Here is a 72,089-nt window from a genome sequence, read left to right on the forward strand (position 1 = left end):
AGTGTAAAGTCATAGTAACCATAGTAACTATGTGTCTAACACCAAAGGGAAAACCCGAGGAATCACCCCCGGTGAATTCCACTCGATGTTGTCGTCAAGGTGAACGTAAGAGGATCCACCCTCGAGGTTCACGTTTGATGGGTTGCACGACAGAGCCGTAACTGAAGTGGTTAAGGAGGAAATCACCCTCGATGACCTCGACCGTATAGCTACACTATGGAGATCTCATCAGGAGTGATGTAAGAGGTTCCACCCTCGGCACTCGATGGTAACTCTGCAGAGTCGTACAACTAGGGGATGATGTGCGGTGTCGGGGCCTGGACGTCGATCACATTGATCGAGTCATCGAACATAAAGCAGGGCAACTGGGACAAGGTGGGGGTCACTGATGGATCACTAACCATCCTATACTAAGCAGTTTAGGATAAGCAGGTAAGGTATGAAAGCAGGTAACAATAACAGGCTATGCATCAGAGTAGGATCATACAGAAAGCAGTAGCAGTTCCAATGCAAGCATGAGAGGAAAAGAAATGGGCGATATCGGAATGCTCAAGGGGGGTTCGCTTGCCTGGTTGCTCTGGCAAGGAGGGGTCGTCGTCGACGTAGTTGATCATAGGGGCTGCATCAGTCTCGGGGTCTACCGGAGAGAAGAGGGGGGAAGAAACAGTAAATGCGGGGCAAACAAGCATCACAAACATATAACAAGGCAAAACACGGTGCTAGGGTGACCTAACGCAGTACTAGGCGATACTGGCGAAGGGAGGAAACATCCGGGAAAGTATCCCCGGTGTTTCGCGTTTTCGAACAGATAAATCAGAGGGGAAAGTTGTGTGTTCTCTATGCTAGGGATGTGTGGCGGACGAACGGGCTGCGCATCCGGATTTGTCTCGCCGTTCTGAGCAACTTTCGTGTACAAAGTTTTTTTGATCCAAGCTACGGTTTATTTAATATGATTTTCTAAAGTTTTTAACAATATTTTGACATTATTATTAAAACTAAAAATGGGGGTTATTGCATCAGCATGACGTCATCAGTCAATAGAGTTGACCAAAGTCAACCCTGACGTGTGGGTCCGTTCTGTCATAGACTAACAACTAATTAACAGGATTAATTAAGTTGATTAATTAATTAATTTTAATTATTTTTATGTATATATATTTTCTAAATCTTTTTTTAAAGGGGCGGTGGGGCCTACTGGGCAGTGGCCCATACGCCTTAGCGGGGCGTGGCGAAACGGGGCGGAGCCCCAGTGGTGCGGGCATAGCCCGCCAGGGCGACGGGGAAGCCGGGCACCGGCGCCGGCGGCCAGGGCCCGCGGTCGATGAACGGGATAGGGCGGCATGGGAAGCAGGCGCGGGGCTCCAGCGAGCGGTGCACGACGGAGCGGCGGAGGAGCCGGCGCGGCTAGTCAAGCGGGGCGCACGGCCGGCTGGACTGGGCGGCGCGGCGCGGCGGTGGGATGAGCGGGTGAGGCAGCAGGGGAGGCAAGTGCGACGCCCGCCAATGGTAGCAGCAGGGACGAGGCCAGGTTGGCCGGAGCGGCGACGAAGGGTGGCGGTGACGCTCGGGTGAGCACGAGCACGTGGCTACAGCTCGCTTTCGAGCGCACTAAGCGGCTGAAACCGGCGGGGAAGAGGAAGAAAAGGGGAGTGGGGGCTCACGAGGCCATGTAGATTTGCTAAAGCGAGCTCGGGGAGGCGCCGGAGCTTGGGGCGGCGATGGTCGACGACGGCGCGGTGACGAGCGACGGGCGTGGCGTCAGCAGGCGTCGGCCGACGAGGGAGAGGCGACGGGGCGCAAGGGAGGAGCTGCGAGGCGTCCGGCAAGGGAGGGATCTCCAGGCGGCCGATGGCGGGTCGGGTGTGGCATCGGGGCTGGGCGCCGGTGTCAGGGGCGCGAGGCGGCGCGGGATGGGGTCCTCCCCGATCCAGATCCAGGCGAGTGGAGGGGGGAGACGAGGGAGAGAGTGGGGTTTGTGGGGGGGTCGTGAGAGAGATGGGGATAGGGTTCGGTCGGGTGTGGCCTATAGGCCAGGGGAGCGGGGGAGTGGGCCGGCGTGTGGGGTGGTCGACTGGGCCGGCGGGGGTTGAGGCCTGGTGGGGAAAGGGGGGTGGTTTGGCCTTTCTCTTTTTGTTTCTGTTTTGCATTTAGATTAAGTAGCAAATGAATTTTGGGTGAACAAGAAACTTGGCACATAACTCAAGCACATTATTCCTAGGAGTCACGAAAAGTTTGAGGCCAAAAGGAGTTGTCTAACCATTTGTCGAAATTGAAAAAGGCCAATTATAAATGTTGGCTGACTACTAAATAATTTTCCAAGGGCATTTGGGAATCCAAAAGAGGTTGGTTCTAACATGACAATGGTCAGGGTAATTTATAGGACAAAGTGAACATTTTTGTTTTACTGCTTGAAGAAATAAATATTTGACTTGCATTTTGAATTTGAATTTGAATTTGGTTTGAATCAAAGTGAGGGTTAGCAACTTCATTATGATGACATGGCATCATCAGGCATGAGATTACTATAGCATGATACTGGGGGTGTTACACACGCAAGGAAGTGTGCCTAGGCAAAAAAACGATTCGCCCCCCTGACTGCTAGGACCCACCAACTACATCTTTGCACGCAAGGAAGTGCCTGACAGTCGGGACCCACCTGATCGAAGCGTACGTAGCATTGTCATTCTAGTCGCGAACGTGTACGTACATACTGGTCGATGTAGAGGCGCGCACGTGTCATAGTAGAGGCGCGCACGTAGCATGTACACGTACGTACAACGACCAGTGTGCAAGAAAGAAAATACGGCCACGTACATACATATGAGCGGGATCTCGAACGCCTACTCGCACATATGTATGGCCAGGGCTCGTGTACATGCCTGGGTCGAAACAGAGAAACAACGTCGTCGTCACCCGCAAAAAAAACAACGTCTTCGTCGTGTTCATGGGGAGGCAACGGAATGCGTCGTGTTTATCGAGAGGCAACGAAACGTGTGGGAGTCAACCGGCTTGGACGGAACAGCCGATGAAACGAGGCTTGACGTACCGCACAACGGAGGAAACAGCCTTGTGTTCGACCGACCATGTTTGAAACGGGATCCTGTTCATTGGGAGGGGTCTGGCGTACCGCAAAATGGAGGAAACAGACCTCCTACGGTCGAAATGGAGTCCTATTGATAGGGAGGGGTGTGGCGTACCACAAAACGGAGGAAATGGATTTGTGTTGGAGCGCTACGGTCGAAACGGGGGTCCTGCTCATCGGGAGGGGTGTGGCGTACCGCAAAACGGGACTACACGGGATACTGTTCATCTCCACCGTCGACCCCCTCCAGCCTCCACGGGCTACTGTTCATCCACCATCGACCTCCTCCAGCCTCCACCTACGACTGTTCATCCACGCGCTCCTATTCATCCAGCCTCCACCGCACGCTACTCCACCGGCTACTATTCAACCAGCCCTCTACACGGGCTCCTATTCAACCACCCCTCCATGGGCTACTGTTCATCCAGCCCTCCATCATCTACTATTCATCCAGCCCTCCACGGGGTCGTCCTGTTCATCCAGCCCCAACCGGCTCGATCGATCGGGGTCCTATTCATCCAGAGGCAACACCACGGGGTTCTGTTCATCCACCCCCACCGGGAACTATTCATCCAACCCCCCCCCCCCAGCAATGCTCATTGTTCATCCATAGGCAGCATCGATCGGTTTCAGTTAGCAGCAGTAGCGAAGGAATCGCTCGATCGGGTTCAGTTAACACCATCAATCGATCGCTCGGGTTCAGTTAGAGCCCAACGCCTCGCACCCATGCGTGTGTGTGTATGAGAGAAACGCGCAAACCTCCGTGCATCGCTCGTGTTGGAAATATGCCCTAGAGGCAATAATAAATTGATTATTATTATATTTCCTTGTTCATGATAATCGTTTATTATCCATGCTAGAATTGTATTGATAGGAAACTCAGATACATGTGTGGATACATAGACAACACCATGTCCCTAGTAAGCCTCTAGTTGACTAGCTCGTTGATCAATAGATGGTTACGGTTTCCTGACCATGGACATTGGATGTCGTTGATAACGGGATCACATCATTAGGAGAATGATGTGATGGACAAGACCCAATCCTAAGCATAGCACTAGATCGTGTAGTTTGTATGCTAAAGCTTTTCTAATGTCAAGTATCATTTCCTTAGACCATGAGATTGTGCAACTCCCGGATACCGTAGGAATGCTTTGGGTGTGCCAAACGTCACAACGTAACTGGGTGGCTATAAAGGTACACTACAGGTATCTCCGAAAGTGTCTGTTGGGTTGGCACGAACCGAGCCTGGGATTTGTCACTCCGTGTGACGGAGAGGTATCTCTGGGCCCACTCGGTAGGACATCATCATAATGTGCACAATGTGATCAAGGAGTTGATCACGGGATGATGTGTTATGGAACGAGTAAAGAGACTTGCCGGTAACGAGATTGAACAAGGTATCGGGATACCGACGATCGAATCTCGGGCAAGTATCATACCGATAGACAAGGGAATTGTATACGGGATTGATTAAGTCCTTGACATCGTGGTTCATCCGATGAGATCATCGTGGAACATGTGGGAGCCAACATGGGTATCCAGATCCCGCTGTTGGTTATTGACCGGAGAACGTCTCGGTCATATCTGCATGTCTCCCGAACCCGTAGGGTCTACACACTTAAGGTTCGATGACGCTAGGGTTATAAAGGAAGTTTGTATGTGGTTACCGAATGTTGTTCGGAGTCCCGGATGAGATCCCGGACGTCACGAGGAGTTCCGGAATGGTCCGGAGGTAAAGATTTATATATGGGAAGTCCTGTTTTGGTCACCGGACAAGTTTCGGGGTCACCGGTATTGTACTGGGACCACCGGAAGGGTCCCGGGGTCCACCGGGTGGGGCCACCTGCCCCGGGGGGCCACATGGGCTGTAGGGGTGTGCGCCTTGGCCTATATGGGCCAAGGGCACCAGCCCCAAGAGGCCCATGCGCCAAGAGATAAGGAAAGGAAGAGTCCTAAAGGGGGAAGGCACCTCCTAGGTGCCTTGGGGAGGAGGGACTCCTCCCTGGCCGCACCCTTCCTTGGAGGAAGGGCCAGGGCTGCGCCCCCCCCCCTCTCTCCCTTGCCCCTATATATATGTGGGGGGTGGGAGGGCAGCCACACCAATGTTCTGGTGCAGCCCTCCCCTTCTCCCAAGTACTTCTCCTCTCCCGTGGTGCTTGCCGAAGCCCTGCAGGATTGCCACGCTCCTCCACCACCACCACGCCGTTGTGCTGCTGCTGGATGGAGTCTTCCTCAACCTCTCCCTCTCTCCTTGCTGGATCAAGGCGTGGGAGACATCGTCGGGCTGTACGTGTGTTGAACGCGGAGGTGCCGTCCGTTCAGCACTAGGATCTCCGGTGATTAGGATGACGACGAGTACGACTCCATCAACCCCGTTCTCTTGAACGCTTCCGCGCGCGATCTACAAGGGTATGTAGATCCACTCCTCCCTCGTTGCTATATGACTCCATAGATAGATCTTGGTGACACGTAGGAAAATTTTGAATTTATGCTACGTTCCCCAACAGTGGCATCATGAGCTAGGTCTATGCGTAGTTACTATGCACGAGTAGAACACAAAGTAGTTGTGGGCGTTGATTTTGTTCAATATGCTTACCGTTACTAGTCCAATCTTGATTCGGCGGCATTGTGGGATGAAGCGGCCCGGACCAACCTTACACGTACGCTTACGTGAGACCGGTTCCACCGACTGACATGCACTAGTTGCATGAGGTGGCTGGCGGGTGTCTGTCTCTCCCACTTTAGTCGGATCGGATTCGATGAAAAGGGTCCTTATGAAGGGTAAATAGCAATTGGCATATCACGTTGTGGTTTTTGCGTAGGTAAGAAACGTTCTTGCTACAAACCCATAGCAGCCACGTAAAACATGCAAACAACAATTAGAGGACGTCTAACTTGTTTTTGCAGGGTATGCTATGTGATGTGATATGGACAAAGGATGTGATGAATGATATATGTGATGTATGAGATGATCATGTTCTTGTAATAGGAATCACGACTTGCATGTCGATGAGTATGACAACCGGCAGGAGCCATAGGAGTTGTCTTAATTTATTTATGACCTGTGTGTCAACATAAACGTCATGTAATTACTTTACTTTATTGCTAACCGTTAGCTGTAGTAGTAGAAGTAATAGTTGGCGAGACAACTTCATGAAGACACGATGATGGAGATCATGATGATGGAGATCATGGTGTCATGCCGGTGACAAGATGATCATGGAGCCCCAAGATGGAGATCAAAGGAGCTATATGATATTGGCCATATCATGTCACTATTATTTGATTGCATGTGATGTTTATCATGTTTATGCATCTTGTTTGCTTAGAACAACGGTAGTAAATAAGATGATCCCTCATTAAAATTTCAGGAAAGTGTTCCCCCTAACTGTGCACCGTTGCGACAGTTCGTTCGTTTCTAAGCACCACGTGATGATCGGGTGTGATAGATTCCAACGTTCACATACAACGGGTGTAAGACAGATTTACACACGCGAAACACTTAGGTTGACTTGACGAGCCTAGCATGTACAAACATGGCCTCGGAACACAAAAGACCGAAAGGTCGAGCATGAGTCGTATAGAAGATACGATCAACATGAAGATGTTCACCGATGTTGACTAGTCCGTCTCACGTGATGATCGGACACGGCCTAGTTGACTCGGATCATGTAATCACTTAGATGACTAGAGAGATGTCTATCTGAGTGGGATTTCATAAGATGAACTTAATTATCCTAAACATAGTCAAAAGGATTTTGCAAATTATGTCGTAGCTCGCGCTTCGGTTCTACGTTTTAGATATGTTCCTAGAGAAAATTTTAGTTGAAAGTTGATAGTAGCAATTATGCGGACTAGGTCCGTAAACTGAGGATTGTCCTCATTGCTTCTTAGAAGGCTTATGTCCTTAATGCACCGCTCAGTGTGCTGAACCTCGAACGTCGTCTGTGGATGTTGCGAACATCTGACATACACATTTTGATAACTACGTGATAGTTCAGTTAAACGGTTTAGAGTTGAGGCACCGAAGACGTTTTGAAACATCGCGAAACATATGAGATGTTTCGAGGGCTGAAATTGGGATTTCAGGCTCGTGCCCACGTCAAGAGGTATAAGACCTCTGACGATTTTCTTAGCCTGCAAACTAAGGAGAAAAGCTCAATTGTTGTGCTTGTGCTCAGATTGTCTGAGTACAACAATCGCTTGAATCGAGTGGGAGTTGATCTTCCAGATGAAATAGTGATGGTTCTCCGAAGTCATTACCACCAAGCTGCTAGAGCTTCGTGATGAACTATAATATATCAGGGACATATATGATGATCCTTGAGATATTCGTGATGTTTGACACCACAAAAGTAGAAATCAAGAAGGAGCATCAATTGTTGATGGTTGGTGAAACCACTAGTTTCAAGAAGGGCAAGGGCAAGAAGGGATACTTCATGAAACGGCAATTCAGCTTCTGCTCTAGTGAAGAAACCCAAGGTTGAACCCAAACCCGAGACTAAGTGCTTCTGTAATAAGGGGAACAACCACTGGAGCAGAATTACCCTAGATACTTGGTAGATGAGAAGGCTAGCAAGGTCGATAGAAGTATATTGGATATACATTGTGTTGATGTGTACTTTACTAGTACTCCTAGTAGCACCAGGGTATTAGATACCGGTTCGGTTGCTAAGTGTTAGTAACTCGAAATAAAAGCTACGGAATAAACGGAGACTAGCTAAAGGTGAGCTGACGATATGTGTTGGAAGTGTTTCCAATGTTGATATGATCAAGCATCGCACGCTCCCTCTACCATCGAGATTGGTGTTTGCGTTGAGCATAGACATGTTTGGATTATGTCTATCGCAATACGGTTATTCATTTAAAGAGAATAATAGTTACTCTGTTTATTTGAATAATACCTTCAATGGTCTTACACCTAAAATGAATGGTTTATTGAATCTCGATCGTAGTGATACACATGTTCATGCCAAAAGATAGTAATGATAGTACCACCTACTTGTGGCACTGCCACGTAAGTCATATCGGTATAAAACGCATGAAGAAGCTCCATGTTGATGGATCTTTGGGCTCACTCGTTTTTGAAAAGTTTGAGACATGCGAACCATGTCTATTGGTGTATATGCATGAAGAAACTCCATGCAAATGGACCGTTTGAACTCACTTGATCTTGAATCACTTGAGACATGCAAATCATACCACATGGGCAAGATGAATGAAAGCCTCGTTTTCAGTAAAATGGAACTAGAAAGCAACTTGTTGGAAGTAATACATTTTGATGTGTGCAGTCCAATGTGTGCTGAGGCGTGTAGTGGATATCGTTATGTTCTTACTTCACAGATGATTTGAGTAGATGTTGAGTATATTTACTTGATGAATCACGAGTCTGAATTATTGAAAGGTTCAAGTAATTTCAGGGTGAAGTTGAAAGATCATCGTGACAAGAGGATAAAAGATCTATGATATGATCATAGAGATGAATATCTAAATTACGAGTTTGGCACAGAATTAAGACATTGTGGAAATTGTTTCACAACTGATACAGCCTGGAACACCATAGTGTGATGGTGTGTCCGAACATCATAACTGCACCCTATTGGATATGATGCATACCATGATGTCTCTTATCGAATTACCACGATAGTTTATGGGTTAGGCATTAGAGACAACCACATTCACTTTAAATAGGGCACCACGTAATTCCGATGAGATGACACCATATGAACTATGGTTTAGAGAAACCTAAGCTGTCATTTCTTAAAAGTTTGGGGCTGCGACGCTTATGTGAAAAAGTTTCAGGCCGATAAGCTCGAACCCAAAGCGGATAAATACATCTTCATAGGACACCCAAAAACAGTTGGGTATACCTCCTGTCTCAGATCCGAAAGCAATAAGGGATTGTTTCTAGAATCGGGTCCTTTCTCGAGGAAAAGTTTCTCTCGAAAGAATTGAGTGGGAGGATGGTGGAGACTTGATGAGGTTATTGAACGGTCTCTTCAACTAGTGTGTAGCAGGGCACAGGAAGTTGTTCCTGTGGCACCTACATCAATTGAAGTGGAAGCTTATGATAGTGATCATGAAACTTCAGATCAAGTCACTACCAAACCTCGTGGGATGACAAGGATGCGTGCTACTTCAGAGTGGTACATAATCCTGTCTTGGAAGTCATGTTGCTAGACAACAATGAATCTACGAGCCATGGAGAAGCGATGGTGGGCCCGGATTCCGATAAATGGCTCGAGGCCATAAAATCCGAGAGAGGATCCATGTATGAAAACAAAGTGTAGACTTTGACAGAACAGCTCGATGGTCGTGAGGCTGTTGAGTACAGATGGATTTTAAAAGGAAGACGGACAATGATGGTAAGTATCACCATTAATAAAGCTCGACTTGTCGTTAAGATGTTTGCCGACAAGTTCAAGGAGTTGACTATGATGAGACTTTCTCACTCGTAGCGATGCTAAGAGTCTGTTGGAATTATATCAGCGATTACTGCATTATTTATGAAATCTTGCAGATAGGATGTCAAAACATTGTTTCCTCGACGATTTTCTTGAGGAAAGGTTGTATGTGATACAACCGGAAGGTTTTGTCAATCCTGAAAGATGCTAATAAGTATGCAAAGCTCCAGCAATCCTTCTAAGGACTGGAGTAAGCATCTCGGAGTTGGAATGTATGCTTTGATGAGATGATCAAAGATTTTGGGTGTATACAAAGTTTATGAGAAACTTGTATTTCCAAAGAAGTGAGTGGGAGCACTATAAAATTTCTGATGAGTATATGTTGTTGACATATTGTTGATCAGAAACGACGTAGAATTTCTGGAAAGCATATAGGGTTATTTGGAAAGTGTTTTTCAATGGAAAGCCTGAATTAAGCTACTTGAACATTGAGCATCAAGATCTATAAGGATAGATCAAAACGCTTAATGGTACATTCAAATGAGCACATACCTTGACATGATCTTGAAGGTGTTCAAGATGGATCAGTCAAAAAAGGAGTTCTTGCCTGAGTTGTAAGGTATGAAGTTAAGACTTAAAGCTCGACCACGGCAGAAGAAAGAGAAAGGACGAAGGTCGTCCCCTATGCTTTTATCATAGGCTCTCTACAGTATGCTATGCTGTGTACCGCACCTGAAGTGTGCCTTGCCATGAGTTAGTCAAGGGGTACAAGAGTGATCCAAGAATGGATCACAGGACAGCGGTCAAAGTTATCCTTAGTAACTAGTGGACTAAGGAATTTTCTCGATTATGGAGGTGGTAAAAGAGTTCGTCGTAAAGGGTTACGTCGATGCAAGCTTAACACCTATCCGGATAGCTCTGAGTAGAGATACCGGATACGTATAATGGAGCAACAATTTAGAATAGCTCCAAGTAGAACAGTTATTTGGAATGGCTCCAAATGTAGCGTAGTAGTTGCATCTACAAGATGACATAGAAATTTGTGAAGTACATACGGATCTGAATGTTGCAGACCCGTTTACTAAAACCTCTCTCACAAGCAACATGATCAAACCTAGAACTCACTGAATGTTAATCACATAGTGATGTGAACTAGACTACTGACTCTAGTAAACTCTTGGGTGTTAGTCACATGGCGATGTGACCCGTGAGTGTTAATCACATGGCGATGTGAACTGGATTATTGACTCTAGTGCAAGTGGGAGACTGTTGGAAATATGCCCTAGAGGCAATAATAAATTGATTATTATTATATTTCCTTGTTCATGATAATCGTTTATTATCCATGCTAGAATTGTATTGATAGGAAACTCAGATACATGTGTGGATACATAGACAACACCATGTCCCTAGTAAGCCTCTAGTTGACTAGCTCGTTGATCAATAGATGGTTACGGTTTCCTGACCATGGACATTGGATGTCGTTGATAAAGGGATCACATCATTAGGAGAATGATGTGATGGACAAGACCCAATCCTAAGCATAGCACTAGATCGTGTAGTTCGTATGCTAAAGCTTTTCTAATGTCAAGTATCATTTCCTTAGACCATGAGATTGTGCAACTCCCGGATACCGTAGGAATGCTTTGGGTGTGCCAAACGTCACAACGTAACTGGGTGGCTATAAAGGTACACTACAGGTATCTCCGAAAGTGTCTGTTGGGTTGGCACGAATCGAGACTGGGATTTGTCACTCCGTGTGACGGAGAGGTATCTCTGGGCCCACTCGGTAGGACATCATCATAATGTGCACAATGTGATCAAGGAGTTGATCACGGGATGATGTGTTATGGAACGAGTAAAGAGACTTGCCGGTAACGAGATTGAACAAGGTATCGGGATACCGACAATCGAATCTCGGGCAAGTATCATACCGATAGACAAGGGAATTGTATACGGGATTGATTAAGTCCTTGACATCGTGGTTCATCCGATGAGATCATCGTGGAACATGTGGGAGCCAACATGGGTATCCAGATCCCGCTGTTGGTTATTGACCGGAGAACGTCTCGGTCATGTCTGCATGTCTCCCGAACCCGTAGGGTCTACACACTTAAGGTTCGATGACGCTAGGGTTATAAAGGAAGTTTGTATGTGGTTACCGAATGTTTTTCGGAGTCCCGGATGAGATCCCGGACGTCACGAGGAGTTCCGGAATGGTCCGGAGGTAAAGATTTATATATGGGAAGTCCTGTTTTGGTCACCGGACAAGTTTCGGGGTCACCGGTATTGTACTGGGACCACCGGAAGGGTCCCGGGGTCCACCGGATGGGGCCACCTGCCCCGGGGGGCCACATGGGCTGCAGGGGTGTGCGCCTTGGCCTATATGGGCCAAGGGCACCAGCCCCAAGAGGCCCATGCGCCAAGAGATAAGGAAATGAAGAGTCCTAAAGGAGGAAGGCACCTCCTAGGTGCCTTGGGGAGGAGGGACTCCTCCCTGGCCGCACCCTTCCTTGGAGGAAGGGCCAGGGCTGCGCCCCCCTCTCTCCCTTGCCCCTATATATATGTGGGGGGTGGGAGGGTGTGACACCCCAAATTTTTGGCCTTGTTTTATGAATTAAAATTTTTTCCAGGAATTAAAACTTTGAATTTTTGAGCTCCATTTTGATTTTTTAAATCATTTCCTTCCTTGCTATGATGAGTTTTTCCCAAAGAGAAAACTTTTCAAATATGTTATTGGACTTGTTTAACCTCTCAAGAAAAACTTTTCTTTTATCAGTATAACTAATTACCTAATTAAATTGCTTGATCTTTATTTTCTTGAAAAATGGTTTTCCAAGGTTATATGGCCATATTTGAACTACAACCATTTGATAAATTCACCTAAAATTCTCACAAAAATTTGGAGATGTCATGTGATGTTATTAAATAACTTTTATGCAAAAATATATTTTATTTATGTAATATTTTGAGCTCTGCAACAATTTTTCCTTCTCTGGTCCAGAGTGCTATTTGCACTACAACCCTTTTAAATAATTCTTTCTAGCCTCCACCAAAATTATGGGATATTGGTAGTAACACATGATTCAACTTTATGCAAAAAACCTGTGTTGTTATTTGAAAAATTTGAGTGAATCAACCTCTTTTCCATTCTGGTCCAGCCTTGTGATTTCTACTGCAACCCTATTAAATTTTGCTCCAATGACCTTGTGCTTTCTCCTACTTGTAGACAGCCCTACCAAACCTCTAAATCCAGGAGCATGCACCCATTGGATTAATTTTGGCTCATGAAATAATGTCATTTATTTCTTGTCTAGAATTGAAGTTTTGTAAAACTTGCACTAGCAAGTTTCTCCTTTTGCCAAACTAACCTCACCACTCTCTCTTGCATCTAAGGAGACCCTGATCTGGAAAATTTGGCCCCTCCAAGACTTGCCTAAGTGCCCTTGGCATTTTGTCAAACACCTGGAGAGCATGACCTGTTTTGGCATGAATTTTTGGTTTGCACTGTGAACCTGATCCCCTGACCAAACCAGCTTGTCCACTGATCTCCTTGCAAGCCCAAACCTAGACCTGTTAACCCCCAGCCTCAACCTCGACCTCTAGCACGCTCTGGCATTGCGTCGAGCACGTCCCGCGCACGCCCGGAGCGCGAGCAGAGCGCGCGTATTGCACGACCCACGCCCGAGCCGACACGCTGGCCCCACGGCTTTGGCTCGCTCCGCGGTATCACGCCATGCACTCCCCTTCTCACAGCTACTCGCCAAGCCGCCCCTCGCCGCGCCCGGCAGGCCAAGCGCTAGCCGCCGCCGCCCGACAGCCTCTGCCCATGTCGGCGCCGCCGAACCTTCCTCCGCTCGCCACCTGGCCCCTGGAACAACGCGTGCTCATCAGCGAGTGTGTCCACTAGCGCTCGTCGCCGCCACGTCGCCCTGGCTACAGAGAGGCGGTTCACCGGAGGGCTTATCCACGGCCGCCGCGGAACCGACCTCGACGAGCTATAAAAAGAGGTCCCCGAACCCATTCATGCACACAGGCAATCTTAGAATGCTCCCCTAGTTCTCCCGTGGCAGCCAATCGACCCGGGGAGGCCTCCTTCCTCATCTCCGGCAACTGCAGCCGCCGCCACTGCCCCGGCCAATTCGGCACCACCAGGACCCCCCACTCTCCGTTCTCTCCACCAAGAGCTTCCTCATCTTCCCGTGAACCATTCCCACTACTCGATGTTGATCAGGAATCACCATAGCCCCAATCACACTCTGCTCCCGAAGCTCTCCGTCCGTCGCGAAGCTCACCGCCGACGACCCCGTCCACCCCCGAGACCGTAACACCCACCGGCGGGACCGCCTCGACCCCCTGAGCCCGTGGATGGCTTTGGTTTCTCGAACGGAACCGCCAATCGCCGGCGACGATCGCCGGAGTCCCGCCTCCACTCGGGACAGAGAAAGAGGAGGGAGAAGACTGGTCAAACCTGACCAGTGGGCCCTCTGGACCCACCGTCAGCGACCGCGTGCCTGTCCACGTGGGATTAAGAAAAGGCGTATTTCCCCCAGTACGTTTTCCCCGCTCCGAAAGCGTATTCCCCTCCGTAACGTTTTCTTTTTAGTTTTATTTTATATAACAGATTTGACCAGAACTTTGACTGGCTATAACTTTTTAAATATAACTCCAAATGAATTAATTCTTTTTCCTACATCTCTCAAATATTGTCTAGTTTATTTTAAGATTTATTTGAAAATTTTCCAAACAACTTTTTTGTACTGTTTTTGAAATGTGTGTTAATTCAAATATATTTCAAAATAGGATTTTGGAGAGACTTTCAAAATTTTGGAGAGCACCCCCACCTCTCCACACCATTAAAGGCAAGCATTCTGAACCCCGGAATAATATTTTTGGTGTGTTAGTTGACACGTTTATATCACCACCTTATATCGGAGAGCTTGTTATTTCATGTGATATGATCATTTGCATGAGGCATATTAGTGATTTCCTTGCTGTTGGAAATGAATATTATTGTGATGGTAATCATCCTCATGTGCCTAGCATGCATGCCGGAAAGGAATCTGGGAAAGCCTCGGCCTTGGGTAGGCGTGAGCTTGTCGCCGGTCCCCGTCGGGACGGTTATGTCCGGTATGACATGGTAAGGTATATTGAGTGATGATTTTGTGATTGAAATATATTTGTTACATGTCATGCAGGGAACTTATAAACCTCCTGAGTCGACCGTAGACCGAGTCTTGTTTCCAGTAACCCCCATACTTGCTATGTACTACCACTTGTCCTTGCCGCAGGTAGGGTATGGTTCAGTAAGTCGTCAACCCCTTTCAAGCACACACCATACAGAGAGGCCATGGTGGAAGATATCGGTTGTAGCCGGTAGGCATGCCACCTGGTCCGGGGGCATGGGTGTTTCCGGTTGGGACCGAGAGGGGAGGCCACCCCTTAGAGCGCGCGATATAAATTTGATCCCATGCTACGCGAGGTTGTAGCCTCCCCACTTAGAGTTTTGCTTAACAAGTGTCGTGGGTGATTCCAGACACCGGTGAGTTAAGCTGGTGTGTGCAAGTTAGGCGTGTTTTCAACTAAAAGACCGTAGACGGAATTAGTCCCGATGGACTAAAGGAATCCGTTACTCGTGGGTAAAGAGTACACCCTCTGCAGAGATTAAACCTATTCGAATAGCCGTGTCCATGGTTAAGGATTACAGTCTGGGATAGGTCAAGTGTTGGTCTTAGTGTCGGTCTTCAGAGGAGATATTGTTAAACCAAACTTGGATACCGACTGGTTACTTGTGAGAACCATGATTATTATTTTTATGATGGACTAACCCGTGGCATTATTGTATTATTGAGTATCCCTGGGACGGTTCTACCTCCTGGATATTCATTGTGATCATTTATTTTAAAGCCCTTTATGTGGTGTCGCTCAGACGCCCGACTGTGGCATTTCTTTTAAGCCCTTTATGTGGTGTCGCTTAGACGCCCGACTGTGGCATTTCTTTTTAAGCCCTTTATGTGGTGTCGCTTAGACGCCCGACTGTGGCATTTCTTTTAAGCCCTTTATGTGGTGTCGCGCAGACGCCCGACTGCGGCATTTTATTTCCCACTCCATTATTGCTTATTCATGTTGCATATAAATAACCTGCTTGCATGCATAAAAGATGTTTTATTTATGACTGACGATGTGATCATAAAATTTTTCCGTGCATGATTATCAATTATATTATACCTGTGTTCCTAATGTTTGCGAGTACATTCAAAGTACTCACTGGCTTGTCCCTGGCTATTGTCTTGGCCAGATTGCTTGCTTGGAGAGGAGCGTGGCGATGACAGCCTCGAGACTTAAGCAACGGTGATAGCAGCCTCGCAAAGATAGGAGTTAACCTGGTCAGCTGTTCCCGTGGGAAATGGAGTCCCATAAACACTGATGTCTCACAAACCGCTTCCGCCATCGACCACTAGAAAACCCAATTGTTGTACTCATAGGCCACAATGGTCTTGTACTACACATTTTGTACTTTTGCTTGGAATTTCTGTAACAAGTTGGTGCCTCATCAGCTAACAGTAATCCTGGGGCTGGTGAGCACAACGGCCATTTTCTGGAATTTTATGTCCGGAAAACCGGTCGTGACAGAGGGCAGCCACACCAATGTTCTGGTGCAGCCCTCCCCTTCTCCCAAGTACTTCTCCTCTCCCGTGGTGCTTGGCGAAGCCCTGCAGGATTGCCACGCTCCTCCACCACCGCCACGCCGTTGTGCTGCTGCTGGATGGAGTCTTCCTCAACCTCTCCCTCTCTCCTTGCTGGATTAAGGCGTGGGAGACATCGTCGGGCTGTACGTGTGTTGAACGCGGAGGTGCCGTCCGTTCGGCACTAGGATCTCCGGTGATTTGGATCACGACGAGTACGACTCCATCAACCCCGTTCTCTTGAACGCTTCCGCGCGCGATCTACAAGGGTATGTAGATCCACTCCTCCCTCGTTGCTAGATGACTCCATAGATAGATCTTGGTGACACGTAGGAAAATTTTGAATTTATGCTACGTTCCCCAACAGCTCGGCCCCGACCACCCACCGTAACCGGGAACACCTCGATATTTTCCTCACCCTCGCTTCTACCACGGTTTTTTCCGTCATCGATGGCCCAAAGAATGTCATGCAGCTGCGTCTCCGGTCCGCCCAGGACGAAAAGCCCATTTTCTGTCATATTTTTTGTCATAGAAGTAGGAGCCCACCACATCTATGATGATACCGGGTTTTGTCACAATTGTCGTCATAGAAGTGTCATAAGTATGACAGAAAAAAATTCGTTCGGCCCAAAATGTCATGGATGTGTCTTTTTTTATAGTGACAGCCCCAGACGGCGGGCCCTACTGTCCGTGAGAAGCCAGAGGGCGGCGAGCTCAGACCAGCCGGCACGAGGGGAGGTCGACTGTCAGCAGGCGGCCCTCTCCCTTCCTCAAAGTCCATGCGCCATTAATCAGAAGAGATGGGGAATGGCTATAGTGATCGCCCGCCAGGCGGCGGTACTGTAGCCACCCCCCGACAAAGCACACATCATCAGTGGCATTGCCATAGTACTAAGCAGCCGGCAGAACCCATCAACGGCGGGTGCGGCCTGTCGGCCAAGTACGAGACAGTCGGCGGGCCCCACCAAGCGGCGGTCCCCAGCGGCCGGCAGAGAAGCCGACGACCATAGACACTGACAGCCGGGTCCTACACCTGGCCAGATTACCTCTGTACCCTTGGGGGTAGGCCTATATAAACCCCCAGGGCACCCATGCAAACGGTTCGGACCTTAGTCCATCCATCCACACACATAGAGAGAGGAAGTTAGGGCTAGCTTTGCTCTTCTTCCCCCTCTAGAGAAAACAGCTCAAGGAGCAAGCTTGTAGCCACCTTTGTTGCTTAAGTGATCATGCGGAGACCCCGCAGAGCAGGAGTAGGGGTGTTATCTCCTAGGAGAGCCCCGAACCTGGGTAAGATTCGCCGGCGGGCATGTTTGCGCCTTATCCCATTTCCTAGCACCGGCGACGTATCATTAGCCCCCTCCATGATAAGCCATCCTTTGGCATATGTCGCACGACACCCCCGACATCAATATTGAACCGTGGGTGTTGTATGAAAACTTTCCTCGCCTCGTGACCATAGAGGTGGTTTGAGAGGTAATCATCAGTGAACCCTAAAAATAAGGATGTGCATAAATATCTTCTCTATATTGGAAATGAGGCAAAGGAATAAAAAAAGGCAAGGTATAATAGTTAGTACCATCTTGTAAACCTTAGTGCTTCCCATTGTTTCCTTGCAACACATATAAGGTAGTTAGTCATCAGGTTAAGTAAGGGTTCTCATGCTATCAGTAAAATATGTTGATGAAAAATAAGCACATTGCAGATTCATCAGATTAATTCAAGCCACATGGAAAACCCATTTATCCAAACCAAGCATGATTATGAACTAGGAAATATAGCACTTGTGTATGTTTCTCATGTATTAAGTGCAACCAAATTCGATTTATTCCTCACATGGTATACAATAAGAGAATGCAGCCACATCAATTGAACATCGCATTGCAAAATTGAACCAAACAGTTAACTAAACACCACAACAAATGAACCAAACGTTAACTGAGCACCACATTGCACAATATAACATACTCCTAATAGAAGATCAGACAATTAACCAAACCAAGCATGCTTAACAACTTGGATATATAGCAATTGTATTTGTTTCTCATGTATTTAATATAGCCAAATTTGATTTATTTCTCACATGGTATACAATAAGAGAATGCAGCCACAACAATTGAACATCACATTGCAGAGTTGAACCAAGCAGTTAACTAAACACCACAACAAGTGAATCAAGCCACAACAAATGAACCAAGCAGTTAACTAAACACCAATTGAACAATATAACATACTCCTAATAGAAGATCAGACAGTTAACCAAACCAAGCATGCTTAACAACTTGGAAATATTGCACCTTGAAGAATTGAACATCACATTTGCAGAATTGAACCAAGCAGTTAATTGAACACCACATTGCAAGACATATAGAACATATACACTATAGCAGAAGATTGCATGGTGAAAGTAGATAGCACAATTCACTAGAATTTGTTAAGAAAAGGCAGTAGCTAGCAAACCGAACATGGGTCCTTATAGTGAGCTAATAAGACAAGCTACTCCTCATTGTCGGAGATACCGATGACGATTGGCTCCTTGGACATGGAAGAGGGCGAGGCCTCCACATCGTGGGTGCCCTCATTTAGTGGTGAGTTGCTTGAGCCGCTCCGGGCACCAACCTGTTGGCTCTCGTGATGAGGTAAGCACGTGCATGCTGAGAAAACACCCCGTAGTCTTCGTCGAAGGCACCAACGATGGCCTCGAGAAAATGCTACGAACTGTCGTTTAAAGCAGCCAACCGCGTCGCGACATCGGCGCATGAGGCGTCAACGGTGGCCTCGACGACGAGGTGCTCCTCCAAGATCGGGGGGTCGGCACGAATGGCAGCCATCACAACCTCATCCGTGTGTGCAGCCGTGATTTGCTTCTCCGCTGCCAAATGCTCCTTGAGGTCCTGGCTATACTGCGTGCACCATGGCTTAGGCCGGCGCTTATTTGGTGGAGGGGTCGGTTATTTGGGTGAAAGGTGTCGCGCTTGCACTGGCGGTCGGGGCATGTGGGATGTGAAAGGATGAGGAGGATGTGGGTCGGGTGTGGATTACCTGCCTAGATAGGCGAGGCCGAGCAACGTGAAGGAGGGTCGCCGGCGAGGAGGCGGCGGCGCTGCAAGCAAGGAGTGAAGGTTTCAACTTGGAAAGGGAGGCGGAAAGGGGGGAATGTGGCTTTTGGTAAGGAGGAGGGGCGGGGAGGTAGATATTTCCGCGGAAGCCGAAAATTTGGAATCGCTTCAGCCAAAAAACTGGCGCGCAAAGTGTCATCAGACACGGTCCCTTATTCAGACATGGTCCGAAGATATTTTATGCTACATCTCACACGGTTGGTTATAATAAACTATGTGAGATCTACTTAATTTTTTGTCTTGATTTGAATTACATAATGGGGTCACAGCAGCCATGGACGGTGTTTGAATTGCTAGACCTTTTATCTGCAGTGATTATAAAAGAATTAACGATTAGCGGCCCAACGGTCGAACAACGACACCACCCAACGCGGCCCCACTTGTCAGGTCGAACGGACGACACAGTCCAGCGTGGCCCCACTAGTCAGAGTTAACGGTCAAGCCTTTGACCCGACGACAACGTCCGTTATGCCCAGTTATAAGGGTTTCTGACAAGGGAGTAGGAAAAATTGAACAAAAGTTAAGAACGCAGGAATGAATAAATAGAACTAAGGAACCAGAGGCACAGATGTAAAAATCCCTTTGTATAATGCCATGCGACGAAATCCTCAAATCCTTGAACGTTGTGAGGGATTTGGAGTATCCTCTGCACATCCACCGGTGAAAGAACACCTCTTAATAGAACTTCATCCCAGTGTCCAGTGTGAGGGTCAATCAAGTCTGCCACATTTGTCAACATGATTGCACCCCTGGGTGTGATGACTTTTCGCGAAGCACTGCTAGGAATCCACGGATCTTGCCAAATATTGATTTATGTACCTGTTCCAACTCGTCAAATGCAACTCCTCTTAAAAGTTTGAATCCCTGCCACAATGCTTTGCCAAGTACGAAGACCCCCTTTTTGGGCCAGCCCTTAGGATATTGTCATCGGGACAATATTTCGCTCTCGATACTTGTGTACACAAAGAGTCCGGGTTTTGAATTAGCCATCAACACTGTTTTACTAACATAGCAAGATTAAAAATTGTGAAGGTATCTGAATCCCAATCACCCTCTCTTCTTCGGAACACACAATTTTCACCAAACGAACCAATGCATTATCTTCTTTTTCTTGCTGTCATCCCATCAAAACCCAGCAATTTCGTCAGTAATTAACTTGCAAATTCCTTTTAGCAATTGAAAGACATATAATGGAATTGCTTGGACAACTAATTTAATCAACACTTCTTTTCCTTGCATTGAAAGCGTTTTTTCTTTTCACCCTTTTAATCGCTGGCAGACTCTATAACAAGGTGAGTATTAGTATGTACTTCCTTCATCTCTAAATTCTTGTCTTAAATTTGTTTACATATGAATGTATCTAATACTAAAAATATGACTTGATACATTTGTATTTAAATAAATTTAAAACAAGAATTTTGAGACAGAAGAAATACTTTACAAATGAAGAGCTGCAGAGTTGCTTCAAGTGGACCAGCCAATCCCGAAAAAAAATTATATGAGACCAGGTCTCACGGTTAGTAGGTGAGACCCGTCTTGATAAATGACACGTAACATTCACAAATTATAAAACATCCATCGCCAATGTTTTATAATTTATGAATGCCACGTGTTATCCATCAGATGAGTCTAGCGTGAGACATGGTCTCGTATACTTCTTTTCCGCCAACCCTAGTCCACCGCAAGCGACGGAGTTAATGCCCCCCGAACCCCCCCTCCCCCCCCCCCCCCCCCCCCCATCCCGTGTGCTTCTAGAAGCATCTTCTGCGGGCCGGGAGCTCCTCTATGAAGGCGTCGGCGGAGAAGGAATTCTCCGGCGACGACGTCGATTTCGACCCCAGCGTGTCCGCGGCCTCTGCAATGCGCGAGCTTGTTAGTCTCCCCCCCTCCCCCTTCCCCCCGAAATTCTCCCCCCACCCCTCCCCCCGAAATTCTCCGGATCACACTTCTAGATTTCGTGTTTTTCTACCGATTGATCTGGGGATTTTGTGTAATTATATGCTGTATTATAGGGGGAAGAATTGTACGAGGATTTGTTTGCGAAGGCATCGCTTCAGCTGCTTGGGAAGGGTCTTCCGCCTCAACTCCGGCACCACGGCTTCAAAATGATGCGGGTTATTCCTCGTTTTCAATTAGCTCGAGTCAGAGGCTGTTCTTGCGTTTTCTTATGCTTTCCCAGTTAGATAGCACTGAATAGAGTCGCAATTCGTATATCCTATTGTCTCCGACCGGGAAGACATCTGTTATCACCCAGCTTTAATCTTTTTTTTAATCGAGACAACAGAGACAACAACATCCAGCAAGACTAGCATTACTAAATATACGTTCCCATTTGTAACAACTCCAGTACCTCTTACAGAAACTTCTTACAAAAATGAACGTAGGTAGTAGTATGTTTGATTCTTTTTCTCTCACACAGGGAGCTGGGCCCAGAGACAGTTAGTAGACGAAGATACAGTTTGTAATAATGCCACTTACTTATTCACTGTGTATGCAATTCTTGTACACGGTCTAGCTTACTTTGGTCACTACTTCATCATGATGCTAGTATGGCTGTTGTGGGATTTGCCTGTAAAATATGTGTCATTTATGGGATTGATTGTTAGATAGGAGTAGTGCATAAGTTGTTACTCTGATCGTACGACTCATCTATAACTCGTGGCATTTTGATATTGGCAGCATCTATTCAGTTCAAGGAGTGCTACAGCTGCTTTAGTGGCAAAGGTTCTTCCTTTTTTGTCCGTTTTTGTTATTTGTTTTATTTGTTTCTGTGCCTGTTTTGTGTTCAAATCTCAATGTTATTTCGCAGGCAATTTGGAGTGGTGGAATTTCTCTATTGAATGATTTGCTTTCTCCCGTTACTTATCTATCTAAACCAGGTCCTGACGATGTGAGTTCATCAACATATAAACTTCCAGTTCCTTTCCTTCCCAGCATTCAAGTTATTGTTAATAAGTGTCGCTCTAACTGTTAGGCTGAGTTGGCCGCCTTCACGTTAAAGTGGATTTCAGATTTCAGAGGTAATGATGTTTTCCTTGGTTAATTTCTTTGCAACCATTTCAATTACTAAGGTAAACGAATGTTACTCTCCTTGTTAGGTGGCCTATGTGAAGCAGATTTACCTGATCTAGATGAGTTTCTCACAAATGTCATGCTTTTCCTTTCGTCAGTAAGTTATTTTTCTTACTATGTATTCAACGTTGATAGTTTATCTGGTAAGATATGGCTTCTTAATGTGAATTCTTCTTTGGATATCCCGTTGTAGTTGCTCGAGAAACATTTTGAATCAATTATTGCTGAACGCCCTGACGAGCTCATGGTATCAACTGAAAAGGATGTCTTGACGGTAACATCTTGCTTGCTTGCTGCAAATGCGTATGCGGAGTGGGTTCCAGTGGTTCACCTTGTCAAACATGGTTTAGTTAAAAGGTTTGTTTTCAGAAATTTGAATTTGTTTGTTGGTGTTATCTTTATTTTGATGATGACCATATGATCCTTAATTTTGCAGATGCGAGTCCTTACTTCATCTCAGTAAATTCCAGACATATGCTTTGAAGTTCTTCAAAATTCTGTGCCAAAGGTGTGTATAATATTGGTTTCTCCTTTCTCCTAAGCCAACAACTTCCCCCCCTTCCTTCTGTATTGATTGTGGCTGTGAATGTTTTCTCAGAAGAAGGCCTATTACTGCCGCACAGGATTATGACGATGCAATGGGCCATGTCTTTGAGATCTTGATGAGCATTTCACAAGATTCTTTGACCAAAGATAGAGCATGCTCTGATTTTAGTAGTGAAAGGGAGCTCGACGTTGCCGAGGGTATCTGCGACTGTTTGGTTACTCTGGTTTCATCCAACATGCAATGTATTGTTTCAGATACCATTAAGACCTCCTGTTTCCTTCGACAGGTCAGTGCTCATCTGATAGTATTGTTTGCCTTTCATGGTATCAGTGCTCTTCAAATAGTATTCTTTGCTTATTTTGGTATCTTGTTAAATACTTTAATGCATATTGGTTGGTAATTTGCCCCCTTTTTGAGTTCTAAGTGGCCCTGATGTCTACCTTATGTTCGTGCTTGTAGATGCTGGAATATTACCAACATTACAAGATTGCACTTCATTTTCAGTGCTTACCGTTTTGGCTGGTATATCTCACACAGCTTTACTAAACTATTCTTTCTGTTTGGCAATATTTCTCTACGGCACGCGCCATGCACGTCTTGTGAAATGTCATATCTTGGGAGGGACATATGTCAATTTCATTAACTTATTTTCTTCAAGTAATATCCATACACACACATAGACAATGCACGATAACAAATTCTGTTAATCTCGCAATCTTTCTAGTGAAAGGTATGTACACATGGGTGTGTGTAACGTAAGTATCGTCGTGTAAACTAGATGAGTGGATTAATGCAACTCATTAATTAATTAATGATCAACTCTAAAAACTTCCAAAAAAATTGTAGCGGTGCATTATTTGTTTCAAGTAAATGCAAGAGAGCTTGCGTTTCATTGCATTGAAAAGAGAGAGTTTGGGCTACAATCCTCCTAGGAGGCAGTTACATAGTTTGAAAACGATTTAGGGGACATCCCAGGTTTGGGGGGTGATGGCTCTAAGCCCTAATGCACCAGCTCCGGTCCAGAGGGCAGCCTCATCCTTGATCTTCGTGAGCAGGCTGGTCACAGATGGGCGTCCTCGGTTGAAAATGCAATCGTTGCGGTGCTTCCATGTCATCCGGGGGACGAGCAGGGTCATGGTGGCAAGGCCCTTGCGCATGGGCTTGGGGGCGAGCTGTCTTGCCGATTGCCACCAGTCATTGAGTGAGTCCTCATGGTCGGGCGGGGTGCAGGGGATCCTCAGCCAGTGCAGCACTTCGTGCCAAATCTGCCGGGTGAAGGGGCATGCGAGGAGTAGGTGGTGCATGGTCTCGGGGGCCTGATCGCAGAGGGTGCAGCGCGCGGGGTGCTGCTGGCCTCGGCGGGCAAGCCGGTCCGCAGTTCAGCACCGAACTAGTGGAAGAATCTGACGCTCGGCGGCGCCCAGCTCTTCCAGGTAAGCTTCCATACGTCGCAGGTGATAGAGCCGTTGAAAGTGTCGATGTAGGCCGATTTGGTGGAGTAGACACCGCTTGCGCTCCATTTCCAGGTTAGGCAGTCTGGCTCGGTAGAGAGGGTCGTGCGGTCGTACCAAAGAAAAGGGATACCCCCTCCAATATTTTTCTTGATAAAATTTACAAGTTCTAGACCGAGCAATGGGGAGAGTATTAAGTCAATTATTTATCATCATAAATCAGACGATTATGCGAACAATGATTTGATCGATTCTTGTACACAAAAATTGTTGGTAAAAACAAAGGGAAAACCATGTCACAACATTTGTAAAACGGAACTATAAGTGAAGGTGAAGATATTTAGTTACAACATATATCATATTCATACTATTATTATAGTACTTGCAGTTCTCTAATTTGGTAAAATAAAATTTGCGCCTTTCCAGAGGCTGTACCGCTGCATGCCATATCTCTCTGTCTCCTTTTTGCTACTTGCTAGTACCACCAACGTGAGCATGCCAGAATTTTCTAATCTCTCTCACTCCCTCTCTGTTTTCTTGCTAGTAGTTGCTAGTACTACTCGTGTGAGCATGCCAGAACTTTCTAGACAGAGATGGGAGAATCACGCGTGTGTACAAGCATGTTCAGAGAGGGGCATGCTGCAGCACATTGCCGGGGCCACCGCGAATTCCTGCACCATGGACTGTTTGATTAGTCTATCCAACGGTGTAGTTGTAGCCACGTTGTGCTTCAGCTAAAGATGTTAATTGTGAGCCATCTGATAAGAAAGATCCAGCAGTCCATATGACTTGATATCCATAGTACAGATTTACGGGAAGTGTTGTCTGACAACGTTTGTCCAATGAGCAAATCATTAGTGCAGCTATCACACTAGTTGCGGATTATGCCCCTGCTTTAGTGTTGTTAAAGATGTTGTAGTGATAGTTTGTAAGTTAGTAGAGTATGCTTAATCCAACACCACTGAAATTTCTTGTGCACCCTAGGTCTATACATATGGTATGCTTGGAAAAATAATTTGAAATAGAGGGAGTAGATGCAACATTATCCTTATGAAATTTATTCCTCATGCAGATGGTGCTAACTAAGGGACCTAAAGAATTTTTTTTAGCCTCTGACCCTGCGGATGTTGCTTTTGCATCTGGGACCAATTCAGCAGAAAAGGGCAATATTGGAACAATTTTATTTTTTAGCGATGGTATATGCAGTGTGATTCTGGACGTTTCATTTAAAAGAATGCTCAAGACACCTGGAACCATATTGCCATGCTCGTTAGAGTTATGGAGCGATGAGCTTCATGGAAAGAATGGCTTCATACAGTACCGCTCCAGACTGGTGCGTTTCTTGTTACATCTCATAGCCCTCCTCCAGTTAGTAATCTGTTGCCTACCACTTCATGTTTACTATCTGTTGAAGCTTTCTCAAGTCTTATCATAAGAGTTGCTTATGGTGGTTCTTATGTTTGCTGTCTGCTGAATGTAACGATTTGATTCCTCCACTCAGTTGGATCTCATAAAATATATTGCTTATCGAAGACCAATCCTTGCCGCCAGCAGAGTTGCACAGAGAATTAATAGCGTCACTGGAGATGCAATCACTGTATCAAACCCCCCCAAGGTTGGACCCTTAATTATTCAGCCAGAGCTTAATTATTTGTCGTGTTTTCTTATAAATTTATTTGTGCTGGTGAAATTGTGCTGACTGCATGAGTATTTTAGGATTTGGCTGCATTTGAAAGTGCACAGCTAGTGCTTAACACGGTTGTCAATGCTATTTTTGATGATTCGGTTGAGAATGGAGAGATTATTCTGGACACACAATTTTCATTGCACAGGATACATGACATATTTGGAGGTCTGCAGATTATTCACCTTTTCTTCTTTTGTGGTAAACGTAGTTCTGTTTTATCATTAACTCACCCTGTGATTGTAAATCAGGTCTACTTACTCAGCTTCTGTCTTTGAAGTGGACGGAACCAAGACTGGCCGTTATCCTTGGACACTACTTGAGTGCGTTTTGCCCTTACCTGAGGCGTCATCCACCTGTAGTTCCCGCAGTTGTGAATAAACTTTTTGAACTATTGTCATCAATCACTGCCAGCTGTCATGTAAGCTCAACACTTTCCTTCCGTCGTGAGGGAAACACAATTATAACCTGTTTAGACTGGTTAATCGAACTTTGTTGGCAGTTTAGACCGTAGTCTACTATTAATCTTATACTCCATGTCCATGAACCTGAAATCACTCTCCCTGATTTTAGTTTGCTGTTCTTTTTTGAAGTAGGGTATTTGCTTCTGGATATTTATTCTACCTGTTTGAGATGTTACCTTGAAAATTTCACAATAATTGAATTTTTAACCATGATTGGATGTGTTCTTAGTGGTCAGAGATTTGTGCAACTAACATGCAAGGAGACGGGCATAAATAACTATACCATGTCCTTAACTAGGCTTCAAATCCTGTTTTATAGTGTCCGAGTTCTCTATGAGTTGGCTAACTTACTTTCTTGTTGCTTATTAACATTGTTGTCTAGGATCTTTCAATAGCCCAGAGTGCCCAATCGCAAATATGCTCATGTATCATTCACGTATGCAAAGCTGTTAATAGCACTGCTCTTCCTTCAGATATGAAGGTTAGTTGACCTTGTATTCAGATATAAGCAGACTCGTTTCTGTTATATTTAGCCACATGTGGAGTACCTTGCCAGTTTGATTAGGAAAGTTCTTTATCACTGTTATGCTGTATAGTGTTTACAAGCTAGAGATCGCATACCATATTATCATGTGTTTCTCATTACTCATTAGTACATTTTAAACCACTTTGCATGGTAATTACATGTATACGATATACTTACCTTTTGTTGCATGGTATATGCAACGAGTTCCCTAATTTGCTCTATAAGGGGGTGTTGAAGTAGGGGAGAGAGGTGTGGCGGCTGGGATAGAGAGCTGACCTGTGTTGTTGTATTCTTTTGGGTTAGGGTTTCCTGTACAGGAGGGCAGCCCACATATAGGCTGCTGGGTACATGGGCCAGATGGGCCTTAAGCACACACACACACACACAGAACATAGAGAAGACACAGCCCAACACTCCCTCCCATGAGGTATGATAGATATCTATCATACCCATCTTCTCACAACCAAGGTTGCTCGCCCTTGTTCCCAAGCCTTTTGTTAGACAATCGGCGACTTGTTTTCCAGAGCTCACATGAGTTATCTTGATGATTCTTGCATCCAATTTCTCTTTGATAAAGAATCTGTCTATCTCCACATGTTTTGTTCTGTCATGCTGCACTGGATTATTAGCAATGCTGATGGCAGATTTGTTGACACACGAGCATGATAGATATCTTGTCTGAGCGCCTTTAGCTCGAGCAACCCACAACATCTCACTCAGCCCTTGAGGCATTTGCCATCAGCATCCCACACATGATTCAAAGGATCTTGTCTGAGCGCTTTAGCTCGAGCAACCCACACATGATTCAAAGGATCTTGTCTGAGCGCCTTTAGCTCGAGCAACCCACAACATCTCACTCAGCCCTTGAGGCATTGCCCTATACTTAGCTTCTGCAGTTGTTTTTGGTTCTACCGGTTCTTTTTTGCTTCTTCATGACACCAAATTTCCACCAACAAACACACAATAGCCTGAGGTTGATCGTCTATCATCAAGACAGCTAACCCAATCAGCATCACTATAACCATCAATATTCAAATGGCCATTACTCTTGAACCAGAGTCCCATACCAGGGCTGCCCTTTAGATACCTCAGGATTCTATAGACTGCATCAAGGTGTCCATTTCTGGGGTCATGAATATATCTACTTACTGCACTTACCGCATATGTAATATCTGGTCAAGCGTGACATAAGTACAGAAGTCTGCCAACCAATTGTTGACATTTTCTTTGTTACCGGTTCACCAAGCTGTGTTGTCAATTTGTGATTTTGTTCAATGGGAGTTGGAGCTGCTCTACATCCAAGCATTCCCATATGACTCTAAGGTAATACTTCCTCTGAGATAGGGCTATTCCCCCTTTGATCTGGCAACTTCGATACCCAGGAAATATTTTAGCTGACCAAGATGTTCAACTTCAAATGCTTTGCCTAGCATTTATTCAGTTTTCTAATCTCCTCTTCATTGTCTCCTGTTGTTGTGATGTCATCCACATATACTGCAAGAATAGTGATCTATTGCTTGAAATGTTTATAGAAAACCATGTGATCTCCATTGCATTGTTTATACTCCACATTGCAAGTTGCTTGCCTGAACCGGTCAAACCAAGTCCTTGGCGACTGCTTCAAATCGTAGAGAGACTTTCTCAATCTACAAACCATCCTAGCAATCGCAGGTGTAGAAAGTCCTGGAGGAATTTCCATTTACACTTCCTCTTATAGATCTCCATGTAAGAAGGCATTTTTGACATTGAGTTGGTGGAGTGGCCATCCAAAATTAGTTGCACACGAAATCAGAATCCTCACTGTATTCATCTTTGGAACTGGGGCGAATGTTTATGTCAGTCAATACCATAGGTTTGGCTGTACCCTCTAGCTACTAGTCTTGCCTTGCATCGGTCAACTTTACCCTCGGGATTCTGCTCCACTTGCAATTGACTGCCTTCTTCCCTTCTGGAAGATTTGCTAGCTCCCACGTTTTGTTCTTTCTCAGAGCCTCCAACTCTTCCCTCATGGCTTCACACCATTTTGGATCTTGTCTTGCTTCTTTCCAGTCTTTTGGAACAAGCACGGCTTGAAGTGATGCGACAAATGCTCTAAATGAAGGTGATAGAGCTTCATAGGTGACATAATTACTTATGTCATTCTCAAGATTGCCCTTGCTCAAAGTTCTCCTTGCTACTTTCTTCCTGAGAGCAATTGTAGATTAGGTCATGCTTCTTGAGTACTTGAATTCTCATATGCCTCCACTTCAGATGAGGTTCCCGGCGCAGTTGTTCCTCCACTAACTGCCCCCCCCCCCCCCCCCCCCCCAACCCCTGGCGCACTTGTTCCTCCACAACTCTCTTGTAGTATGGTAGTATGCACCTGAGGATTCCTTCAGCCCCATCAACTACAGCTGGAATGAAGGATCCCGCTATTGCCACCCCCGAAAGGTGACATCCATACTTATCCTTATGACTCCAACATGTATAGCCTTGCTGGGCTGCATGATATCCAACAAATATGCATTGTACAGCTCATGGATCCAGCTTTCCACTGATGGTCGGTGTTCTCTGAAGAAGCAAGTACACCCAATTAACTTAGGAGAAACTGTGAATTGATTCTCCCTGAATAGCATCTCACAAGGAGATTTCATGCTAAGCGTTTTTGAAGGCATCTGATTGATCAGGAACATTGCAGTCATGACAGCTTCACTCCACAATAATTTTAGCACATTCATGGTGAACATAAGTGAGCGAACCACTTCTAGAATGTTTCGGTTCTTTCTTTCTGCAACACCATTCTGAGCAGGGGTATCTGGACATGATGTTTGGTGCATTATGCCTTGTGCTGACAGAAAGCCTCCAAATTGCTTGTTTACATATTCAGCTCCATTAGCAGATCTGATCACCTGCACCTGCACATTAAATTGGTTTTGCACATAGGTATAAAACTCCTGAAAACATTGGAATACATCATCTTTATGTAGCAGGAGGTACACCCAAGTCATGTGAATGTGGCAATCTATAAATGTCACAAAATATTTCATTCCACCAATAGAAATGACAGGACATGTCCACACATCAGTGAATCAACATAAACAGGGATATACTCCTGAGCCCGTTACTCAAATATTTGATTCTTAATATTTGATTCTTTTGTACTTTGCATGTTCACATGCATCACACATAAGCTTTACTCGTGTCTATTCCACACATTACAGCAGGAGACAGCTTACTCATCTTATCAAAAGCCATATGCCCCATGTGGGCATGTGGCAGTGATGGATCATTGCCATTGTCTCACTTCCTCCAACTAGTCTGCCAAAACAGGACTAGCACCAGACCTAGACACTTGACGATCCATGTACAACAATCCACTATGCCTGATTCCTGTCCCATGTTTCCTTCCAGCCATCCTCTCCAATCTTGGTCAACTTAAACCTGACCTCCTCTTGTGCCATTTCTGCAACTGCCTCCTCAAGTGAGGGAAGCTTTGGCTGATGAAAGAACCCAGCACGCCTCCCTTCAAATTCTGAGTGAAGTCCTTTCAAGAATTTCATCTCTCCTATGCTCTACCCACTTCTTAGTGGCAAGTGGCAACTATATACATTCTGAATGTGGCAATTCCAGTGGATCATAGCGGTCTAAGTCAGCCCACAAATGCTGCAATTTTGCTACATATTCCATCACCGATTTATCCCCCTGCTTTAACTCATTTACTCTATCCTCAGTCTGTGCCATAAGCATTATGTTCCCTTTCCCGGATTACATTGTTTCCAGGGTTTTCCATACCTCTGCTTGCATGGGGAAGAGTCTCCACGGCTGCTGCAATGGATGGAGTCAAGAAGTTCAGCAGCCATGCCACCACCAGAGAGTTGACGACACTCCACTTCTTCCTCTCTTCACTTGCCCTGTTTTCCGGTTCATTGACATAGCCTTTCAGCCCCTTTGTCCACAATATTAGCAATGCTCTTCTAGACCAGCTTAGGTCAGGTTGATGTCATTTGGCATCAATTCTATTTTCTGAATCACCTCAGGCTGAGGAACAAGCACACCTGGGTAAGGCACACCCTCTGCCTTGACGGCAAGGAGCTCAGCTAGCTTCTCCAACGCCTTTGCCAATCTCTGGCTGTCCCCTATCTTTCCAAGCTTGAGTTACACCCCTAGCAACCTCGAGCAACCACGGCTCCCCACTTTCAACCTCTCTGCTACCTCCATCCCTCAGATCTGTGTTTTCACCTCCCTTCCATACAAGCCTCCTCCTCCCAGACAGTCGCCGCAAGCATCACCAGCCAGCGACAATCAACACTGCTGGGAACCCAAGCTCTGACCCCATGTTGAAGTACCGGAGAGAGGGGTGGCGGCTAGGATAGAGAGCTGACCTGTGGTGTTGTATTCTTTTGGGGTTAAGTGTTTCCTATGCAGGAGGGCAGCACATATATAGTTTGCTGGGTTACATGGGCCACATGGGCCTTAAGCGCATGCACACACACAGTACAACAGGGGGTATTTCTGTTTTTACTTCGTACTAACTTGTTTGGTAAGGTTAAGTGGTACTTCCGCTTTATGGGATATATGCATATTCAGCTCTGTTGGAGATCTTTTAGCTTGGTTATTTTATTACATGATTTTGGCAATTATTGACAATAAAACCAAGTAGAAATGTGTAAATCAATTTTGTGAAGTGTCTTTAATTCTCAAGTTAATAAATCGATTGACATGCAGGATTTCTTCTCTCCTTACATCACGGAAGAAGATGTACTAGCCTTTTATTCCATCAAACAGAACAAAGGTAAGATGCACCTTTTGCTCTTAAGCCACTAACATGGTATTGTTTGAGAACTCTTGCTGGAGAGAAAATAAATGGAGTATATAGTAACTCAACATTTTTGAGGATTCAACGGTAAATTCCATCTGAAAACATAATAATAGTTAAGAAAGGGCAACCATCAAACTTGCAGATGCAAAATATGGACAGTATCCTGGTACTAGTTTTATGTGCAGAACATCTTTTAATGATTAAATTTTAGCCTAGCAGCTAAAAGTTATAGATACTTTTCTGCTTACCATGTACTCCGTCCTTTCCAAATTGTAAGATGTTCTAGTTTTGTCATGAGTTGTACTTGTTTTAATCTGACCTTTTTTTTGAGGATTCAATAGTAAATTCTATCTGAAAACATAATAGTTGAGAAATGGCAACCATCAAACTTGCAGACGCAAAATATTGCTATATCCTGGTACTAGTTTATGTGCAGAGTGTCTTTTAATAATTAAATTTAACCTAGTGGCTAAAAATAATAGACCCTTTCCTGCTTACAATGTACTCTGTCCTTACCAAATTATAAGATGTTCTAGCTTTGTTTGGAATGGAGGGAGTAGTTATGGAGAGAGTATGCTGGAATTGATGCAGGAATTTATTTATATAGCAATAAAATTATTGAAAATATAATTAGAATGTATGAGAATAATACCCCTCGATATTCTTGCCATATGAACAATATCAGAAATAGCAGTAAATGGAGGTTGGTTGCATGTTATAATAGCTCGTGACCTGCTTCAGTTGAATTTTTTGTTGCTGAAAAAGAAAATAATGGTGTGGAAGTCTTGCATGTGCTGGAAAATGGAATGTGGAGGGCTCGCATGTGCTCGAAAATGGGATCACCTGCTTAGATATATAGGATGTTGTGTTCTTTTTGTTACTATTTAGGGCCTCTTTGATTCTCAGGATTCTCAAAACGCAGGAATAGGGAAAATGTAAGAATACAGTGTCATGTCCTCTTGTATCCTACGGGATTTGGAGAAGTGTTTGATAGCACAAGAAAAGCAAAGGAATTCTACAAAGAAGTTTGAGTGGATGGAAAATTTCCTCCAAAATGTAGTATAAATGAATCATATGGAAAAAATCCTAAGGATTTCAATCCTACAAATCAAACGACCATCACAGGAAAAAATCCTAAGGATCCAAATCCTGTAAAAATCCTATGCATTTCCTTTGTATCAAAGGAGCCCTTAGAACTCATCAGCACTGGAATACATATTGAATATCTATGCATAGTTGTCAAATGTGTCTGCTCATTTCTTATATTTTTCTTCTTCTGTAGGGGGAGATGGGAGTCAAGACAGACACACTACTGACCTCTCTGCATCCTCCAATACAATGTCATCTCGTCAAATACATGTTCAGACTGCAAGGCTGGGACCTTGGGCTCAGAAAGATGAAAATGCAGGCTTATCAGTTGCTCTTCCCTATCTAGAATATCCACTCATTATACCACCTTCTCCTGATTCTTGTTTTAAACCTTCATGTCTCAAAGCTGATCCATTCACTAGCTTATCTGTGAAGCAAGTGGTAAATGACACTGATAAACCAGGATTGGAGGTGGGGCTTCCTTCAAAGAACTCATTAACAAGTACTGTGCGTGATACTATACCTATCCATCAACAATATATGTTTATATCTTGTTGCCTATCTTCCATCAGGCCCTGGCTGTTAACAATTTTGATGATCAAGAGTATGATCCTGTTCAGGGTAATGCTACTAGTGATTTGGAAAGACCCACCGAGTCTTTTGGGTCAAAATGTCTGGTAAGTGTAGTGTTATTCTCTCCATTTTCTTATTGTTTTTACCCCACATATTTGGACTTGTGGTTGCCGAATTACCTCTTCTAAAGTTCAAGTGATTCTTAAAACATTTGTTTTTGGAGTTATGATAATACACATGTCCTGTAGGTGTTTTCATTATGAAACTGTATGATTGTGACTTGACCTACCTTGTACTCCCTGTGTTCCGTAATTCTTGTCACGGTTTTGGTTCAAATGGAACGGAGGGAGTAACATGTATAATTGTAATGCACCATCATCACAGTATCGGAATTTGGACTTATTGTAGCCTGGTTTGTAAGAGTTAGACTGGAGCTAGTTAGGCTGTGTACGTGCACTGTAACAGGTTTTTTTGGTTGAATATGGTGTATGTGTGGGAATTGTGGTTGGTTTGAAGACTAAATAACTGAATTATTTTTTTGTGGACCATGTTATTATCAATTTACGGATGGGCACATTGCACTTCGGTTTACACCTTATCCAGGCTCACCATATGCACTCTTTTATATTTTCCCATTGACTTGGCTCCAGCCGACCTTGCCACACCATAGGCTAGAGACGAAATCCATCTTGCCAACTAAACATGCACTCTAGCATTAAACATGTACCCAGGCTAAATCATGCTCAACCGGTATATGATGGGTTGACAATGGCCATTGAGGAGAGAACCAGCAATGGAGAGGTGGAAGAATCCCCAAATAGGGACAAAAATAAACATCTAGTTTCAATGCTAGCATAGGTAAGAAAAATAGGGAAGCTGACGGAAGGGATGGAGCCCTAGTGGAGAGGTGCTGTCGTCGAGCAGTAAATACATTGCAGAGTTTTGGGGTGTGGCGAAGTTTTATTTCTTTGAATATCTTGAATCTTATGGGTTTGAACACTAGCCTACCCCGACATGTTTGGGACTGAGGGTATGTTTAGTTTGAGCCCCAGTTAGCCCTACCAAAATATTGGCAAGCCATTGGTGTTTGGATTGTGACCATTACAGCCTCCAAAATTTTGGCATGTTGTTGTTTGGATTGTGACCATTATGGCCACGAAAATTGAGATACTAGATTTGGAAGTATATAAATACATTTATTATCTAGCATTAAGAAAATTACAAATTGGTTCTAAGAGTGGGCGTGAAGAGAGAAGTCATCAATTATACAAGAGAGAGATGCTGCAGTTGGAAGTCGTTAATTATGTGCGCCACCACATTGCATGCAGTAATCACGCAAAGGCCCACATTTTTTATATTCAGTAAAAAGCGCTGCTGATTGTTTAGAAGCCAAAATAATCGCCAAATCCTACTGCATGCACGCCGGGCCCACCAATTTAACAACGGAAGTCGCCACGCCAATCTTTTGGCGAAGCTTTTCGGCACCCTCGTCTCGCCCATACATTGGCGTGAATAACATGGAGGGGAGCCGGCAAGGTGGGCGAGCCAATTTTCTGGCATCGATACAAACAGTAGCTAAATTATGTGGGCTAGCCAACTTTTTGGTAGGGAGTGCTTTGGCATGAATCCAAACAGGCCCTGTAAGGCTTTGTTGTTGTTGTTGTATCCCGAATCTTATTGGCGCATCGTAGCTTATGTTTTGCTTTGAGGTTTGGATACTGAAAATAGCCATCGTAGTTTTTGCTATGCTGCTCTAGGGATTTACATCCCTGACTGTTCTATTATCACTGATGGTGCAAGGTAAGTTTAAAGTAATGCCAGGCTATCAAGGAAAGGCCAAGCTACTTCTTTGGGAGCACAATCTCCTGTCTGAAGCATTCATCAGTGTGATGGCCTGCCCAGGGTACATTGGCAATAACATCATTTTAGACTTCCATGTTGTCGCATTAAGTGCACTAATTTATAAAGTTCACTACAGCTGATCATGACGCAAAACAATTTTTATGCCTTTTGTCTGTCAGGATTGAATGTAAGAAGCAGTTGCTTATGTCTCTGTTGAACCCTTTGAACAAAATTTGGACCCAGTCAGAGTGGGATGAAGAATACATGAGTTACACATATCGTCTGTCTGGTCTTCTTTGCGATGATCAATTTATGAAGACAGTACATTTGTTGGTAAAGTCATTTGAGGAGATCAAAGGAAGCAAAATTGAACATTCTACAGGAACACAGGAAAAATGCTCTCCAACATCAATTGCTAATTACCAGCACTCATCTACCTTTCTACAGCTAATGCTTACCCTGCTCTTACGGGTAAATAACTACCACAAACATTTAATTTTTTACAGATTGTGACAGTAGAACCCATATACTTTTAGGATTTTTCAGAGAGCAAATAGGAAAAATCACTTCTGTTTTTAAACTAGTATTGCAGAGATGTATGTGCATGGGCCCCATTTGTCAGTGACACAACTAATGATATTTTTTTGAGGTTCTCCCTCTGTTCAAATGCTTATGAAAACTACCAAGTTTACATTGCTGTTTTTCATGGTTTATTGTGATTATGTAGTTACAATGTTTCACATTTACTTCAGATCCTTCATTTCATACACATGGCTTGGACGGATCAGTCTGCGTATGATCTGCCAGAAATTATTAGAAGAGCTAAACTCATGAGTACCATGGAGATATTCACTTTTCTACCAGAGACTAATACTTTACCTGACAATGATGGAGTTGATGCTATTAGGGTGGATGCTATCGGAACACGCTTACGTGAAATTCGAGAGACTGGGTAAGTCTGCTGCTTCACACCTGTTTGTCAAACCGATTCTATTGTTTCTAGAGATATGTTTTAAAAGAATTGTATTCCGGGTGCATTAGTGATATACACCCTTTCTATATTGTGAAGTCGTACAACAACAACAAGTCATGGTTCTGGCCCGTGGATAGCTAACTTCCATGGCTAAATCTTTGGTGATATTTCAGTCCTTCATACCTCTTTACGGACTCCTCCCACGTTAAGTTTGGTCTGTCCCGACCTCTCTTGACATTGTCAGGACACCTTAACCATCTGCTATGCACTGGCACTTCTGGAGGCCTGCGCTGTATATGCCCAAACCATCTCAGACGATGTTGGACAAGCTTCTCTTCAATTGGTGCCACCCCAACTCTATCATGTATCTCATCATTCCGGACCCGATCCTTTCTTATGTGGCCACATATCCATCCCAGCATGCGCATCTCTGCTACACCTAGCTGTTGGACATGTCGCCTATTAGTTGGCCAACATGTGCATTTATGTTCAGATCACTATTTAATACCCTGCAATGGAGGTCCTAATGTGCCAGATGACACTGAACTGCTTCCAGCTGATCTTTCAATTGTCTGGGTGTTTGAAAGATTATAATGTTGCAGGTACAATGTCATAGGCTTGTGCGCGAACGTTGGAAGATCATTTTTTGAATTGGACAGCTCTCTTTTCATCCATGCTCTTGTGGCGGATATAAGCTTCATGGAATTTGATCATTTGGGGAAATTCATAGAGCTCACCTTCATTCCATTAGTCAGATGTTGCCCTCGAGAATGTTGGGACAAATGGGTGCTGTTGTTGTTGGAATCTTTATTTTTCTACTGTGAGCGAAATTTTCGTTATGCGTGGCTCAGTTTTATACACGAGGGCCGAGCTAAAGTACCAGATTTCTTTGGCGATCTATACGGACCGGAAGACAAACTCAAGAAATTAGAAGTGGAGCTGCTGCTTAAATTCACTCGTTCTGTATCTTTATTGCTCAGGGTCTTAGCATCAAAAGAACTTAATAGCGGCCTTCCGGATTTGAATTGTCCAAAGTCTGACTTGAAATCCATATCTTCCAGCTCTCTTATGGGGTATGAACGTCATTCAGTTAGTTTTTTTTTGTGTGATCACTACATATTTACTTACTACTTAGCAATGCTTCTTGTAGGTATCTTTTACTTCACAATTGCTTTGGGAGGTTTAGTATGTACTTGTTTGGGTGTTTGGTGGATCATCAAGCAACTATGGAAGCACTACCCTTTTTTCATGCATTGATCCGCCTTGCTGTTGCTACTGATGATGAGAGACTGAAACAGTTTATTCTTAATGAAATGCTTCCAACCATTGTCCGTTTTAGTGATAGGAGTCCTCAAAGTGGAATCTCACGGTTAAGATCGGAGTTAAGTTCAAGCAATGAAGTGAGTTCTATGGATGATGTTGTTTGCCTTGGTCAAGAAATATACAAAGTTTACTTACACAATCAGGCAAGTTATGAATGTATCTCCTCCTATTGTGTACTTGTAATTTGTTGTTATCTCAAGGGTCCAAGCCATATTTGCGCTCAAATCAATACAAAATGTGTTGTACAGGAGTTTTCTGTCCTGTTTTCGTAAATAGCAGGTCTAAATTCTGTGTGCTAATTGGTAATTACTTTCTTGAGTCTGTAAAATTTGATGGCTATAAGGTCTAATATTGACAGTGACATGCCATGACTTCTTTTGGATCATTGTTATCTAGCTTATTACTGGTTGCTAATGGACCAATTCTTTTAGATGGTTCGGAGTAAACTGCATTAAATTAAATAGCATATTGACATTTCTTGGTGATTGTTGTACTTCTAAGTCTAAAATGCATTACATAATTATTGGCATGAGATGCAATGTAATGATGCCTGAGTGATCATGTGGATAATAATCCATGAGTGCACTGTAGTAACAAAGCAAGTTGGTTGCTGGTCCTTCTGGATTTTCCATTTAGCTTTTCCATTTAGCTCCCTATAGTATGATTGGCCTTAGGTGTGAGATACTTTTGTAAAGGTTAACTTAAATCACGAGCATATAGCTATTATGCTGCTTTGGTATACTGGCATCAGCCTTTTCTTCTCGGCAAAGCTCAGTTCAGTCAAACACTGTAAGTGAATTCTACTTGATGCATGTATTTTTTACCAGGTTACTATGACGAATGGCGAAAGGGCAGACAGAAAAACCTGTGCGGATGGATTCATCGATTGGTTCAATAATGAATTGAAGTATCTTCATTACTGTGCGTCTTTGTCTGCTCCAAATATTTTCCCAAAGCACTCTGTGTGGAATTGGGAGGTGAGTTCTCTTGTTTTTCTTATATTTTTATGTCTCACATTCAAAGAAGTTACCCGGCTTACTTCTAGTGCTTATTTTTCTTCACAATATGTTCTCTTTTATGCTTTGCGCAGTTCAATGAAGAATTTGACAGATATTTTCCTACTTATATGGAAATGCTGCATGAGGTGGATACAATGAACGACTGTCTGGAGGTAATTTTTGCTCCATCATGTGGTATTCATTTATTAAGCACATACTATCCAATGTTGAATAAAATGCTCCGTTGTGTCTGACCATGTCAAGGAAACATGTTTTCTGGTGTCCATACACATGTTTTGTTTGCCTTCTATGAGTACCTTACAGTAATTGTACATCATTGACTTGCCTAGGCATGTACAGATAATTTAAAATATTATGTTGTGGGGTCCCACAAATGCTAAGTCTGTAGGCCTTTTGACCCCAGCTCACGGGATAAACTTTTCATCGTTCATTCAAGGCAAAATCGCTTGTAGGCTATCACAATCAATCAAATATTAGTATGAAAAAGGTGTGTCTAAAACTAAAAATTTGTGTGAAGACGGCTTGTTCTCTAGTGTTAGGAGAACTGCTATCTGAAAGACGTATTTTGCTATAGGCTTGGATTCCTACCAATGAACAAGATAAAATTCCAGTAAGCACAATGTTGGAATGATGCAAATGCTGGTCTTGATGTTTCTTGTATTGTGTTCTTGTTCGCCATTGATTAGCACATGCCACATGATATGTACTCGCTGTTGCCTGCCTTGCCCTTATGGATCTTGATGATGCAAAACAAATTTTGATTGAGGGGCAGTTTGGCTGGAACCAGGGTTATGTTAGGCTACATCTCTACTCTTATAAAAAACCGAGTTGGTGATGATGGTGTGCCTGCCATCTTGCAATATAGACCGTTCGATCTATATCTGACAGATAGAAAGCAAACTATGGCAATTTTGCAAAAGGATACCCGCACCTCTCGTTCATCCTTATCTCCCACAACTTCGTTGTTGAGTAATTGAAAAAGAAGCCTCCGGAACAATCTGGCATGGTGGCCGCTGCCGGCGTCGTCCATCCCCATGCCTCTGCTAAGTCCGACCACCAATCACCACCGCGCCCCACTCCTCACCTTATCTCTCATCTTTCTCGAGATATCATTTTTTTGATGAAATTCTCGAGATACCATTTTTTTGATGAAATTCTCGAGATATCATTAGTTTTTACACATGGGATTACTCCTGCATGGGTCAATCACAATAGGTGTTTTGTAAAATAATGCATCTTGATGTTCTGTGCAATGCACGGGCATCTTGCTAGTATGATATGATTTTTCGCTTCTAATATTGGATGCATTTGATATCCCAAATCATTTGTCAATTGGAATGATTTTACTTTTCGTTACAAAATTGTATATGTGCAATTGACATTTTGTTCCTACTTATAAAGATTGGACTTGGCAGTCGTCCATTCACTCATCTTTCAGTCTTCCTTCTCAAATCCGACAGGTGCAAACCTATGAACATAGCAGCAACAGACCCCTCCTGAATCCTCTCTCCTTCTGTCATCTTGCATCACCCAGTCACCTCATGCCATCTCCCACCGCTAATCCCATTCGTGCCAGCTGCCAAAACACATCTAAGCTAGCCTACACCGTTTTTGAGTAAACTAGATTCCATCGTGTTTCTTGTGGTTCCATGGCGTCCTACTGTGCCAATCGAAGTCAACCATATGAACAAATGCAAATATTGTCATTTTTTAAACTTAAGGAGGCACACAGCTTGTTGCATGCATGTGCTTGCAAGAATCAATATTTTTGGGAGGCAATGATTCTTTTTTGTGGGTATTTATTTTGAATGTTTGGTTTATTTTACCGCCTTTTTGAGCTCCTGCTAGGACTGCATTTGCTATTTTCAAAATTCCACAAATTCCTCTAGAGATAGAGCTGGAAAAAACTTGTTGGATTTCTGATACGGTCATTTCAAATTAAAACAAATTCCTCTAGACATAGAGCTGGAAAAAGAAGGGCGGGCCTGGCACAGTGGTAGTCTCTCCACTTGTGGCCTGGAGGTCCTGGGTTCGAACCAGCCTCCTTGCAGAATTATTATGCAAGGGTAAGGCTGTCTAGAAATTCCTTCCGCAGACCACACCTTGTGTGGGAGCTTTCAGCACTGGGTACGCCCTTATAGAGCTGGAAAAAACTTGTTAGATTACTGATACAACCAGAGAAGTCTTGGGTGTTACCTTTGGGAGTTGCCTTCAAAAGCCTTGTTTTGTACAACATAACTTCATTGGGGATTTAAGAACACTACAATTTTTCTGAGTTTATATTTTGTTAATAAAACTGTAAGTTGCACTAATGAACTAATTTTGCAGCGTAAACTTTTAAACGGTAATGCTCTTCTTGAGAGATTAAATCCAGAGTTTAAGGCAAAGTATGCCATTAACAGCTTGCAACATCCTCATTTGCGAATCATGTCCCGTATGCTACGGGTGAGTACTGTATTCTTGATAACCTTCAGCTTGCAATATGTACTTGCATTTTATTCCTGTTTGATGTTAGTTTATTTTGTTGTTTTTAAGAGAAAGGAGCGTGATGTACGCTATCGGCGACGTACTGATGAGATCGACAAGTGTTTGCTCCAACTTATCAATCTGAAACCTTACATTAAGGTATTTGGCCTGGTTCTTACTCCCTTCGTTCCTAAATATTTGTTTTTCTAGACATTTCAAATGGTTACAACATACGGATGTATGTAGACATATTTTGAAATGTAGGTTCACTCATTTTGCTTCGTATGTAGTCACTTGTTAAAATCTCTAGAAAGACAAATATTTAGGAACGGAGGGAGTACTTTTCTGTAACAGGGACATCCCTAACTTGATCCTAGATCATTTACAGCAAACTGATTGTCCGGATGATGTTATGGATCGTCTTGAGGAAAGCTGTCATCCACAATCTGACCTTTGGCAAGGTTATGCACTAAGGGCAGTTGATGTAAGTATTAATTTACTCTGTAATTCATTTGACGGAAGGTTGGACTGACTATCTCTCTTGTAGATTTTCCTTGATTCGTTGTTGATTTTCTGGGAGCCTCAGTTTCATCCCTTGATACGCGAGGTTATTATGATGTCTTAAAGTTGTTTCGTATGTATCCTAGATTATTTTTTCTCGCCTATGTTGCAAGCTAAATAATTGACATTTTCTAGCGCCACAAGAAGCTACTGCTAACAAGTGCCCATGAGTTAGCTGAAGGGTGTGCAATTATTCAGGTTTGTCCATTAATTTTCTTTTTTGGGGGGCGTGGCCAGAACTTTATTAATCTAGTTCTTTCTCACAGCCATTGGAACCTGACCCTGATGATTTCTTGGCGCATTTGCGGCCATATGCATCGGTATACTTCGAGAGTAAGAAGGAACAGTCTGGGGTACGCCATTACTATTTTTAATTGTATTTCCCCATTCCCAAAGTTGTATCCATGCATATTTTAAATCCAAACTGTGTTATGTGCACTGATATTCTAATAGATTTAGCATTATTGCTGATGAGATGGTCAGGTGCTACAATAAATGTGTCTGGATTACTAGAACTGTGTAACACAATTATGTACTCCCTCCATGCTTGAAAAGAAGGCTTACAAATTTTGATTGAAGTCCAACAGTGCCAAGTTTGACCAAGTTTATACAAAAACTACAATACCAAATTAGTATAACTGAATACACAATAAAATATACTTTCAGGCCTCCTTTGGTTTGCAGGAATTTTATAGGAATTTTAGAGGATAGGATTCTTATAGGATTTTTTTCCTTTAGAGCCCTTTGGTTCATAGGAATGAATTCCTATTCCTACATAGGATTGATTCCTATCCTTCACATTTCATAGGAAAATAAAAATGAGCCTAGACTCAATGGAAAAATTCCTTTGATGTCAACCAAATGACATCTCGTTTCCTATTCCTACTCATAGGATTTGAGATACATGTCATCTCATTTCCTACAAAATTCCTATTCCTACGATAATCCTATCCTATGAACCAAAAGAGGCCTCATATTATACCTATCTAGTATTGTTGTTGTTGATAGTTTTTTCTATAAACTTAGTCGAACTTTGTGCCTTTTGACTTTAGACGAAACTTGCATGCCTTCTTTTCAAGCATGGAGGGAGTACCTATTAAGCTAGTAACTGAGGGGCTGTTACATGCAAGTACAGGGCTATACACATAGCTATCGTATAACTTTTGGTGTGCACATGCTTATGCGGAAGATTGTATCTAAAACTAGCATATGACGTGAATGCATGCAATTGTTGACTCGTTGTGAACAGAACTATGAGTTCTCTTTTGTTGTGTATATGTTATAGTTCATCAGTAGACTTGTTGGTTCAACTTCTTATACACTTCTGCCAGCTGACAAGCTTTGATTGTTTAAATTGTTGAACATACTTATAAGATTTTATTTTGGGGGGATCAACCTGCGTAGACTTAGTGAAGTCCGGCATAAGCTACTTCATTGTAATATAGTATATCACAAACAGAGATGGAGGAATGCCAGAGTTGTTAATTTGCCTGTTGGTGTCATCTAGCATCAGTGTTACAGTGTGTTACTTGTATGGTGTCCTGATAAAATACAAGTATTATTCAAGTCAAAGGAGCCAGAGAAAACAGCCTAGTCCAATTTTTCTGCCAAAAGTGAGATTCAGGATCCTTCACAAAATTATACATTAGCTTTTAGTTAAGCTCTGAATTCTGTTTCAGTAAACTCACTGCTCAACGGAGGTGCAAGCTTACAAAGGTTACTGCCTTTAGCTTAGGGGTGTTTCGTTAGGCTTAGTTTTGGCTTATAAGCCAGAAAAATACCTATTTATAAGCTTTTGCCTTTTTCTTCATCTCGAACGATGCAGGGGAGCTCTGTGTTGTTTCATTAAGATGAAAGGAATAAAGTACACCCTCCGTCCCAAAATAAGTCTCTCAACTTTGTACTGCCTTTTGTACAAAGTTGTACTAAGCTTGAGACACTTATTTTGGGACGGAGGGAGTACAAAGGAGAGGCTGACTGGCCTGCTCCCAGAACACACGCAAAAAACCGTTGCGCAACACACAGAAGAACAGCGACCACTACCACACACTACCCCAAGGTGGACTAAGTGTCCAGGGTAAGTGACCACATGAGCAATTTGTTGAGTGCTGCAGCTCCAGCAAAGCACCACAAACGACTTTCACTAGCCACCACTTGTAAAACCATAGGAATACAAGGGTTTGCTCCCTCAGCACACAAGCATTCCGGTGCTTCCATAATTCCCGACAACCAGAATGATGAGGGACTTAAGACCTTTACTCATCTCTTTAGGAGAGTCCTCTTGATAACACTGCACCACCACCTGGAGAAAAAAGTTACACCAGGTTGGGGGGCAGTAGCTGATATACCAACTTTTGGAGAGCCAGCATCCAGACTTGCCATGAGACACAAGAAACCAGGATGTGCTGAATTTCTTCTTGATCACACAATGGTCAAGCAGCAGAGTGCGGCAGCCCACGCTTATAGATAACCAATCAGCTGTCCAGCAGCGTTTCTTGACAGCCAATCAGATGAAAAATCAAAGCAGCAGAGCTGAAGATTTCCAAATCCTTTTCCAGGGCGCAAACTCGATGGATCCCAGAGAGCAACCATTGCAGGCTGATACGGCACACATGGTGTAAGACAAAGTTGTCAACCATATCCCAAATTTGAAGATATTCGACAATAACTTGCACAATTAATGCTCCCTTAACTTTTTTCGAGAAAACGCAAAAGACCTTTGCGTTTCATTTCATTGAAAAGGTAGAATATGGTACAATCCTCCTAGGAGGTCACAGATATATGGGAGGGAGTCAGTGGACGTCCCAGGTGGAGGGCAAGACAGTTTTAAGTCCTAGAGCGCCGGCCATAGCCCAAGAAGAGGCCTCGTGCTTGATCCTGCCTACAAGAATTGCAATTGAAGGACTGGCATTGTCGAAGACGCACGTCGTTCCTGTGCTTCCAGATCATCCAAGGCACGATGAGGGTGACGGATGGCAGCGCTTCGCGCTGCAGTGTTGTTGCTGCTTGTGTCACGCGCAGCCACCAGTCCATTAGCGTTGCCTCATGGTTTGGTGTAGGTATCTGAACTCCTAGAGTCATTACCTCATGCCAGGTTTGCTGGGCGAAGGTGCAGTCCATCAAGAGGTGTCGCATAGTTTCCGGGGCTTGATCACATAGTAGGCAGCGGGGGTGAAAAGATGCTGCAGGCTGCGGCTGGTCCCTTAATGTCAGTCACCTATCTTCGGTTGGTAAGAGCTTTTGAGCCAGCGTCACCAATTAATGTCTTGTTTGAGAATTAAGAGAACAAATTAGGAGCCAACTCCGCCACTGTTTCACCTTGCAACCAGCAGTCAGACCAGAATTTGGTCGTATCAACAATATTGTTGTTACCATCTCGCAACTACTAAATTTTGACTTGTTGGTTCTTTAGCTCTTTTAACTTGGTCACCTTCTAGTCTGTATTAACTTGGGAGGTCCTTTTGTCCAGTATTATACAGCTAAAAAACAAGTACGTCTGCATGAAGAGTTTGATAATTATATGGATAAATATTTGGCGACATGCACATGGGATGATGCTATTGACTTCTCTTCTTTCATGGTAGAACATAATTTTCTGTTGTTGGAAAGGTTCCACTATATGGCTCCACACATCTATCTATTAAGTATTAATTTCTTTATGCATTGTTTGTATGTCGTCTTTTTTTCAGGAAAGTGCTCGCAGAGATGATGAGAGTGGTCAGTTTGAAGAACTGGATAACGATCTTGCCAAAATGTCCTTTGAGGTACTTGTTACTTCGCATGAATTCCTTGGTCGATTTTACACTCTTCTTCTTTTGTTTTTGATGATTATGTTACAAATTATTCTCCTACACACTTTTACTCTTTTATAGCGAATGACCAAGATTGCTAAGCGGGAACACGAAATGAACGGTTACACTCAGAGCTTGAGAGATCTTAATGATGAGGTATGGAAACCTGTTCTGTATTTTCAACTTGACTTTTCAGAGAGGTTAGTGTAATCTTCTCTCCTGGTGATGCTTGTCCTTTTTCATGGAGGGCTCTACTTCTCAATAGTAATTTAATGCAATTCTTCTAGGAAAAAAAAAGACCACACCTAACCTCTCTGAACAATTCATGGTTCAGACTTTGCATCACCATGGTTCAGACTTTTCAGAGAGTATAATCTAATGCTCAGTTGAACCATGTATTTACATTGAAAAATTCCAGGTGAAAGGTCAACTTGCAAGTTTGATGGATCTGCTGGATGAAGAAGGCTTTTTCAGTATTGATGATTCTTCTATTGATTGGGTACTTTTCTTATTTATATTTATATTTAAATCCATATTTCGTATATTAACATTTTTTTCCTTTTGAAGGAAAAAGAATTGTTTAAGAAATTATTGGATACATTTAATGCTTTGACTGGGCATTGCTTTGATGGATGTTATGCAATCCGAGCAATAATGGTATACTTCTTTTGCTATCTCTGTTTTCTCATATTACATGGTTGATTAGGGCCCATTCTTTTTCTTGAATATCAGGATCTTCAAAAATTCTTACCAAGAAAGGATGATGATACATCTCATGACGCTGTTAAAATGGTAGGCTTCCTCCTAAAGGTCAATTATAACTCGTTGTGTTCATGGAAATTATTCATTGTCAACTTTTGACAGGTTGATTATGCAAACGAGGCGTGGAAGGGAAATCTTGAGCATGTATGTTGAAGTATAATATCTTGCTATAACTTTGGGACTATTGTGTTGTTGTGTTCACTATTTGGTTTGCTTCTTCAGTTTTGGAGGGACACAAGGCATTATGAACATAAATACTACGACATGCTTAGACAACCTCTTGAGAAGGTGAGTATTTTTTAAATCCTTGTGCACTGTACCTAGAACATTTGTTGTACTCCCTCCATTCCACAATGTAGTGCGCCCGTGTTTTTTGAGATCTAAGTTTGACCATAAATTTAACCAACAAGACGGACTGCAGCAGGAGCAAAAATTATACCACTGAATTTGTATGAAGTATAACTGTACCACGTAAGCTGCCACATAATGAACCTGATCCTACGTTGCAGCCACTCCTATCTTCTCTGTCCTCCCTTGATCTCTGCCCCATTCCTTCCTATATCCCGATCTGCCTCGTTGTTGGATTACCACCATTAGCGACCTGACTCCGCTTCATGCCACAACAACAACAACAAAGCCTTTAGTCCAAAACAAGCTGGGGTAGGCTAGAGGTGAAACCCATAAGATCTTGCAACCAACTCATGGTTCTGGCACATGAATAGCAAGCTTCTACGCACCCCTGTCCATGGCTAGTTCTCGGATGACACTCTAGTCCTTTAGATCCCTCTTTACGGACTCCTCCCATGTCAAGTTCGGTCTACCCCCGACCTCTCTTGACATTATCAGCATGCTTTAGCCGCCCGCACAGGCGCGCTTCTGGAGGCCTGCGCTGAATATGCCCAAACCATCTCAGACGATGTTGGACAAGCTTCCCTTCAATCGGTGCTACCCCACCTCTACCTCGTATATCATCATTCCGGACTCGGTCCTTTCTTGTGTGGCCACACATCCAGCTCAACATGCGCATCTCTGCCACAACTAGCTATTGAACATGTTGCCTTTTAGTCGGCCAACACTCGGTGCCATACAACATTGCGGGTCGAACCTCCGTCCTATAGAACTTGCCTTTTAGCTTTTGTGGTACTCTCTTGTCACAGAGAATGTTAGAAGCTTGGCGTCACTTCATCCATCCGACTTTGACCCTTTTTTGGGTTTCATCTCCATAAGAGTGGCTGAGTTTTCACGTTGGCTTGCCAAGCCTATCACAGCCCTCCTCCTTTATCCGGGCTTGGGACTGGCTATATTGAGACAACAGGCTTCATGCTTCACTTATTTTTGTCATTTGTTGTCATAACTATATATTAAGCAGCATGACAGATCCAGAGTTGGGGCTATGTGGGCTGTGCCCCAACAAACATTCTTGCAAGATATTCTTTTACTAGTGCACATGTATATCATTATACTAATCTTGGTTCGTGTAAATATGCCAAAACTTTAAGCCCACAAAAATATAGAATTAGGGTTCATACGAACATCATATAATTCAGAATGCAGTCTAAAGCCTCCAACTAGTATCTAAATAACAGAATAGGGTTCATACGAACATCATATAATTGAGAATGCAGTCCAAAGCCTCCAACCAGTATCTAAATAAATCTGAGACACGAGCGGTAAACTGGATCACGAACAATCTAAAAAATAAGTCATGAACTCAGGAATGGCGCTGGCGGTGAGATGCCAAGAGCGACTGAGCGAGCACGCGGAGCAACGGAGGGTTAGCTCAGAGAGGCTGTGCTTGCAGTTCAACAACTGTGGGCTGCACAAAGTCGCGCGTTGTTGCTTGGCTTGAGCGTGTGGCTAGTATGTAAGACTTTAGTTGAACTATTTGTATTGTACTTTGGAGACACCTATATACAGAGGGGCTATATACATTTACAGAAGTTCTAGAGTAAAAGAAACATGAGTGAAACAGAAATAGACTCAGTAATAAATAGAGGGGCTAAAAAAACAAATACATAAATAATATTGTTAGAGTGACCTTCTGTGAAACCTGAAAAATATATGGAGTACTTAGCAAAAAGGCCATAAGTGCATGGGCTTGGACCGCCGCAAACTTTAACTGCCCCCGTTCTGGCGCCCGTTAGAGTTAGAAACCTCTCCGGATCCAACTCGCTCTAGTTGCGTCAGTGGTGTAGGTCTCAAAGTGTAGCGTCTCCTTGCGTGTTTCCTCAAGCTATATCAATGGTGGAGGGACAAAGCCCTCCTCGCACAACGAGGTGTCGCTAGAGGCGGCGGTGCTTTTGAGGTGCTCATTTGCGAGCTTGATTGTCGGCGGCGACAATGCATCTGTAGAGGTGGCGACGAGCCTGATGTGTACGGAGATGACGGCATGGCGATAAAGACAAATATCCACACCGGCTTGTAGGCGACGCTTGGTCCCACGTCAGTCCCGCGCTCGTTCCTGCGCCGGTCCATGCCGATGGTTGTGATGTGTGTGCGGCCTCCTCTGTCGGTGTCAGCAGCCTGAGAGCCTAGCGCAAGAGCCTGGAGCACACCGAGTACAGTATGTACCCATGCACTGGGTAGCGGGTCATCCGTGATGCGGCAGGACCAAGGCTTGGCGGCGCCTTCTACGTCCAACGTTGGGGCGCTCAATCCAACCATCAACCATGGGTTGAGGTCTCCGGCCCTTGCACTCATTGGGGCGGCGTGGTAGTCATTGGGGCGACGCGGCGCTGTCCATAACATAGGGTGGTGGCAGCGACCACTATGAGGCCTAATTGTCCAGGTGAAACACCCCAACAGTGGCGGATGAAGCGACAGCGCTATCAAGTGATGGTGGCGATCCTCCGCGAGAAGGCGGAGAAAGAGATGTGAGGAATGACATCTCATCGTCGTAGTTTCTTCTGTTAAGCTTCACGCACTAGCCAACGCAAGCAAAAGTCCGAACTGATGGAAAGAGGCTAGGCAATCCTCATATACACTTCAACACCTCCTCTCGCGTGTGACACGAAAAGTCAACACATGAATAGTCAGAGGTATGGCTCAAGAGGCCTACATGTGGGACATATTGGGGGACAACAGCAGTTTTTGAATAAATTGCGGAAGCCAGGACTTGAACTCGAGACCTTAGGCTCTGATACTATGTTAAGCTTCATGCACTAGCCAACGCAACGAAAAGTCTGAACTGATGGAAAGGGGCTAGGAAATCCACATATACTCTTCAACATCTTCTACCTTGATAGTGGAGTGTGATAACGTGTTTGTACTCGGTGTAGTTGGAAAGAGTAATAATAAAACAATGAAAGGAACAGTAATTCTGTATTGATGATGATAATGTGTTACAAGAGAAACAGCAAGAGAACAAACTAATGATGTAATGAAAACAATGTGTAATCCTTATTGATGATTGAGGTATTTATAGTGTTACAAGAGATGAATGTTGAATGTGGAAGGGACTTGGTGAATAAATCTGCAAGGTTGTCACATGATCTAGTTTGCAAGATGGGTAATATCGTGATATTGCCCATTATGTAACCCGTTTGAATCCAAACAACACTAGGAACATTATCTTAGAGATAGTGGATGATTGGTGATTCAGTAGTATCAACCCCACATGTATGTGATTTATCATTCCGTGGAGCCACAAGAATTCAAGTGTTGTCGTTCAGAGTGATTGGTGGATGTAGCCAATAGGAACTCTTTTGAAGACTTACATGAGATGGCTCTTACACCAAGTAGGAAACAAAGCGTGTCTGTGATCTCACAGTGGTAGATCTTTCTCAATGTATAGAGATCGAACATCCATGAGAGTGTTGGGTGGATATGACTTGTCCATATCAATTTTGTTGCTTGTGTTGTTACAGAATATACTTGATCACAAGAGTGAAATGCTATGGTGTAAAAGGAATGTTCCAAAAGTTCATCTTGTGAAAGATACGTATAAACTGTTCATTCATTTTAAAATAACCAACCTAGAACTATTATTCATTAATTTCCAAAACAACCAGCCTGGAAAAAGTGGAATCTGGCATTATTTAGCTGAATACAGTGTACGCTATACTCGTTCAATGGACTGGAGCATCACACCAACCTGCAACAAAGGGTCAGTACCATGGATAGGCAGGAGTCACAACTAATGCCACACAATGCTATGTACTTGGTGTACCGTAATACATGAGTGAAGTTGCTTGAGTTTTGATCCCAAGCAAAATTGGTATTACCCAGATCCTTCATCTCAAAGTCCTGTCTTAGGATGATCACGTGCTTTATCAATAACTTGTGTGTTGTCAAATGATGTGAAATCATCAACATACACTGAGATATTGCAAAATCCTGTCGAGGATTTCTTGATGAACATACATGGGCAATTATTATTATAGGGAGTGACCGAGTATAAGAAACTCACTAAGTCGGTTGGACCAAATCCATTCCGACTAATTTAAGACATAAAGTGACTTGAAGAGTTTACACAACATATGTTGTGATTTGCGTTTGGGTTCAGCATTGTGATTCCATGAGGAACCTATATGACTTAATCAAGTGACACAGAGATATGCGGTCACTGATATATGCTACTTAAATCCTAACTCAGTCTATCTTTTGTGGATAAGCAGTGCGAGGCACTCTGCCATCAAAAGCATCGAACTGTAGGAGAGAGTTTACTGGTGAGGTGGTGGGTGGTGAGGAGAAGGCGGCCCGGTGGATTTTGTTAGGACATAAAATAAGTACTTGCTTGTTGATCAAAGTTGAATCTCATAGGTGCCTTATATTTTAAAACGAATGGGACATGGATGAAAGGGTGCAGATCCACAATATCTAGAACTAGTGGCCAAAAAAGTGGTGCCTTTTCTAAGCGATCATGTTTTCTTGTGTTGAATTCTGACATTGCCAGAGTTGTGCTCTGTCGAGTTATACAAATTATTGTTCTTCATCTATTTGTTTATTTACTTGTACTGCACCTTTTTGTGCAGGTGTTCAAATCAAGTGAGTTTGTACCGATGAGGCCTACGTAATAGGATCACATAAATTGCAGATATCTGATTCTGGGGAAATCAGATCGAGCAACACAAGTTCAGGGCAGAAGATGCTAGTAATTTTCATGGCACACCCTTTTTAGCTATTTGTTCGTTTAGAGCATCTTTTTCATGGGGCATTTAACATGCTGCTCTGGGTATGGATTGAATTCTGCGAAACGTTGTGTTGCTGGACGATCACCTAATAGCTCAGTGTTGTGTTCGCACGGCCTCTGGATTAATTTTCGGAGTTGTGCACTTGTGCTCACTGCCCATTCAAATATGTGTATAAACCAAGGATTAGATTATATGTGTATGGAATTTGCATTATTGCAACAAAAACAATGTCAGCGCACGTACCACCAATACCACCAAGACAATCACCGGCTTCACCCCGAGGCGCGTCGACAGCAGGCCCAAGAGAATTGTGCAGCCCAACTGAAATTTCGTTAGGCCGGATTGGGCCTGCTGAACCCACTCGCCAGGCAGCTCGCTACTTAAGGCCACAGACGACAGAGAGATAGGCATCCAGAAGGATCAGGACGAACGGCGGCTTCTCTCCCTTCCCCACCTACTTTCCTTTCTTCCCTTCCAAGAACAGCAGGGCTGGAATGTAATTCGAATTCGTGCAAGTATATCGTGAGATAGTGATAGATCGATCTGGTACCTAACAAACAATTGCATACGATAAGCATCCATACAGGAATTACCAGCCATGATGTTGAGCTTAGCATTAGTTCCAACTAGCATATCCCTGTGCGGCGGCACACTGCGCCCCGTTGATACATAGTATTTTATAGGTGGTGTCATTGTTGCATGCCTTAAATTTCAAATTAAAATAACAATATAAACTGTCGATACATTTCTGTTTAAAACAATAAAAAATATAGTGAACTGGAAATAGAGAGATGGCAGGAATGTTTCGGTCAAAGATACGCACGGCAAACCATAAAAATACATAATTTCTACGGACGTGGCTAGGGAGCGTCGCTGTGCTGGTTTGTTGTCTGGAGCGCACCGCTGTATATAGTAAGTGCATGTCTTGTGTCCAGTTGTCTACGCTAGAAAAGGAAATTGGTTGGCCACATCCCGTAGTGCACATGGGTGTTGATTGAATTAGCCTAAATCCCGTCCCACGTGCATTTATTTGGGGGTTTAAAAAGTTGTAAAAGCCATAACTTTTGATTCAAGCATCGAAATTTAGTTCCGTTTTCACTGTCAGATTTCTGACGACGAGTTCTTCAAAACTAGATCTTATATGAATAGGTTTCGTCAAACCTTTTTTGAGGGCAACTTTGGATGCAATGGAGGCAACTATAGTGCTACACGGAAGCAACTTCTTCTTTTTCGCCTAGTTGGACTGACTATTAGGTTGGTTTGCGTAAAAACAAGAAAAATCACACAAAACATAAGGCATCTATAGTTCTACATACAAAGCAACTTCACTGCACTATGTGTATCTGTGAATTCGGTAAATTATCCCAACTTGCCTATCATGGCTGCTCAATTGCCTATTGTTGATGCTTAGTTGCCTACGGCTGATGGTCAATTGCCTATAAATGATATAAATTGCCTATATTGATGCCTAGTTGCCTGCTATTGGTAATTAGTTGCCTACAATTGCTTCTTAGATGCCTAACTTTGCAAAAATAGTTGCCTACAATCTTTTGAAATTGTTTATCATTGTTTTTCTAAGTTGCCTACAAAAACTCTGAAGTGGCAAGATTCACCATCATGTTGTCTATCATAACTAGCAATAGTAGACACAAGAGCATCATCGGTAAACGACATCGTAGTATTATAGACCATTTAGAAACAATGACGACATATGAGCATGAACAATAGGCAACTTAGAAGTACCGATGAGGAAGTTAGGAGAATGTTACATAAATTAACTAGGACACAAAATGTAGTGAAGTTGTCTGCTTTTAGCACTAAGGTTGCCTCTTATCGAAGGAAAGTTGCTTACGAAGGTGATGTCATATTATCCACCTCCGTTTCGAAGTTGTTCTGTATTATTAGTTAGTTGCTTATTGTTGCTAATGAGTTATTTTTAGGAGTGAAGTTGCTTCTGTTTAGTACTAAAGTTGCCTTCATCTAAGGCGTCTGATCCCAATTTGTTTAATGTGATTGCATTGCTATTAGTGTCCGTCTAATACCTGGCGTGGCTAGCTAGCGTTGCTACGCTCGTTTGCTGTTCCGAGCACACCCTCCACCCCACACACGCATAGAACGAAGCAGCTCCAACATTGCGCTCCACACCCTCACGCTACATCATCCAAGAGTCACCCTGTGTGTTCGGTTTATTCGGTTTACATGGTTCAACTTATATGGTTTTTCAGTTTGTACGGTATTAATACTTCGGTAAATATGGTATGAAATTAAAATACGGTTCGGTTTTGGTATATACCAAATTATTTCGGTATGGTTTCGGTATATACCATAAAAACCAAAGTTGACGCGAATTTGGAAATGACGTAATAATAATTAGCAAATTTATGACTCAAAACACATACTATTCTACACAAATAGTATATGACTATATATATATAAGTATATATGCATGCATTGATTCATCTGTTGATGGTTATGGACGTGCTTAGCATTTTAAAAATAGAAAAATGACTATGTTACAATAAAAAATTACGTGCTTAGTAGTGCATTTGACTCATGTACAAGAAAAATGACAACTTGCATGGTTGTTCATCTCAAGAAATATAAATTTATTTTTTACTTCGGTTTATTCGGTTAACCGTTCGATTTTCCGGTATATACCATAAAAACCAAGTTCAAATCGGTATGAAAAGTTCATACCATACCGAAACCAGAAACCATAAAAACCATAAAATTGGTTCGGTTCGGTTTATTTTCGGTATGGTTTTTCGGTTCGGTTTTTAAATGCACAGAGTGATCCAAGAGACCGCATGCATTTATTTGGGTTTCGAAAAATTTAAAAAGCTGTAACTTTTGATTCGAGCATCGGAATTTAGATTCGCTTTCACCATTGGGTTCATCGAGATGAGTTCTTCAAAATTAGATCCCATATGGGCAGGTTTTGATTAATTTTTTCTTGAGCAACTTTGGGTGCAATGGAGACAACTTTAGTACTGTAGGAAAGCAACTTCTTCTTTCTGGCCTAGTAGGACTATCTATTAGGTTGGCCAGTGTAAAAATAAGAAAAAAAAAACAAAAAGCATGAGACATATGTAGTGCTGTTAACAAGCAACTTCATTACACTATGGGATTGACCTCTCTAGATGCTTTTAACCATCCAATGACCCGAATTTGTTTGAATAAGTTCATACGTTTGAAATCCTCCAAGCCGAATGAGGAGGGGGTGTTCTCATGGTCCCTCAGTGTCGATTGCTCCCTTCGACATCAAGCCGGATCCCATCTCCTAAGACGACAAGAGGAGCAAAGTCCGCCCCTCCTAGCCGAGGCCCCCACGATGGATAAAGAGTCCGCACTACAAATTGAGATGCCAATCAAACGGTCAACTTTCGACAGCTGTCTAACGATGCGCTCTCCACCGCTCCCGAGCAAACACGACGTCCAAAACTAGATGCTGCGTAAAGGAGGAGACGTCGTCCCCACTACACCAACCATTTTTGTTGTAACAAGGAGGTGGCAACAACAACTTTGAATATTGATAAACGCAACCACATATAGAAAAGACTAAGTTCGCCCAACAGAGCCCATTGGGGGTAGAAAAGAAAAACAACTATGTGACTTATATGCACTGGAGTTGTACTTAAAAAAGTAGCAACTTTTGGGGTGTTTTTGTGCAACTCCAATGCATTCACCAGATAACTTTTCGATATTGGTAAATATTTCTGTTCGTGAGGATTGGGCAACTGGATACATGGTTTTAGGCAAACTGTTTGTTGATTGTGGGCAACTGAATACTTTTTTAGGGAAACTTTGGGTGCGAAGGAGGCAACTATCGTGCTATAGGGGAGCACCTTCTTCTCTTTGGCCTAGTAGGACTTCCTATTAGGTTTGTTTGCATAAAAACAAGAAAAATCACACAAAACATAAGGCCCCTTTAGTGCTACATACAAAACAACTTCACAACACTATGTATACCTGTGAGCTTGCCTATTTTTAGCACTAAAGTAGTCTCTCATAGCGGGATGTTAGAAACATAAGGCCCCTTTAGTGCTACATACAAAACAATTGAAGTTAGGAGAATGTTAGAAAAAATTAATTAGGAGAAAGTGCAGTGAACTTGCCTATTTTTAGCACTAAAGTTGTCTCTCGTAGAAAGAAAGTTGCTTATAAAGGTGATATGATGTTGTCTACTTTTGTTCAAAGTTATTCTCTATTACTAGTTAGTTGCTCATTGTTGGTAATTAGTTACTTTAAATTGGAGTGGAGTTGCTTTTGTTTAGCACTAAAGTTGTCCCATCCAGTGTCTAAGTTACTTTCTAAAAGAAAAAAGAAAAATCATCAAAACATACCCATGTGGGTTTAGTTTTGAAGAGCTCGTCATGACCTGGCTAGCTAACACCCGTGTGCTCGGTAGCGTTGGCGGGCAGACTCCCCTAGAAAAGAAAAGCACACATATCTCATACCACCCATCCCCACATAGTTCAAAAATTGAAATCATGATAGATGACTTAGATCCCACAAAAACTTTTTGATATTGTAGGCAACTTAGGTCCCTTGATGGACAACTTTCATAGTATTGTAAGAAATTGAGGATCACTCATAGGCAACTTCGTAGTGAAAGGGCAACCTAGTTTCTGAGGTAGACAACTTAGAAACCATGTTAGACAAGTTTCTACTCTACGATAAGAAACTTTCACAGTATGATAGGCAACTAAACAATCCACAACTTATTTTCCAATGTATGCAAATCATGGTGACCACCTATTACACTGTTGCACACAACTAACTAGGTGACTAATAGGCGAAGTTAGTTATACACACAGTGCAATTCATCTAGCATCAGAGTTGCTCGTGTTTAGCACTAAAATTGCTTCATCTAGCATCAAAGTTGCTTTAAAAAAATCATCAAAACATATTCATATGGGATCTAGTTTTGAAGAGCTCGTCACGATAAACCCAGCGGTGAAAACGGTTCTGCGTTCTGACACTCGGTTCAAAAGTTGTAGCTTTTTGAAAAATTGAAACAGAATAAATAGATGATGTTGGCATATGCATGCACATGGATATTCTTTACAGGACGTGACTCGATGGCGCCCGTGCGCTCGTACGTGGGAGCGAGTGCTCTCCCATATAAGGAAAGACCTTCCCACACGTCAGCAAAGACAGCCAAAAAGGGAACCCGAATGCACGCGCATAACTATCCCACCTGTATTTATTAGGGGACCAAAAACTTTAAAAACTTGTAACTTTTGATTAGAATGTCAAAATACAAATCCGTTTTCACCATTGGGTTCTCGTGATGAATTCTTCAAAATTAGATCTCATATGAGTAGGTTTCGACGAACTTTTTTTTTCGAGCAACTTTTTATGCTACAGAGGCAACTTTAATGCTATAGAAAAGCAACTCCTCCCCCCCTAGTATGACCTTCTATCAACGGAGGAACCTTCTAAGTTGGTTATGATGAGTGCCAATTGACTAGCTTCACCTCTAAATTGCCTACCATAAGGACAACTCCACCATGGATCACCAAATCACCCTAAAAATTGTCGGAATCAGCCTTTCTAGACACTTTTAACCATCCAACGACGGACATCTAATATTTTTTGAACAAGTTTGTACTTCTGAAATCCTCCAAACTGAACGACGCCGGGGCGTTCTTAGGGCCTGCAGCCTCCATTGCTTCCTCCGACATCAAGCCTGATCCCATCTTCTCAGATGACAAGAGGAGCAGAATCTGCACCTCCTAGGCGAGCCCCCGTGATGGACAAAGAGCCCGCACTACAAATGGAGATGCTAACCCAACGGCCAACCTCCCACCATTGTCTGACAAAGCCCTCTTCGCCGCTCCCGATGAAACACGACATCCAAAACTAGATGCCTCATAAAGGAGGAGACGTGAGACGTTGTCCCCACTTCGCCAACCATTTCTGTTGTAACAAGGAGGTGGCAACAACAACTTCGAGTATTGATAAACAGAGCCACATATAGAAGAGACTAACTTCACCTTACAGAGCCCATTGTGGGTAGAAAAGAAAAACAACTATGTGACTTATATGCACTGGAGTTGTACTTGAAAAAGCCAGCAACTTTTGGGGTGTTTTTACACAATTCCAATGCATTCACCAGACAACTCGTGTGTAGTCCCATCATGACTTAGTATCTAGATAAAGCGGCCACATTTAGAAAAGACTAAGTTCATCAGGAAACACGTGTGTACTCCAAGCCTGAACAACTCCACAGTTTTCCTTGGGCACCTAGGCAGTAGCAGAGGAGAAAATACACACACGCACACGCACGCTCACGCGCGCACACACATAGTCATGTGCCTCATAATTCCAGCGAGGAAACCTGACCAGTTCCACCCGCTCCACTCTACGATCGCACAAAGGGATTTCACCCGAGGAGAGGAAAATCTTGACTCCACCTCTATGACACAAACTTAATTAAAGTTATCTAAAACCTTTAGATATTTATCAAATAATGGTATTGGTAAATATTTCTGTTCATGAGGATTGGGCAACTGGATACATGGGTTTAGGCAAACTATTTGTTGATTTTGGGCAACTGGATACTTGGTTTTAGGCAACTATATGGTTGATTGTGGACAACTATGAAACCTGAATAAGGGATAAAGAACATACACATGTTCATTAGGGTTCATGGGTAAATTTAATCCCCTAAAACCACTTCATGGTTTACTTCACCGTTTTAGTTATGTCCCCATGACCAACTCCACCCTACTCCGTCTCTAACCTGGTGGCCAGGGGCGTAACTTTCAATCTGCTCCAGATGGCCAAGCGAATTGGCCCGCAGTGCAAAGTCGCCGAACACGAAGATCTGTCCGGGGAGAAAAGTCTCACCCTGGACTGCATCACTATCAATGATAGCAGGAGCCATCAAGCCTAACGGCAACGACACAGAGGAACTCTCAATGAAAGCACCAATGTCGGTGTCAAAACCGGCGGATCTCGGGTAGGGGGTCCCGAACTGTGCGTCTAGGCCGGATGGTAACAGGAGGCACAGGACACAATGTTTTACCCAGGTTCGGGCCCTCTTGATGGAGGTAAAACCCTACGTCCTGCTTGATTAATATTGATGATATGGGTAGTACAAGAGTAGATCTACCACGGGATCAGAGAGGCTAAACCCTAGAAGCTAGCCTATGGTATGATTGTATGTTGTAGTTGTCGTGTCCTATGGACTAAAACCCTCCGGTTTATATAGACACCGGAGAGGGTTAGGGTTACACAAGGTCGGTTACAAAGGAGGAGATATCCATATCCGAATTGCCTAGCTTGCCTTCCACACCAAGTAGAGTCCCATCCGGACACGAGACGAAGTCTTCAATCTTGTATCTTCATAGTCTAATAGTCCGGCTGTCCGGAGACCCCCTAATTCAGGACTCCCTTAGGCAGGTTATCCCGACCCCCAGATCTGGCGAGAGGGTTGTCTTCATATTACACTTCCTTCGAGGGCTAGGGCTCGCTCTTCACCCCTTTGTCCGGGGGCTAATGTTCTATTATGGACTAGATTTTCACGATCTTGCCCCAGAGTCTTTCCTCCATGTCTCAGCGTTCATCATTACGTGCGAGGCCTTCCTCCGAATCCCCCCACAGTTCGACTTATGGCTCAAGACCTTCAGTGTGAAACCAGAGGTAGTCGACGGGGAACAGGCAGAGTGCGGCGCTGCTGTAGTCAGCCCGCTCACCAACACTCCTTGGCCAAAAGGCTCTTTTGCCGAAACTTCCAATCAATGGCAACGAGAGTGGTTTTACGTTACGGAGCCCCGCAGCACCGAGTGGGTAGATGCACCCACGTTTCACCCTGGCCCACCGTCACAGCTTGCATCGTGGGTCAACAAGGGGCTGAATTGGGGATCAGTTGATGAAGTGCGAACTCTACAAACTCGCATCCGAACCCTCCTTGAGTGGAACATCGATCTGGTCAGCGTGATTCAAGTAATGTTGATTCGCCGAATCCTTCCATGCCAGCGTAGGCCTATCTGTATGTGGGAGTTCAATATAGCAGGACCACGAACCCTCCAACACTTCTTTGACATTACGCACAAAGGGATGTGGCAGTTGTTTTTCAGAAAACAAAAATGTTGGCCGGACACTACTGAGGACACAGGCCTCGACTGTAACCATCCGGATACTCCGGTAAGCATTTGACTTTCGAACATCCCCCTCTTTTTTAGGTATGTCGTAATACTTTACTGATCCAACTATCTCTTTTCAGGGCTGGGTAAAGAAAGCAGAGCTGATTAGGTGTCCGGCCCCTCTTCTCGAGGGTTCATCGGATCCTGTATTAACAAGGATGCTAGCTTCGGCACCGTACCAGATGCCTGTGAAGGAGGGCAAGGCAGAGAGGACCAAAGATGTCCCCCATCCCAAAGGTGCACCAGACATCGTGTCCGGAGGAATCAAGATTCCATCATCCGAAGACAAAAATGAAGGGGAAGTCAACGTCTCTTCCCCCCATGGGAAGAAAAGGGCCGCCTCCGAAGATTGGGAGGAAAAGGCTCCTAAGCGAGGCAAGATGCCTTCGTCGGGTGGCTCGGGCTCGGAGGACAACGTCATCACATAGTCCTATGACAAGGACAAGCCTCAGTCCAAATCGTAAGTGAACAAGTGTAACGCCCTCGATGCGGCTATATCTCCCACGTGTCGAAGCACGGCTTAGAGGCATAACCGCATTGAAAGCAATGTCGCAAGTGAGGTAATCTTCGCAAACAATCCATGTAATACAATAAGGGAAACTGATACATAGTTGGCTTACACTCGCCACGTCAAACAATGCATAAATAACATTACATTCATCCAAATACACTCAAGGTCCGACTACGGAACCAAAATGAAGATAAACCCCAAATGCAACATAGTCCCCAATCGCCCCAACTGGGCACCACTACTGATCATCTAGGAAAGACACGTAGTAATGATGGGAGTCTTCATCGAACTCCCACTTGAGCTCGGTCATATCGTCTGGAGCGGTATCATCGGTCCCTGCATCTGGTTTGGAAGGAATCTGTGAGTCACGGGGACTCAGCAATCTCACACCCTCGTGATCAAGACTATTTAAGCTTATAGGTAAGGGTAAAAGTATGATGTGGAGCTGCAGCAAGCGACTAGCATATATGGTGGCTAACATACGCAAAAGAGAGCGAGAAGAGAAGGCAAAGGCACGATCGAACAACTATGATCAAGAAGTGATCCTAGAACAACCTACGCCAAACATAACTCCAACACCGTGTTCACTTCCCGGATTCCGCCGAGAAGAGACCATCACGGTTACACACGTGGTTGGTGCATTTTAATTAAGTTAAGTTTCAGGTTATCTACAACCGGACATTAACAAATTCCCATCTGCCCATAACCGCGGGCACGGCTTTCGAAAGTTCAAATCCCTGCAGGGGAGTCCCAACTTAGCCCATCACAAGCTCTCACGGTTAACGAAGGATATTCCTTCTCCCAAGACATTCCGATTAGACTCGGCATCCTGGTTACAAGACATCTCGACAATGGTAAAACAAGTCCAGCAACACCACCCGAATGTGCCGACAAATCCCGATAGGAGCTGCACATATCTCGTTCTCAGGGCACACCGGATAAGCAATCTGTACAACTAAAACCAGCCCTCGAGTTTGCCTGAGGTGGCACTGCAAGGGGCTCTAGTTTGGACTAACACTCAGAGGAGCACTGGCCCGGGGGGTTTAATAAAGATGACCCTTGGGCTCCGGAAACCCAAGGGAAAAAGAGGCTAGGTGGTGAATGGTAAAACCAATGTTGAGCATTGCTGGAGGAGTTTTATTCAAGGCGAACTGTCAAGGGGTTCCCATTATAACCCAACCGTGTAAGGAATGCAAAATCCGGGAACATAACACCGATATGACGGAAACTAGGGCGGCAAGAGTGGAACAAAACACCAAGCATAAGGCCGAGCCTTCCACCCTTTACCAAGTATATAGGTGCATTAAGATAAACAAGATAATATTATGATATCCCAACAATAAACATGTTCCAACAAGGAACGATCTCCAATCTTCACCTGTAACTAGCAACGCTATAAGAGGGGCTGATCAAAGTGGTAACACAGCCAAACAATGGTTTTCTAGGACATGGTGGGTTAGAGGTTTTACATGGCAATGTGGGAGGCAAGATAAGCAAGTGGTAGGTATCGTAGCGTAGGCAAAGCAAAAGAGCGAGCATCAAGCAAGCAAAGATAGAAGTGATTTCAAGGGTACAGTCATCTTTCCTGCAAAGTTCTCAGAGTTACCTTGATCCTCGTAAGCGTACTCAACGGGCTCCTCGATCACGTACTCGTCTCCTGGCTCTACCCAAGCAAGAACAAGAAGCAAAAGGGACACAATCAACCACGTGCAATGCTCAAGCAACATGATGCAAACATGGTATGATATGCGTGATGCGATATGTGATGCATATGCAAGATTTGGAAAGGAAAGATTGAACCTGGCCTCAACTTGGAAATCCAAGAGTGCCACTGGAAAGGGGAGGTGATTTCGGTCAAAAACGATATAAAGATCACCGGAATCGGATGCACGGTTCGGAAATGACAAGCAAAACAAATATGGCACCGGTCTATGATTAATAGCAAGTAGCCTTCTAAATGCATCAAGATAAATAAGCTACTTCACTCAAACATGGCAACAAAATACATGGCAGGGATCCACTCATGATGCTTGACAAAAGATGAACACTAAGCTACGGCTAATTCACTCAATAGCGAGCTCAAACAAGCATGGCAAAAATGCAAAAGATAACAGGTTTCAGACTTAGTGAAATTAACATGTCAGGAATTTATCATCAGGAAGCAATGTTTAGAGCACGATAACTATATGCTACAGGAACATATCGTGGTAAAGCAAGGCATGTCATGAAGCTACTCAAAGCATACAACAAAAGTCCCTTAGTGACCATGAGCCAAAAGGGATCAGAAAATACAATTGCAACCATGTGAACATAGCAAAAACATAAACAGATTCAGACTTGGTGAAAAATTGGAGCATGCAAAACAGATATCAAGTAGGCATGTTAACAAGCTCGATGCACTCACTACAAAGCATCGCATGATAATCTAAGCATACACCCAGCAAGTAGACATGGCATAGAAGTTATACATGGCAAGAACAACAACATAGCATGCACGGATCAACTACAACAAGCTCGGCAAAATTGCTAAACATGTTAACAATCTGCCAGGAACATTTTATAGTAAAAGTAGAGCTCGATAGACTCAAGCTAGGGTGCTCCATAATTGCAAACAAAGACATGGATGGATAGAGCACAACATTATCTACAAAACATCCTTACTGGTCATGCTCAAAAGAGGCACGGATCACTAGGAAACAACATGAACATATGGCATAAAAATAATGACAGGGTAAGGACTTAGTGAAATTCGAAGTCCCTGAAATCAGCATCATTGAGTAAGCTACTTTGCAAGTTTGTGCTAGTCACCACAAAGATCACAAAAATACATGGCATACACCCCTGTAAATATGGCATGGCATACTTCAAAACACATGTAGAGCTCAGGATCATAGCATGCACACATTAATCATGGAAAAAATGACAAAAGTGCATTTGCTGAAACAGATCTGAAACTATCATCACATAGCCCTCTTCCAACAGCATTTCGGGCATCAAGATGAGCTCAAATGAAACTGATGCAATGAGATGAAATGATGTACTCTTCGAGACGAACATTTTGATATGCTACACGCACGAATCAGAGCTACGATAAGGAAATTATGGCATGTCAAAGTATGCAAAATGTTAGAGTTTCGGGGGGAAAAGTCAACCGAGGGCAAAATTCCAGATCTGGATCGGGTCTTGCACTGTAGCATGCACAGCTCCCGAGGTTCGCCGGGGTTGAGGATGTCACTGGACTTGGACGAGAACGCCGGAGCTGCTCCGGTGGTAGAACTCGCCGGAGCAACGCGGAAGAAGGACGGGCGCGGCTGCCGGAGTTGAGGAGGCGCGGGGCGGCGTGGTTGGGCGTCGAGGTGGCCGGCGACGAGGCGGGGTGGCGGTGGCCGGTGAAGAACGAGGCGGCGGGGTGCTGACGGCGGCTGGGCGCACCGGCGACGAAGGAGAGATGCGGCGCGGGCGCGGGCACGCTTCGGGCGGCGACGTGGCAGAACGGGCCGCGGGGGCCCTCCCCGGGCGTCGACGGGCCGTGGGCGTCGGCGAGGAAGTGGGGACCGGCCCGGGACGCGTGGCACGGCGGGATTCGTCCGGCGGAGCCGGGCGGACACGTCCGAAGCGCGGATTTTTGTCCGGCGGCGGGTGGAGTTTTTCTAGGGTTAGGGGGAGAGGAGACTCGAGATTTTCGTGGAGGGATCTATTTATAGAGGTAGAGGGAGCTAGGAAGCTCCAAATGAGGTGCGTTTTTCGGCCACGCGATCGTGATCGAACGATCTAGATGATGGATGAGGTTTAGATGGGTTTTGGGCCACTTTGGAGGGGTGTTGGGCTGCAACACACACGAGGCCTTTTCGGTCCCTCGGTTAACCGTTGGAGTATCAAACGAAGTCCAAATGGCACGAAACTTGACAGGTGGTCTACCGGTAGTAAACCAAGGCCCATGACAAGTCTCGGTCCAATCCGGAAATGTTTAACGCCCGCACACGAAAAGAGGTAGAAAGGGACGTCGGAGGACATAGGAGCGCCGGAATGCAAAACGGACAACGGGGAAAATGCTCGAATGCATGAGACGAACACGTATGCAAATGCAATGCACATGATGACATGATATGAGATGCAAGACAAAGACAAAACACACAGAGACAAAAACCCGACAACGAGGAAATAGAATAACTTAGTGCCAGAAACAGCAAGAGTTGGAACACAAATAAGGTAGGTTACATCCGGGGTGTTACAACACTCCACCACTACGAAAGCATCTCGTCCCGATATCTAGGACTGGAAAACTCCGGGTACTCAGAACGAAGGTAATCCTCGCGTTCCCAGGTGGCTTCACGGTCGGAATGATGTGACCACTTGACTTTCAGCAATTTGATAGACTTGTTGCGAGTCTTGTGCTCAGTTTCTTCAAGAATAGCAACGGGGTGTTCGCGATAAGACAGGTCTTATTGGAGATCAGTGTATTCGAAGTTGACGGTGCGATCAGGAGTCTTGAAGCACTTGCGGAGTTGAGACACGTGAAACACGTCGTGCATGTTTGCAAAGTTGGAGGGAAGCTCAAGTTGATAGGCGAGATCGCCTCTCTTGTTGACGATCTTGAAAGGACCCACGTATCTAGAGGCAAGCTTCCCCTTGATACCGAAGCGACGAGTACCTTTCATTGGAGAGACGCGGAGGTAGACATGGTCTTTGATCTCGAAAGCCAAGTCACGATGCTTTCTATCATAGTAACTCTTCTGGCGCGATTGCGCGGCTTTGAGATTATCACGAATGACTTTGCACATTTATTCTGCCTTTGTGATCAAGTCATTTCCAAGAAGTTGACGTTCACCAGTCTCTGACCAGTTAAGAGGAGTACGACACTTCCTTCCATAGAGAATCTCGAACGGGGCCTTGCCCGAACTCGCTTGGAAGCTGTTGTTGTAGGTCAACTCAGCATATGGAAGACAATCTTCCCACTTCATACCGAAGGAGATGACGCAAGCCCTGAGCATATCTTCAAGAATCTGATTTACTCGCTTGACTTGGCCACTAGTTTGAGGATGAAAAGCTGTGCTGAAGCAAATGTTGGTGCCCATGGCCTTCTGAAAAGATTCCCAGAACTTGGAGGTAAAGATGCTGCCACGATCTGAAGATATCAACTGCGGAATGCCGTGCAAAGAGACAATCCGGGAGGTATATAGCTCTGCCAATTGAGCTGCTGTGATAGATTCTTTGATAGGAAGGAAATGAGCCACTTTAGTGAGTTTGTCGATGACAACGAAGATAGCATCATTGTCACGCTTGGACTTTGGAAATCCAGTCACGAAGTCCATCTCAATATGGTCAAACTTCCATTCTGGAATGGCAAGAGGTTGGAGGAGACCAGCTGGTCGTTGGTGTTCTGCCTTCACTCTTCTGCAGACATCACATTCATTCACGAACTGAGCAATCTCGCGCTTCATTCGAGTCCACCAATACGACTACTTGAGGTCATGGTACATCTTTGTACTTCCAGGGTGAATAGAGAGGAGTGAGTTGTGAGCCTCGTTCATAATGACTTTACGAAGGTCACCTTTACGCACAACAATGCGATCCTCGAAGAATAGAGTATCCTTGTCATCAAGACGATAGCACTTGTACTTGGGTTGACTCTTGGCAATCCCAATCTTCACCTTCTTCACCATAGCATCAAGAAGTTGAGCCTCGCGAATCTAATCTTCCAAAGTAGGAGAGACTTGGAGGTTGGCCAGAAATCCTTGAGGAACAACTTGCAGATTGAGTTTGCGGAAAGCTTCACAAAGCTCGGGTTGGTAAGGCTTGATAATCAAACTGTTGCAGTAAGCCTTCCTGCTCAATGCGTCAACAATTACATTGGCCTTGCCCGGAGTATATTCGATATTCGGATTATACTCTTGAATCATTTTGACCCAACGAGTCTGCCTGAGGTTGAGATTAGGCTGAGTGAAGATGTACTTGAGACTCTTATGATAAGTGAAGATGTCCACTTTTCTTCCCAATAAGAGATGTCCCCAAGTTAAAAGAGCATGGACAACTGCCGCCAACTCGAGGTCATGAGTGGGGTAGTTCTTTTCGTTGGGCTTCAACTGGCGAGAGGTATAGGCCACAACTTTCTTCTCTTGCATCAATACTACACCAAGACCTTGAAGGGAAGCATCACAGAAGACCTCAAACGGTTTGGATTCATCAGGAGGAGTCAGGACTGGAGCAATGACTAATTTCTCTTTCAGGGTGTTGAAAGAGATGTCACATTCAGGAGACCAAACGTACTTCACTTTCTTCTGGAGAAGGTTTGAAAGAGGCTTCGCGATCTTAGAGAAGTTCTCAACGAACCTTCGACAATAGCTTGCATGCCCAAGGAAGCTGCGGAGTTGCTTCACATTCTGAGGTGGTTCCCAATTCACAATTGCAGACACCTTCTCAGGATTAACCGCTATGCCCTTGGCAGAGATGATATGCCCAAGGTAGAGAACCTCATCGAGCCAAAACTCACACTTTGAAAACTTGGCATAGAACTGATGTTCTCTGAGCTTATCCAGCACCAAACGCAAGTGCTTGGCATGATCCTCCATGTTCTTGGAAAAGACCAAAATGTCAACGAGGTAGACCAAGACGAAGTCATTTGTGTAGGGGTTGAAGATGAAGTTCATCATGTGAGAGAATGTTGGAGGAGCGTTGACGAGACTGAAAGACATGACAGTGTATTCATATGAACCATAGCTTGTTCTGAATGCTGTCTTGGGGATATCTTGTTCATGAATGCGAATCTGGTGATAGCCCATACGAAGATCAAGCTTGGAGAATACTTGAGCACCTTTGAGTTGTTCAAACAGCTCGTTGATGTTGGGAAGTGGGTACTTGTTCTTTATGGTCTTCTTGTTCAATGGACGGTAGTCGACACAAAGTTGGTCCATTCCATCCTTCTTCTTCACAAAAAGAACTCCACAACCCCATGGAGAAGAACTTGGTCGGATGAGACCCATACGCTCTTGAATATCGAGTTGCTTCTTCAGCTCCTTCAACTCTTCAGGTCCAAGATTGTAAGGACGTTTGCAAACAGGTTCCGTGCCAGGCTCAAGATCGATGAAAAATTTAACTGGCCGGTGCGGAGGCATTCCTGGAAGCTCGTCTGGAAAGACGTCTTGATATTCGCAAACGACTGGAATTTGAGAGATGGTATCCAGCTCGCCCTTCTCATTGAGAGAAAACAGTCGAATGGTATCATCCCTTGCGGCAAAGACAATTACATCCTCAGACGAATGAATCAATTGAATCTGCCTGGCAGCACAATCAAGCTGAGCCTTGTGCTTAGAAAGCCAGTCCATTCCAAGAATAAGATCGATATTCGAGTCACCAAGGACATTAGGAGAAGACAAGAGCTTATAGTCACCCAATGTGATAGAAACATCCAGAACAAATACTCGAGAAGTCATTTGACGGGTCGGAGAGACAATAGCCAAATGTTTCGGCAACACTTGAGTAACCAAATCATGCTTAGATGCGAAAGGTCTCGAGATGAAACAATGCGATGCACCAGTGTCAAAAAGAACTTTTGCAGGAATACCGTTAACAGGAAGGTTACCCATGATGACATCTGACGAGTCCTCTGCCTGAGCTGCATTCATCATGTTGACCTTGGCATGCTTGGGGTTATGCTTGACCACTGCGGTACTAGCAGACCTCACAGGAGGAGGAGGAGGAAGACGCCTCTGATTGAAGCATTTGTTGGCATAGTGACCCTTCTGCTGACACTTGTTGCACATGATCTCTGAGAGCGGACGGTGATACGGAGCACCTGATCTTGGAGCTTGAGACGAAGTCTTGTTCTGAAAGCCTGGGTTGGGTGGGTGGGAAGATATATTGCCACCTTTGCTCTTCTACTGATAAGGCTGACGGAACGGAGGAGGAGGCAGCCAATACTTTTGCTGCTTAGAAGCCACTTGAGTTGAGGAAGAAGGAGTTGCATCTCTGACTCGCTTCTTGGAAGCATCGCACTTCAGTTGAGCAGTCTCTTGTTTCATTGTCATATTGTAGAACTCATCGTACTTCTTCGGCTCAAAAAGGACGAGAGCTAGTTGGAGATCTTCTCTGAGGCCACCCCTGAACAGATAAATCATGCTCTTCTCGTCAGGGCCGTCTTGCTTGGCGAAACGAGCGAGCCTCTGGAACAGAATGTTATACTGGTAAACAGACAAGCTGCCTTGCTTCAGGTTGCGGAATTCCTCACGCTTGCTTTCAACAACACTCTGAGGAATGTGATGAGCTTTGAAGTCTTGACGGAATTCATCCCAGGTAATCACACGGCCTCCTCTGGACTCTTTGTATTGTTGAAACCATTCTGCAGCTTGGTCTTTGAGTTGGAAGGAGGCAAACTTGACAAAGTCCTCAGGCCTGAAGTTGCTGCACTCGAAATGCTTGCATATATCCACAAGCCAATCATCAGCGTCTGAGGCCTCGACACAGTTGCTGAAGGTCTTTGGCTGGTTAGCAAGAAACTGGTTGAGTGTAGTAAACTGATTCTGATTGTTGCCATGGCCATGATTCCCTTGGTTGCGCTCTTGCAGAATTTGCATGATCAGTTGCGTGTTTGCATTGGTAGCGGCCATCACAACTTGCCAGGCCTCGGGAGGTGGAGGTGGTGGTGGCGGATCCTGATTCTGATTCTGACCCTTAGCAGGAGCCATCCTGAAGAGGGTGACATCCGTTAGCATCTTGACAGACATATATTAAAGCTGAATCCAATGGATAGAAATTGCAACATAAAGTCTTAACATCAGAACAAAATGAACGAATGCATTCCAATTGAAATGGTCACATTTCCATAAATTGAGAAGCCACCTAGATAGAGGTAGAAGAATAAAACAACAAGGTACGGACAAGAACAAATATTTGGTGGGGATTACCCAATCACAAACCAAATATCTGCGGAAGAATTACTAGAGCTACATGAATTCCCACCTATGAAACTCCCGAACCTTTCCGGTTATGAAATTAGGTGTTGGGGATACAGGGGAAGCATAATATCTCACCCAAAGCTAGCAAATCCTACATCCAGCTGTATCCATCCTTCAACACATAACCAAGAAACCTTCGGAAATCATTTACCTCAACCTTTGAAAAGCATTCGTTATACGAGTTATGGCAATACTCCCGAACTCCCGCCCCAGTACTGGGTGGCGTCGAGGTTATCTCACCAACAACTGCATAAAAGAGATTTTCGATGTCGACAAAACTCAGGTATTCTAGAATCTCAACGATAAAATTGTGACGACAACACCTCGGAGCTCAACTCCCCGGGACACTACCACAACCCCTAAATGTCAGGAGGCACCAAGAACAATGTTCTCGTCACAAAACCATCAGAACGATTCCAAGATACCCGCGTGATCCTAAATTTTTTTTAGTGAAATTTGAGATGAGAAGAGTCAAAACTCTACGTCAGGATGCCTCACCAGAGCGACGAAGGGACTGAGGAGTAAAAAGAATTCCTTACTCTCCGATATATATAATCCTAAATGACTCAAAACATTTTTCTAGACTCAACAACGCCAACGATTCGATCAAGAAGGGGGCTCCTAAGGTCGGGGAAGGCTCTGATTACCAACTTGTAATGCCCTCGATGCAGCTATATCTCCCACGTGTCGAAGCACGACTTAGAGGCATAACCGCATTGAAAGCAATGTCGCAAGTGAGGTAATCTTCACAAACAACCCATGTAATACAATAAGGGAAAAGGATACATAGTTGGCTTACACTCGCCACGTCAAACAATGCATAAATAACATTACATTCATCCAAATACACTCAAGGTCCGACTACGGAACCAAAATGAAGATAAAACCCAAATGCAACATAGTCCTGATACATCTCTGTCGTATCTATAATTTTTGATTGTTCCATGCCGATATTATTCAACTTTCATATACTTTTTGGCAACTTTTTATATTATTTTTGGGACTAACATATTGATCCAGTGCCCAGTGCCAGTTCCTGTCTGTAGCATGTTTTTGGTTTCGCAGAATATCCATATCAAACAGAGTCCAAACGGGATAAAAACGGAAGGAGAATTATTTTGGAATATTTATGATTTTTGGGAAGTAAAATCAACGCGAGACGGTGTCCGAGGGGGGCATGAGGTAGGGGGGCGCGCCCCAGGGTGTCAGGCGCGCCCCTGACCCTCGTGACCACCCCGTAAGGCGGTTGGTGCCCTTCTTTCACCGCAAGAAAGCTAATTTCCGGATAGAGATCATGTCAAAATTTCAGCCCAATCGGAGTTATGAATCTCCGGGAATATAAGAAACGGTGAAAGGGAAGAATCTGAGAACGCAGAACCAGAGAGAAACAGAGAGATAGATCCAATCTCGGAGGGGCTCTCGCCCCTCCCATGCCATGGAGGCCAAGGACCAGAGGGGAAACCCTTCTCCCATCTAGGGAGCAGGTCAAGGAAGAAGAGGAATAAGGGGGCCTCTCTCCCCCTCTCCTCCGGTGGCGCCGGAACGCCGCCGTGGCCATCATCATCATCACCGCGATCTTCACCAACACCTCCGCCATCTTCACCAACATCTCCATCACCTTCCCCCCTCTATCTACAGCGGTCCACTCTCCCGCAACCCGCTGTACCCTCTACTTGAACATGGTGCTTTATGCTTCATATTATTATCCAATGATGTGTTGCCATCCTACGATGTCTGAGTAGATTTTCGTTGTCCTATCGGTGGTTGAAGAATTGCTATGATTGATTTAATTTGCTTGTGGTTATGTTGCTGTCCTTTGGTGCCCATCATATGAGCGCGCGCGTGGATCACACCATAGGGTTAGTTGTATGTTGATAGGACTATGTATTGGAGGGCAAGAGTGACAGAAGCTTCAACCTAGCATAGAAATTGATGCATACAGGATTGAAGGGGGACCAATTTATCTTAATGCTATGGTTGGGTTTTACCTTAGTGAACGTTAGTAGTTGCGGATGCTTGCTAATAGTTCCAATCATAAGTGCATAGAATTCCAAGTCAGGGATGACATGATAGCAGTGGCCTCTCCCACACAATACTTGCTATCGGTCTAGTAAAGTAGTCAATTGCTTAGGGACAATTTCGCAACTCCTACCACCACTTTTCCACACTCGCTATATTTACTTTAGTTGCTTCTTTACCTTAACAGCCCCTAGTTTTATTTTTGTACTCTTTATTATCTTGCAAACCTATCCAACAACACCTACAAAGTACTTCTAGTTTCATACTTGTTCTAGGTAAAGCGAACGTCAAGCGTGCGTAGAGTTGTATTGGTGGTCGATAGAACTTGAGGGAATATTTGTTCTACCTTTAGCTCCTCATTGGGTTCGACACTCTTACTTATCGAAAACTGTTGCGATTCCCTATACTTGTGGGTTATCAAGTCACCGATCGCCCCAACTGGGCACCACTACTGATCATCTGGGAAAGACACATAGTAACGACAAGATTCTTCATCGAACTCCCACTTGAGCTCTGTCATATCGTCTGGAGCGGTATCATCGGTCCCTGCATCTGGTTTGGAAGGAATCTGTGAGTCACGGGGACTCAACAATCTCACACCCTCGCGATCAAGACTATTTAAGCTTATAGGTAAGGGTAAAAATATGATGTGGAGCTGCAGCAAGCGACTAGCATATATGGTGGCTAACATACGCAAAAGAGAGCGAGAAGAGAAGGCAAAGGCACGGTCAAACAACTATGATCAAGAAGTGATCCTAGAACAACCTATGTCAAACATAACTCCAACACCGTGTTCACTTCCCGGACTCCGCCGAGAAGAGACCATCACGGTTACACACACGGTTGGTGCATTTTAATTAAGTTAAGTTTCAGGTTATCTACAACCGAACATTAACAAATTCCCATCTGCCCATAACCGCGGGCACGGCTTTCGAAAGTTCAAATCCCTGCAGGGGAGTCCCAACTTAGCCCATCACAAGCTCTCACGGTCAACGAAGGATATTCCTTCTCCCAAGACATTCCGATCAGACTCGGCATCCCGGTTACAAGACATCTCGACAATGGTAAAATAGGTCCAGCAACACCAC

The 72,089-nt window shown here is 44.2% G+C and overlaps 1 protein-coding gene and 1 pseudogene across 4 annotated transcripts; one reads left to right on the plus strand and one right to left on the minus strand.

Moving 5' to 3' along the window:
- Positions 1 to 21,033: 21,033 nt before the first annotated feature.
- LOC125545780 (protein HASTY 1) lies at positions 21,034 to 51,619 on the plus strand. Of its 4 annotated transcripts, XM_087513813.1 has the most exons (40): positions 21,034 to 21,166; positions 21,307 to 21,408; positions 21,974 to 22,018; positions 22,104 to 22,184; positions 22,269 to 22,314; positions 22,393 to 22,463; positions 22,560 to 22,723; positions 22,803 to 22,874; positions 22,965 to 23,199; positions 23,373 to 23,435; positions 25,437 to 25,697; positions 25,866 to 25,979; positions 26,081 to 26,216; positions 26,300 to 26,469; positions 26,895 to 26,993; positions 31,743 to 31,809; positions 33,119 to 33,396; positions 33,498 to 33,602; positions 35,304 to 35,401; positions 35,520 to 35,811; positions 36,093 to 36,292; positions 36,916 to 37,386; positions 37,464 to 37,779; positions 38,464 to 38,613; positions 38,727 to 38,807; positions 40,984 to 41,100; positions 41,191 to 41,280; positions 41,510 to 41,605; positions 41,669 to 41,728; positions 41,818 to 41,880; positions 41,949 to 42,035; positions 45,152 to 45,262; positions 45,372 to 45,446; positions 45,555 to 45,629; positions 45,892 to 45,972; positions 46,041 to 46,130; positions 46,206 to 46,265; positions 46,338 to 46,379; positions 46,458 to 46,523; positions 51,209 to 51,619. In XM_087513813.1, exons 1-40 carry the CDS (start codon positions 21,080 to 21,082, stop codon positions 51,248 to 51,250), a joined length of 4,959 nt encoding a protein of 1,652 aa, XP_087369939.1. In that variant the 5' UTR covers positions 21,034 to 21,079; the 3' UTR covers positions 51,251 to 51,619. The 4 variants fall into 4 exon arrangements, with proteins under 4 accessions (XP_087369939.1, XP_087369941.1, XP_087369942.1 ...); XM_087513815.1 differs by lacking the exon at positions 46,041 to 46,130; XM_087513816.1 differs by lacking the exon at positions 45,152 to 45,262.
- Positions 29,355 to 31,171, minus strand: LOC147981120 (uncharacterized; annotated as a pseudogene).
- Positions 51,620 to 72,089: the final 20,470 nt, after the last annotated feature.

This window comes from Triticum urartu, chromosome 3A, assembly GCF_056163025.1.
Source record: "Triticum urartu cultivar PI428250 chromosome 3A, HENAU_Tu73, whole genome shotgun sequence".
Lineage (NCBI taxonomy): Eukaryota > Viridiplantae > Streptophyta > Magnoliopsida > Poales > Poaceae > Triticum > Triticum urartu.

Coding starts and splice junctions, on each gene's coding strand:
- LOC125545780 (XM_087513813.1), top strand. CDS start 21,080: ATGAAGGCGTCGGCGGAGAAGGAATTCTCCGGCGACGACGTCGATTTC. Junction 38,614..38,726: donor ACTCTGTGTGGAATTGGGAG/GTGAGTTCTCTT, acceptor TGCTTTGCGCAG/TTCAATGAAGAATTTGACAG. Junction 41,606..41,668: donor ATGCACTAAGGGCAGTTGAT/GTAAGTATTAAT, acceptor TCTCTCTTGTAG/ATTTTCCTTGATTCGTTGTT.